The 57,542-nt window shown below is 35.0% G+C and overlaps 8 protein-coding genes and 1 pseudogene across 10 annotated transcripts; 8 read left to right on the top strand and 1 right to left on the bottom strand.

The window, feature by feature from the left end:
• The first annotated feature begins 7,592 nt into the window (after positions 1-7,592).
• LOC18591842 (TRAF-type zinc finger-like protein) lies at positions 7,593-11,210 on the top strand. Its single transcript, XM_007018233.3, has 6 exons — positions 7,593-7,753; positions 7,868-7,928; positions 8,825-8,960; positions 9,765-9,902; positions 9,995-10,113; positions 10,868-11,210. The coding sequence occupies exons 2-6, from the start codon at positions 7,885-7,887 to the stop codon at positions 11,025-11,027; spliced, it is 597 nt and encodes a 198-aa protein (XP_007018295.1). The 5' UTR covers positions 7,593-7,753; positions 7,868-7,884; the 3' UTR covers positions 11,028-11,210.
• A 627-nt stretch (positions 11,211-11,837) lies between these two features.
• On the top strand, positions 11,838-17,731 carry LOC18591841 (uncharacterized). The gene is made up of 16 exons (XM_018125998.2): positions 11,838-12,148; positions 12,522-12,601; positions 12,761-12,882; positions 13,229-13,279; positions 13,807-13,926; positions 14,006-14,125; positions 14,605-14,746; positions 15,011-15,181; positions 15,286-15,441; positions 15,543-15,649; positions 16,060-16,150; positions 16,335-16,476; positions 16,549-16,705; positions 16,966-17,082; positions 17,164-17,290; positions 17,395-17,731. The coding sequence occupies exons 1-16, from the start codon at positions 12,067-12,069 to the stop codon at positions 17,635-17,637; spliced, it is 2,028 nt and encodes a 675-aa protein (XP_017981487.1). The 5' UTR covers positions 11,838-12,066; the 3' UTR covers positions 17,638-17,731.
• A 584-nt stretch (positions 17,732-18,315) lies between these two features.
• Positions 18,316-22,895, top strand: LOC108663123 (uncharacterized; annotated as a pseudogene). Its single transcript, XR_016027944.1, has 15 exons — positions 18,316-18,578; positions 18,712-18,833; positions 18,908-19,011; positions 19,248-19,367; positions 19,462-19,581; positions 19,760-19,901; positions 20,025-20,198; positions 20,295-20,450; positions 20,552-20,658; positions 20,968-21,058; positions 21,280-21,421; positions 21,512-21,668; positions 21,960-22,076; positions 22,267-22,393; positions 22,522-22,895. The product of XR_016027944.1 is annotated as an uncharacterized LOC108663123 (transcript).
• A 1,125-nt stretch (positions 22,896-24,020) lies between these two features.
• LOC18591840 (uncharacterized) lies at positions 24,021-28,635 on the top strand. Its single transcript, XM_018125999.2, has 15 exons — positions 24,021-24,244; positions 24,372-24,493; positions 24,923-24,982; positions 25,099-25,218; positions 25,331-25,450; positions 25,681-25,822; positions 25,946-26,122; positions 26,320-26,475; positions 26,569-26,675; positions 26,821-26,911; positions 27,002-27,143; positions 27,255-27,411; positions 27,638-27,754; positions 27,888-28,014; positions 28,152-28,635. Exons 1-15 carry the CDS (start codon positions 24,203-24,205, stop codon positions 28,407-28,409), a joined length of 1,938 nt encoding a protein of 645 aa, XP_017981488.1. The 5' UTR covers positions 24,021-24,202; the 3' UTR covers positions 28,410-28,635.
• Positions 28,636-29,140: 505 nt separating this feature from the next.
• LOC18591839 (uncharacterized) lies at positions 29,141-33,819 on the top strand. The gene is made up of 15 exons (XM_007018228.3): positions 29,141-29,431; positions 29,716-29,837; positions 29,949-30,008; positions 30,100-30,219; positions 30,324-30,443; positions 30,688-30,829; positions 31,002-31,172; positions 31,401-31,556; positions 31,632-31,738; positions 31,921-32,011; positions 32,257-32,398; positions 32,515-32,671; positions 32,803-32,919; positions 33,104-33,230; positions 33,340-33,819. Exons 1-15 carry the CDS (start codon positions 29,390-29,392, stop codon positions 33,592-33,594), a joined length of 1,929 nt encoding a protein of 642 aa, XP_007018290.2. The 5' UTR covers positions 29,141-29,389; the 3' UTR covers positions 33,595-33,819.
• A 1,598-nt stretch (positions 33,820-35,417) lies between these two features.
• Positions 35,418-38,912, top strand: LOC18591838 (uncharacterized). Its single transcript, XM_088808966.1, is given in 13 exon segments — positions 35,418-35,459; positions 35,552-35,673; positions 35,840-35,899; positions 36,003-36,122; positions 36,212-36,331; positions 36,530-36,671; positions 36,792-36,962; positions 37,034-37,189; positions 37,268-37,374; positions 37,487-37,577; positions 37,672-38,054; positions 38,161-38,277; positions 38,386-38,912. Coding segments are annotated over 13 exon segments (2,016 nt in total). The 3' UTR covers positions 38,771-38,912.
• Positions 38,803-39,398, bottom strand: LOC18591837 (uncharacterized). Its single transcript, XM_018125474.2, has 2 exons — positions 39,194-39,398; positions 38,803-39,109 (listed from the first exon to the last, which is right to left on the bottom strand). The coding sequence occupies exons 1-2, from the start codon at positions 39,278-39,280 to the stop codon at positions 38,984-38,986; spliced, it is 213 nt and encodes a 70-aa protein (XP_017980963.1). The 5' UTR covers positions 39,281-39,398; the 3' UTR covers positions 38,803-38,983.
• Positions 39,399-40,097: 699 nt separating this feature from the next.
• LOC18591836 (transcription initiation factor IIA gamma chain / TFIIA-gamma (TFIIA-S)) lies at positions 40,098-42,549 on the top strand. Of its 2 annotated transcripts, none has more exons than XM_007018224.3 (4): positions 40,098-40,232; positions 40,346-40,486; positions 40,570-40,620; positions 42,084-42,549. In XM_007018224.3, exons 2-4 carry the CDS (start codon positions 40,358-40,360, stop codon positions 42,222-42,224), a joined length of 321 nt encoding a protein of 106 aa, XP_007018286.1. In that variant the 5' UTR covers positions 40,098-40,232; positions 40,346-40,357; the 3' UTR covers positions 42,225-42,549. The 2 variants fall into 2 exon arrangements, with proteins under 2 accessions (XP_007018286.1, XP_007018287.1); XM_007018225.3 differs by having other exon boundaries at positions 40,098-40,249.
• A 96-nt stretch (positions 42,550-42,645) lies between these two features.
• Positions 42,646-55,325, top strand: LOC18591835 (phosphoglucan, water dikinase). Its single transcript, XM_018126084.2, has 31 exons — positions 42,646-43,577; positions 43,672-43,781; positions 43,880-43,958; positions 44,076-44,167; positions 44,253-44,406; positions 45,094-45,411; positions 45,677-45,787; positions 45,923-46,021; positions 46,122-46,256; positions 47,169-47,257; positions 47,445-47,579; positions 47,862-48,024; positions 48,101-48,190; positions 48,479-48,664; positions 49,287-49,349; positions 49,468-49,530; positions 49,800-49,859; positions 49,951-50,103; positions 50,207-50,290; positions 50,480-50,656; positions 50,769-50,875; positions 51,084-51,297; positions 51,454-51,557; positions 51,642-51,771; positions 51,863-51,988; positions 52,906-53,016; positions 53,216-53,314; positions 54,060-54,233; positions 54,313-54,405; positions 54,576-54,691; positions 55,007-55,325. Exons 1-31 carry the CDS (start codon positions 43,506-43,508, stop codon positions 55,209-55,211), a joined length of 3,912 nt encoding a protein of 1,303 aa, XP_017981573.1. The 5' UTR covers positions 42,646-43,505; the 3' UTR covers positions 55,212-55,325.
• Positions 55,326-57,542: the final 2,217 nt, after the last annotated feature.

Genomic DNA, 57,542 nt, shown 5'->3' with positions numbered 1-57,542 from the left:
GAACCCTACTCTTTAGGTAGGGAGATTTGAATCCTGCTCTTTAGGTAGAGAGATTATGCATCAACAAATGAGACAAATGCTCGAGTGCAACTCTTCCTCTTTCTTCTCTTCCTTCTCTTCCTTTTTCTTATTGTTATTTATGTATTTATTTTTCTTTCTTTTTTTTCTATTATTAAAATTGGAACAAAGATTTGAACTCCAAATCTCTTAGTTTTTCTTCTCCTAAGAGGTAAGATGTGACTGCTATATCAAGCTAATACATAATATGTTAGTGTAGCCATTGTTTATTTGTAACTATAATCTTTATCATCAAAGATAACTATATAATGTACAAAAAGAATATAATTATATTATTAAATGGGATATATAATTGGTGTCATATGACATACACAAGCATATATACACCCATATAAGTTTGTAATTATCTTAGTAAGGCAGAGGTCTAAGATTTTAATTCTATTAATTTTTATGAATTTATATTAAAAACATTAATCATAAAAGCAGATACATAATTGATGCATTCTTCGTTTAATTATGTAGATTAAAATTTTGATGTAATCATGCTCTCTTACAACCCCATGTCTTTGGGTACTTCAAAAATAATTAGGTGGAAGAGGTACAACAAATTAAACCATACGATTAAGTGCCCGTTTGGCCTAACTTATTTTTAGTTTATTTATTACTTAAAAGCACAAGTTGAGCTAAACAAGATTTCGTAAAAAACTCTTAAAAAAATAATTTTTTTTAAAAAATAAAATTTGAAAAAAAGAGCTTAAAAAAAAGCTCCAACTAAGAGCTTTCTCTTCTTCTTTTTTTTTTTAAAAAAACACGCCAGCTTATTAGAAGAGTTCGTTTTTCCCAAAAAGATCCTCCCTATCAAAAAATACTCCTCCTTCTCTCCCTATCGATCTTCCTCTCCTCTCTCCCTTTCTGTAAATCATCATTCTAGAGTTTTTTTTTTGTTCTTACAAAAATTAAGAAAAAAAATTCAAAATTCAAATCTATATTCGGGTATTATTTTTTTTCTTTCTATTTTGTTTTTCATTATATTTTCTATATTTTTTTTGTACTTTGAAAACTTTCTTAATTAGTTGATATTTTTCAATTTATTGTTTGATATGCCAATTATGTGATGTTTTTTATTCTTAACTTATTTATGGTGTATATAATATTTAATGATTATGATTGAAATAATTAATTAAATAGGTTAATGGTTGTTGAGATAAATTAGATGAAAATTGAGATAATATTTGTTGATTATGGTTGTTGAGATAATATTGTTCATGGAGGTAAACTTTGTTAATAAGGACATCAATAGCTAAACGTGATTTTCCTGAATTATTATTACCACTTCTCCTCTTCTCTTTTGGGTTCTCCTTCATTGTTAGGGTTAAAAGTTTCAGTAGTCTTTCATCTCTCATTTTTTTTATTTGATTCAATTTTTTTTCTTGATTTTATTTATTTATTATTATTCAACAAAAAATTATTTATGAATTTTGTGTTACTTATAAATTTTTTGTGAAACTTTTTTTTATGATTTATTATTAATTATAAACTTTATGTTATATAAAAATCCTTTTAATATTTTCAAAAATTTATTTTAAATAGATAAAAATAAAATTAATTTTTTTTATTTTGAACAAAGAAATTCGTGATTAATAAAAAGTTATTTATTAAATACCTTTAATGGTAATTTTAACTAAAATTACCATTAATATAAGTTGTTTTACCAAACAACTTATCTATAAAAAAGAGCTTATAAAAAGTAAATTTACCAAACAATTTTAACTTAATTTTAAAAGTTATAATTTTTCATAAGAATTTTATAATAGCTTTTAAGTTAAAAAAAATCAAGGCCAAACATGCTCTAAACTAATTAATTGAGAAGATTCTTAATCATACATTTCATCTTGTCAAGAAATGAATTCTCTTTATAAATGAAAAGAAAAGTTACCTCTTTGTGTAGTATTAACTCAAATCTACAACACAGATGCATTATATGAAGGAAATGCCTCATAATAAAAATACATATACCTCTAAATTAATTAACAATTAGGTCTATGACATCAAATTTTGATTAATATCTTCCTGACTTCCTCCCATTGCACCTTCTGTCAATCGAGCAAATAATTATACTAATACATATAGGAGGTCCTACTTGAACCTGCAAAAAATAAAAATAAAAAAGCATATTCCTTTTATGTATTTTCTTTTCATTTTCATGATTTCAAATGCATTTGTTGAAATATATATATATATATATATATATATATGTACACCTTAGGGTAGATTGTAGCATCTTTAAAAAGATGTACTTAAAATAAGAAAAAATTGATCATCTTTGCAAATGCTTCATTTACATATGATTAAATTCAAGTCAATTTTTTTGGTTCAGCTTGCTAATTGAACTGCATCATAAAATTTAGGTTTCCTTTTTGGGATGATAAAGGTCTTGTGAATATCCATGGTAGATCCATCACTTGCGGCAATCTGTCAAACAATCCAGTGTCCTATGCCGCTAAAGGTAACGCAAGTTGCGTTGGATGGCAAATTTACAATTTTAAAATTAATAAAATAATGATAAATCCAGGTTCATCTGGGCAGATAATGGCACCACAATGGCTTAAAACAGTGATCTATATCCACTTTTGGAACATACTATTTATTTAATACTTCTACATTGTGATGCTTGTATTTATAATTTAATTAATTATGTTGAAGTTGTGTAAAGAATGAATTTAATGTATTACTCCTCTTAAACTATATTATGTTATAAGTAATAAAAAAATGGCCTCATGAAAGAGATGGGAAAGGCAAAGGAAAAAAAAAAAAAACAAAGAAAGGAAACAATCACATTCAACTTTTTTTTCCCTTAAATATAGTAGCAAGGGTTCCATGCCAGCCATTTTAATTAATTCAGAGTCCTAACCCACATGGGAAAGAAACCCTTATCTTGTATAAATGATTAAAACATGTTAATGTCAACTCAGATGAGTTTTTGGTTGAAAAACCAGACCAGATTTGATATAGGAGCTTTCTTGTATTAGGGCACACAGCAACCTTAATTTTCTCTATAATTAATATATATAATATGATTATATTCCAACCACAAGTTGGAAAAAAAGAAAGTTCAAATGAAGTTTAATTTGCATTATAATCCATTGATCGAATCCTGAACCCATATTATACGGATATATGATCATGTCCTCCACTAAGCTTGTAAAAGCATGTGATGCTGTATGATGTGCACAAAACACAATCCTAGGATTCTTCTCAACTTTGGATAATTTTAAATATCTGATCAGGTAAGCTGTAGTCATTGCTCGAGGTTGATGTTCCATTCCAGGAACAAAAATCTGTGATCGTGGGCAGCCAAGTACAGGTGAAGACGACACCAACGTCAGAGTTGGCCAGTCCATGCTGTTCTTCCCCTCCCCGTTACGGAGTTCTGTCCAATGGCAGAACAAAAGTTTTAACTTCTTTGAATCAAAGGCAAAAAGCACCTGAAAGTTTGCCTTTAGGATTAAATCGTGCTTTAATAAGATGTACAACTTGTTAAATTTTACTCCATATTTTTGCAACTTCTGCTGAGAATTTCAGCATTTTCAGTTCTTGGGTAAAAAGGGCTGTTTATTAGTAATATATACAGAACCTCACCGTCTAGGGTTTGGAGACTGCTCGAAACCTCAAACTACGATTGGTTGAACCCACGTGAACCATGTGGGCCTAGTCCAATAAAATTTGATGCTACTTTAAGAATCGACCAATGGGAATCATTTTAGATTGAGGAGAAAATAAGGGGGGATAGGTTAAAATAATATAATTTTCCCTGCTTCCAACAAAAAAGCGAGGACAAGTGTCAATCATCAGCCAAATGATATTAGTGAATGGACCAAGAAAAAGGCGATTTCCCATTATGGCTTGCATTACTTTAATCCCCCAACAAGAAAAAAGACTGGGAAGACTTGCTTTTTAAATATACAAAGTCATTTTCTCATTTGAAAATCAGTACTAGTTTTTAATTTGTTGTGTTTGATGTTTATGGCTAAGAGAGCAAGCAAACTTTATCTTTAGAGATTTGGCCTTTTTTAGGAAGGAGGAGAAGGGCATGATGTTTCTTTTGGAAATGGCTGTGGCTCCACCTGAAAGCTCTTTTCCCAGTGGATATGCCAAACCCATTGAACAATATTGTGAAACAAACTCGTACTTTTTACATGATTAGAAAATATAACCGCCAAGGAATGTGCATGGAATTTTTTACATAACAACAAGAAAGAAAAGTTGAACTTTTCTTTTCCCTAAATCTTTGCTTTGAGTTAAGTGTAAGATGGGGTTTTCTTTCAAATGTATCTCATCATTTCCATTCCACTTTTCTTGTTCATCAATTTCCATGTTCCAGCTTTGTTTTTACCCTTGTACACTCAAGTCTTTACCCTTCAACCGATCAAAAATTTATCATTTATTACAGATGAAATAATTAATAAATCATTTATTAATCTAATTTCTACTGTATAATTTATAATACCCTAAAATTTAGAGGACATGCATTTTCTAAATATTAATCATAATTTTGTTTATTTACCCTGAATTAACTAATTAATCAGTCTTTGAACAACCATCTAATTTGACGCTATATGTTGATTCTGAGCAATTACTTAATAGCAACTTGAAACTATAATCTGTGTTGCAACACAATGATACCGCATGCCACAATTGACTGGACAATTTTTAATGTCAAATCTTCAACTTTTGCTCTATTTATTGATTGGATATGATGGATAATATATATTATTTTATATTTTGTTTTATCATGACTACAAACTACAATGCAATATGCTATCCCCATACTTTCTTTTTTAGCAAAAATGCAGTTCCTATGCTTCGCAAGTTTCAAATATGAGCTAATTTGAGTAAACATTAATTAGTAACAAAGGGAAAAGATTATTTCTAGCATTTTTTTAATGGAATATAGATCCAATTTGTCTTGGTGTCAATTTAAATGGTTAAATTTACCTAAAACTAGGAGGTACGCGGATATAATAAATTAGAGAGATTGATGCATATACCAATTTTACTTTTTATTATCACTTCAATTAATTTACTTAAAGCTAAGAGATGGATGAATATGATAAATTAAAAGGATGCACATTTCTTTTTATTGATATGAAAAAAGTAAATTGGAATCCAACTCTTTTAATTATAAAACTCATTAAGAATTAGTGGCATGCAAGGCTTATCTGGGGGCGGAGCTTCCCATTGCTTTGGGGGGTCATGGTCCCCCCCACAAATTTTTTAAAATTATATATATATATATATATATATATATATTAATAAGTTTTTTAAAATTTTTTTATTGAATAATTAATACAAATAAAAAATAATAAAATAACTCTATCATGAGCACTATGATCTTTCAAAAATTTTAAAATTTTTTATTTACTATATGTTCCTCCAACTGTTTGATGAAATTGGAGTCAGTATATTGTTAGTTATCATATAAATTATAACCCAATATGGTAAGCTTATCAAATTTTAAAAAATAAAAGTAAGTCTATTAACTTAAACTTACTAAATCTTAATATTAATATAAATCTAGCATAACAGATTATATCTTAACAATCCAACCTCATAGATAACTTATTATTTTTTAACAATTCAACCAATAGCTCAATATGTTAATTAACAATTTAAGAAGTAAATAGAAAATAAGAAGATAACTCTCACAAAAAGCTACACATTTCGTGATAACATATAAAGTAAAAAAGTAATTCATTTTGAGTTTGAAAAATTGTATTCTTTTCCACTTTTGCGCACAAAAAGTGAGAGAGACTCTTATAGTTTCGTTTAGTGATATATATATGTGACACCGTCATTACTATTAATATATTTTTTTTATATGTTCAATATCTTGTGAGTTTTATTTAATTTTCTAGATAATTGAAAATTGAATAATTTATAAAGTTCTATTTACTGTTAAGTGTCTTTTTATTTGACCCTATTTTCAAAAATACTCTAACTCCGCCCCTGGGCTTTTATATAGACGTAATTCAAGTGTGCTAGCTATTGTTTTAACATTTTTCTCCCAAAAAGGAAACTTAGTTTGTATCAATTTAGAACTAACTTAATTATAAGTGTGCCTTTGGCTCCATCTCAATTATTATCGACACCGTGTCGCGGCCGAACTGCAGATGCAAGCATCGTTCAAATAGGAAGCTTGGAAAAGGGGAGAGGGGGTGTTGGGGGGAACCTAATTTGCATTATGCCTAGAATGGGAAAGGTCCAAACCCCGACTTAGAATAACTTAATTTTGCCTTTCCAATGTCTTCAAGGCACCAAGAAAGAGCAGAAACTCATTGGATCATAGGTAAAAGAAAGGGGTTCAATTTATGATTAAAGGAAAAGATTTCCTATGAGGACATGCATCTATACATTAACATAATAATTGCTGAATCCTGTTTATCAAGTTAATTAATTAGTACGTACCCTTTTAACACCTTATTATTAATTAATTACATTAACCGACAACATGGTGCAATATTATATATTCTAAAGCAGAAAAGAAAAATTTGGAGGCTTCGTGCACAATAGTTGGTAAAGATGGAGGTGAGTTAGGTTCATTACTTACTTCAGGACGTTAAGACCATCAGTTGTTATTTTTCTTTATACATTTTTATTCAATTTTGGAGGCTTTTTTAATTCTAAAGCCGTCTAGGTTTCTACCCATGCACGGCAGCCTGGTGTGGAAAACGTTGTCGTGATGGCCAAAAATAAATGCACTCAATTGGACAACCTTAGGGGATTTATGTTATCTTTATTAGATAATGCATAACCAAAAAGAAACCCAACAAATATTGAACAGGTTCACCAATGAAGCAAAAGCTTAGGATTGTTAATTTGTTAGGTAAAAACAGAAGGCCACCTAACTGATCAATTAGGCTATAGCTAAAGATTCCTTATAGTGGACACTTCCCAAACCGAGTTAGTACTTTTTTTTATTTTGAATAGACCGAGTTAGTACTTATTAATTAACCATTTGGAAGAGTCAAGGTTTTGAACTAGAGGTTTTATATACATAAACTTCCCGCAAATGTATATATGCATAAATGCGTGGTTAAATTAAGTTGAACTACTAGTAAAGATAATATGAAAAGTGAAATATTTGCTTTAGGAAATATTTTATATTAATTAGTAAATATTATATATATTAATATATTATAAGATTTTTCATCTTTTTTTCTAAATAGGTATACGTATAAATTATGTATATAAATGTATATACAATAATATACTGAAATTTTTATTTAATTTTTTCCTTGTAACCCAGGAATTTTTTAATTTGTTAAAAAAAGAAAAGAAAAGAAAAGAAATTAATTGATAATTTTTGTAGATTTATGACAATGGAAATCATGCTATCACAAAGTTATTTTTGAAGGGTTTACTGCTGAAGGCCCAATCATGATATTTAAGCCCAAAAACCTTAATAGGCAAGGGCCTAAATTCTTGAAAATCGTGCCACTCACCGCCTTGAAAGGAGCGTGGGGGGAAATGCCGAATGGTGTACTCCAGTGGTGGTCCCAAAGGCCAAAGTCATTCATCTAAAGTTGTTCGCTCAACCAAAGAAGTAATTAATCGAAACTCTCTCAGTCTTCGCTCTAATTTTATTTTTTATTTTATTTTCTCCTCTCTTACCAATCTTGAAAAAAGGAAAAAGGAAAGAGGAGAGTCTCGAACGAAAATCCAGGGCTTCTTGCAGGTTTAATTAGTAATCTTCATCACTAAATTTTAATTCTCCCTTGTCCGATTTTCCTCCTCAATTAATTATTTTTCATTGATTTATTATTATTATTATTTTTTATGTCGGCCAAAGATTTTGAGCGGATCGCTATGGCACTTGCTTCGGACGAAACCACGCGCATATGCAATCACTGGTATTTTGTGATCATTTTAACGCTTTCGTCCAATAATATAATTTTGTGATCGTTTCTAGAATTAATTTCAATTCGTTGAATTGTCGACGTAATTTTTTTTCTTGTCTTCCTGATCTCAGTTCTTTTATCTGTTTATTTTCTTATCATCTGAGATTTTGTTTATTTGAGCTTAAAAATTCCCATTTCTCTTTTGAATTTTTAAAATTGCGTTGCGGAGGAATTCTCGTTGCCTGATTTGTCCGGAGTTCGTGTAGTAGGAGATTAATTCATGCATAACCAAATGATTAGTAATTTAAGTTGACCGAATCTAGTTGGAAAGGAAGTGAGTTTAGTTGACTTTCCTTTTTCAATGTCGTTTAGGACCTAAATTTATGTTTGTTCGATGTGTTTATGGTTGCATTGAGTTCATGTGATCAAGGCGTTTGTCTATATCAATAGCTGAAAATCTATTGAAGTATGAAAATTTGGCTTTGACCATTGGGCATTTTGAACATTTCAATACAGTTGTTGGTAGTTTTTATGGAGGTTCTTTCTTGGTTGTGCTTGTTTTTCTTTAACAATGACTTTGTAATCCAATTATAAGGGATCTTGAAGTGTGCTTTTATGTTTTCTGTACATAGTTGGGAGGGTGAAAATGAGTTGTAAATCACAGATTACCCGGGTTCATATCTTTGCCTTGTTTTTATGCAAGATAGAAGTACATTATCAGTCTTTGAATCTTGTGTTGATGTATTCCTTAGTTTTGAAGTGGTTGCTAATTAAGTTTTAATGTTGCAATGATGTCCTTTATTAATAATTTTTTATGAGGATGGAGGTGTACTCAAATATGTAACAGTTTTGGAAATCCCATTGCCCAAGAAATTTTAACAAGTACTTTCTCCTTTCAAATGTTTCAGTGACAGGCCCATACCTTCTTCAAATATTGATTTGCATTATGCCCATTGCGTCCGGAATCTAGAAAAATGTAAAGTTTGTGGTGATATGGTTCCAAAAAAGCATGCTCAGGAACATTTCTTAAACACCCATGCTCCGGTATGTGAGTTTAGGCCTTTCTGATTCTTTTCAAATGAATCAATTCTTATCTTTCTTGTTTCCTTTCTCGGCTTTTCCCATCATTATGATAGCTTTCTGATGCTACGGGAGCTGGAAGCAGTAAAATTGTGTGATCTTTGTGTTTAGCTTAATGAATAGCAATAGGTTATGGCATTCAAATCTTGCCAAAATGTTGGAATTTTTCTTAGGTTGATATTTTCTTTAAAATAAATTTTTTGGGAAGAAGGGGTGGGGAAGGGATAACTAAGTTGTCAATGTGTCTGACATATTCTTCATGTTGCCATCCCAACTATCTTATTGGCCTAGGATATGTGGTTTTTCTTCCAAAGCAAATTGATAAAGCCTGTTTAGATTGATGGATATTTGAGTTGATAACCCGGCCTTCCTCCTTTCTTCCTCCATTTGAACTCAAGTCTTTTCTTTTTGGTTTGGATTTCTCAATTTGTCTAGAAGGGAAGACTATTTTCTCAGATTATAGTTATAAGGTTGAAACAAATTATCAACCTCCTGAAAGTTAGTGTAAATGTTCATTTTTCTGAAGGTTTGAAATATTATTTAAAGAAACAGAAGAGAATATAAAGACTCCAGTTAGTCCTTTAATGATGAATAATAACGGGTAGGTGTTGTCTACCATGATTTTGGTTAGCCAAGGTTATTGTGGGTTGATTCCACTGTGCATGTGTATGTCTCTATGTAATGTGCAAGTGCATTTCTACTATAAAATCTAACATAATGCATGTATTAGCATTTGTGATGCTATTGACCCAATATGTATGCAAGCAGGTGGCCTGTTCGCTGTGCAGTGAGACAATGGAACGTGAAATTCTAGCTATCCATAAAGGTGAAAATTGCCCCCAGAGGATTGTTACTTGTGAGTTCTGCGAGTTTCCATTGCCTGCTATTGATCTGGCTGAGCATCAGGTACTAATTTTGTATCATTTTTCAATATAAGGATTCGGATGGTGTGTGTTAGGTGAAATTGTTACTATATTACTGTTGCTTTGTGATTTTAGGAAGTCTGTGGGAACCGGACAGAGCTGTGTCATCTGTGTAACAGATACATTAGACTGAGAGAAAGATATAACCATGAAAGTAGGTGTAGTGGTGTTGCAGAAAATGTGGGATCTTCCAGGTACATATAACTTATGCTATAACTTACCATTGGAATGTTTTGTGTGGATGTATTGATCAGTTATAACTTTTCCACAAATTATTTTTCAATTTTTAAGCTTGTTATAGATGGCCTACGTTAAGAATTTATATTTTTGTCTTCGTAGTATCTAGCTGGCAAAAGTTGGTAACTTGCATGGTTTAGGTTGGCATTTTGTACTCATTGCAAATTTCAGTCTGCAAATTGTGAACTTGTAGTTACTGCAAAGTATTCATTGCTTTCTGTTGAATATATCATGTGAAGAGCTAGTTCTTTGGGTAATTGGGTTTGATTCTGCATTCTGTACAAAGATAGCTGGTTAAAGCATTTACTTAGCTTGTGATTTTTTTATTGAAAAAGATGGTTTTAGCTGTGTAATTAATGGTTGCGTAAGCCATGATCATTGTCCTTTTTCCCCTCCCTTTCATCAATGGAAAGAACCACACCCCCTAAGTAAGCCAGAAAATAGTGCATAATTTAACTTGTCTTTGTGTCACCTGGATATGAATGGGACTTGACTCTATTCTGGCAAAGACCATCAGATCAAGCCCAAGAACTTGAGTTTGTTTTGCACCTAAGATTTATGGAAACAATGTTTTAACACACCTCATGTACTTAAGTCTTTGTTATCTGAAAATTGTGTCAGATTGGATTTTTGTTTCCTGCCTTGCCTTACGAGAAATATTTTACACCAATTATCATGGGTTTAATTAATGGATTTGGGACCTCATTTTAGGGATGTGAGGGCTGCTGAAAGGGAGCAAGGTGCTCAGAGAAGGCAGCCACCTGAATATTCACGGAGAAGACTTCTCTTCACCATTGCAATAACAGGCATTGCTGTTCTATTAGGATCACTTTTTTTCCAGAAGAAGACAGAGACCAGTCAGGTGCATTAGCAGAGTAGAGGATACACACTGTGCTTATGTAAATCAGCTTGAGAGCTAAATATTCCATTTCTGTACCTCAAATTATCCTAGAGCTTATATTAATTGTTGCTGTATCAAACTCATTCAGATTGTGATCATAATATACTGACAGTATATTTGCTTCTTGGTTTATAAAAATTTTTATACATGAAACGACTGCCTTTTTGCAACTCCAAATTATAACAGTAATACTAATAATGCTAAATGTACCAAAAATATTATGAAAACCAATTTTTATCACAATAATGTGTCAGCTATGTACTATGAATGTCATATTGCGGACTTGGTGAGCATTGTGCGCTAGTTGGCATCATCCTAAACATAATCTGCCCCAATTCTAACGCAGGAAGTTCTCTGAGATTGACTAAATCATCTGACCGGGTAGTAGTTCAGAGCCAAACGCCAACAGCTTGCCTTTTTTCTGATGATTTTTCTTTGAGATGAGCGATAAAAAATGAGCAACTATAACACCGGTTTAAATGGAATCAATTTTGTTACTATGATATCGGGACATTAAGACTTTAAATTCCAAACAATGAGCAAATAATTAGTACTTCTTTTTTAATTTTTTTGTTGCTAAATTATGATTCCATAATTATGCTTACATTTAATGAGGTTCAGATTTTAATTTATATATATTTTTATAATTATACGTTTTAAGAAAATAAAAAAGAATTTCTTTTCTCATTCCCCCTTTGTCATTATCACAAGTGGCAACGGCTTTGATCACTGAAACCATGTTAAAAATGAAGAAAAGCATGTTTTTTTAGTATAATAATAATTATTATTTATAATATAATCAGAAACGCTCTCCTCGACGGTTAAAAACTTTCCCGCCACTGTAACTGTCGCCGAACATCAACCACCATAACAAACGGTAGTTCTCTGATCGCTTACGGTCGCATCTACACCGAAAGCATCTCCGATCACCCGATCATTGCCATCACCGCCGTTTCTCTCCCGTGCGATGAACTTACAGCAGCCTGATTCGCTGACAGACTGATCGTACATGACAAGCACACTGCAGAGGATCATAGATTTTTTCAGTGGCTGTGGCGGCTGTAACAAACGTAACAGAAATGAAAGGCAAGGTAATTCAAAATTTTAAAATTGTTGCTTTCAATTGTATAGTGACTCTGGAGATTTTTATTTATTTTGGAAATTTCTCGTTGAAATGAAATGATAAGGATTTGATTGAAGACGTCTTCAATGAAGGGAGTGGCAATAGTAAAGTCTTGGCGTGGAAACAGTAAAACCAACTTATGATCAAGATCCTATATTCGAAATTTACAATTTCTTTCAGACATTTTTCATTATCTTAATGCAATATCCTACGTTATGCAGAGATTGCTTTGTCTCTCTAACCCAAAGCCTCAAACATTTTGCATCTTTTTTTATTGATTTATTTCTCAATTTTGATAAATTGTAACACTTTTTATGAAAGAGTTTCTTATGAATTTTCAGATATATTGAACATGAATCAGGATACAGCTTGTGCTCCCATGCCACCTCAAGGGGTCCGATTGCATATTCAAGACCGTTATGTAAGTCACTCTCGTCTGATTTTCTTTGGATTCCCAGAAATTGTTAGAATTTGATATGCATGAATATATGAGTTGAACGGAGTCTTATGGAGATTAGCAGTTGACAGGGTTTGGTTTGATTGTGAGTATACTTTTTGCCAATATTCAAAATGTTTGCAGGTGGTGATGGATAATGGCATATGTCAAGTCACATTATCAAAGCCTGGGGGCATTGTTACTGGTATACGGTATAATGGCATAGACAATTTGCTTGAGGTTCGAAACAAGGAAACTAATAGAGGGTATGTAGTATTGCATAAATCTGCTGCAAAATTATATTTTCTTTTCTAGTTGGTTCTGCCCATGGTGATAGTTAAGGATCTGTAGATTTGGAACTAATTAAGTGCATGGCAATAAAAAGGGTTAGCTAATAGGCATTTCAAAACATAGAATTAGTTTAATGAAATCAAGACGCTAATTAAGACTATGTAGCTTAGAGGAAGGAGCATTTGTAGGTGCCATAGAAAAAGTGTTACAATACAGGCAAATTTTCTTACAGTCCCTTGTTTAGAAGTGTTTCTTACATATTTTTCTGAGTTATCATATACAGCAAAACCAGAGCATTTGACTGATTTTTCCTGATTGTAGGTACTGGGACCTGCACTGGAATGAAATAGGAGGGAAGGGAATATTTGATGTGTATGCCCATTGTCCTCTGCTCTGCATATATGAGAACCACCGGATAACACTTCAACTTAACTTCATTAGGCCAGATTTTAATTCTAAAAATCTCTTTCTTGTGCTCTCTACTTGGAGTGGCCAAATCGGTTTCCTAAATTTTTTATTTTTTAAAACAAGATGGGTAGGAAGCTACATTGCAACAAGGTTTTGATGTATTGAATAGAGAAACTTGGTTGATCTTGCATTTTTTGATCTAAGAAATTTTAAAATAGAAATAAGAGGTTTGCCTATTTAAGCTAGTTCATGCTGTCAACATGGTCTGCATACTAGATTCCTTCTATATCTCAAAAGTTTTGTCATTATTGTTTTCCTTTCAAACAACTATTTCTTCTTTGCTTACAAGTTTGCTATCAATTTTTTCCTCTTTTTTTACTTTGATATTTCTACAGGATTAGATAAAAATGGTTCTGATTATGATTATATTTGATTTCTTAACCATAAAATAATTACTATTGTGGTTAGACTAAAGTATTATTGCTGCACAGAATTCAAGGGACGAGTTTTAGTGTCATAGTGGAAAATGAGGAACAAGTTGAGCTCTCGTTCACAAGAGCTTGGGATCCCTCTCTCGAGGGCAAGTACATTCCCCTAAATATTGATAAAAGGTCCTTGCTTAAACCATACATAGGTTTGTTATCAAGATTTTCAGCTACTGAATTATTAATCATGACTATCTTTCTCCAGGTTTATAATGCTTCGTGGTTCATCAGGCTTCTACTCCTATGCCATTTATGAGCATTTCAAGGAATGGCCTGGTTTTGAGCTTGGAGAAACCAGAATTACTTTCAAGCTCAGAAAAGAGAAGTAATAAATTCATAACATGTTCTTCCTTTAACAGATAGGCTGCTTATAGCTCAGTAATGGATTTCTTTAAGAAACCAACAATGTCAAGTGAAAATTTGAAAACATTTTTATTTGTCCAGAAATGCAATTATAAGAAAATATCATTTTTTTTCTCTGTCAATCCAGGGTTATGATTAAGTAACAGACAACTTAGTTTTTGTGAATTTATTTTGTATCAATTGATTGACTCAACTATAGTTTTTTGTTTTAAGAATTATGTGTTACAGCATGTTAAAGGTAGCTTCCAGTCATTGTTTAGGGCTAGTGATGCAATTCACTAATTCTAGATAGGTTATGAAATGGATTGAACAGCAGTATGGGACATCAAGTTCGTTTAAACATAAGTAGAGCTCTTTAGCCACCTATGTATGGTTTCAAGTGAAATAATTTTTAGTAAGTAAAAAATTGGTTGATTTTGTGGACTGTTGAATTTGTCATAGGTTTCAATACATGGCCATAGCAGATAACAGGCAAAGATACATGCCCTTCCCTGATGACCGATCAACTGGAAGATGCCAACCTTTGGCTTATCCGGAAGCAGTTCTTTTTGTCAATCCCATGGATCAGAGGCTAACAGGAGAGGTACTTCTTGCATGCCCATTCTCCTCCTTATGTGCTTTCTCTAGGCCATTTTATTTTTCTCCATCGTCAACAGTAAGCACTTTGTAATTAGATTGTGAGTAGATTCCAAACTTTGCTCAAGCCAATGTGGCAAAGCATAAATGTCGTTTGTCTTCATTAAATCAAAATTTCTAACCCTAGCTCGGTTAAGTTCTAGGGATGCTTTTTCCATATGGTATGGACTTAGGAATGCATATTGTTCTACTATGACTTCTTGACTTGCAGGTGGATGACAAGTACCAGTATTCATGTGAGAACAAAGATCTTCGGGTCCATGGTTGGATCTGCTTTGACCCACCTGTGGGGTTCTGGCAAATCACACCTAGTGATGAGTTCAGATCTGGTGGACCCCTTAAACAGAATTTAACCTCACATGTAGGACCCACCACTCTGGCTGTAAGTGCCTGATCTTTGACCACCTTGTGGTTTTTTCGATAATCTGGTATTCACTACTATGATCATGAACTTAAATTAACTCTCAACCCACATGGTATCTGCAGATGTTTCTTAGTGCACATTATGCTGGGAAATACATGGTTCCACGATTTGAAGCTGGTGAACCATGGAAGAAAGTTTTTGGCCCTGTTTTCATCTATCTTAATTCTGCAGCTCACGGATATGACCCACTTTGGCTGTGGGAGGATGCTAAAATCAAGGTTTGATATAGGAAACTCCATCCACACGATTTTCTTTGAATCGGACAAAATTATTTGTAGTGACATTCTGTGGAGAAAATAATTGTATAAGTGATCTGCAGATGATGGTTGAAGTTCAAAGCTGGCCATATAGTTTCCCTGCTTCAGAGGATTTTCTAAATACAGAACAACGGGGCAATGTTAATGGTAGACTTTTAGTCCAAGACAGGTAGGCATGCAAGATGAATAATACATCGTTCACAACTTAGTAACTTCACAAGTGGGAGACATGTTTTAGTCAGACAAACTTTGAATAGAAGCACTATTAGGAAAATTATATCACTACTCGTAGCAGTCACTTGTCAGAAAAGAGAATAGCTTATTCATAGCAGTAATTATAATATCAACTATAACTAAAATAATACTATTGGTTGCCATGCAAGAATTGAAGAGATGTAATTTAATACAAGAAGAATCAATAAAAATTGTATTTGCATCCTATTACTGCATTTCACTTTTACTTTATCTTCATGTTTGTGGATGGTTGATCAAGATGTAATATTAGTTCCTGTTCTACTTTTTATCTTTTGTTTCACTATTATGTAAATGTCATTCAGTTTCTAGTAATTACTTGTATAGATATATCAGCAATGACTATCTAACAGCAAGTGGGGCATACGTTGGCTTGGCCCCTCGAGGAAACGCAGGATCATGGCAAATGGAAAGCAAGGTAAGATTGCTTGAATTCATGATAATTCCATGGAGCATGCAACAAGCATGCTCACACCTTTGGTCCTTTAATTCTTTTCTATTGACATGTAAGCTTCATGCTTGTAATTTTTCTTGACAATGCTAGCAAAAACAATCAATTACACTCTTAAAGAAATTGATTTTGCTATTGAACTTCTGCTTAGAACTACCAATTCTGGACCAAGGCAGATCAGAATGGCTTTTTCTCCATTAGAAATATACGCCCTGGTGATTATAATCTTTATGCATGGGTCCCTGGGTTTATTGGAGATTATCGGAATGAAGTTGTCATTACCATAAGCTCAGGTAATTGTTCACACTTTGGTGTACTCATTAATTGACTAGCATCACAATTATGATATGCAATATGTAGTACAGGTTGTAACATTGAAATGGGTGATATCATATATGAACCTCCAAGAGATGGACCAACATTGTGGGAAATAGGCATCCCTGATCGCTCTGCTGCAGAGTTTCATGTTCCAGATCCTGATCCAAAGTATATCAATAGACTTTTTGTTAACCATCCTGACAGGTTAGCTGCCTTCTTTTACTTTATCCGTTCAAGGAAGTGAAAACTTTAGTTCTATTAGTTTCCTAAGAAATTTTTTCATATGACCATATAGCATTTTATGATGGCACTAGATTTGGAAAGAAAATCCTCCTGCATGGAGCCTTCTCTTGTGGAGATCCCCTCCTCCAGTTTACTTATTTGATGTGAACGTCCAAGAATTTCATACCCATGCAAATTCCTTCCTCAATCTGTTCTTAGTTGCCATTTTCCTCGACTTGCAGGTTTAGGCAGTACGGGTTGTGGGAGAGATATGCAGAATTATATCCTGATGGAGACTTGGTTTACACAATTGGTGCTAGTGACTATAGGAAAGATTGGTTCTTTGCGCAGGTTGTCAGGTACAGCTTTTAACATTGGTTTTTGTTTGATCATCTGTCATTTTCTCAATATTAGTTGAGAATAATGATCAAGGATTTCAGGAAGACGAGTGATAATTCATATCAAGGAACTACATGGCAAATCAAGTTCAAACTCGATAATGTGGATCAGAGTGGTACCTACAAATTGCGAGTGGCACTTGCATCTGCTACTCTAGCTGAATTGCAGGTAAAGAACTACACTGCATGGTTGATTAGGCAGGCCTTTGAAAATCTTTCTTCATTTATTTCAAACTATACCAAGAAGCCTTAAAATTTTTCCTGCCCCTCTAGGTTCGGGTTAACGATCCAAATACAAATCGTCCGTTATTTACAACTGGACTGATAGGGAGGGACAATGCAATAGCAAGACATGGAATTCATGGGATCTACATGCTGTACAATGTGGACATACCAGGTACTCGGCTTGTTAAAGGGGATAACACCATCTTCTTGAAACAACCAAGATGCAATGGCCCTTTCCAAGGATTCATGTATGACTACATTCGTTTAGAAGGTCCCCCAACATCATGTTAACTGCACTGATAGGTATAACTATGTACTTTTAAGGACACCCTAACATGAAGGTGTATTTTGAATTTCAATGGGCTATACCAAGTAAATTAAATAATTGAAATCAGTTTAAATTAGTAAAGTAAATTAAATATTTTATCATTAAGAAAGTAAATTGAATGTTTGACACAGAATATCAGATCCCAACTGGCATTGGGCATGTCCACTCGTCACGTACTTTAGCGGTCACTTGTCTCTCCATTTAAAGAAGCCTGGCAAAAATACAAGCCGAATTGAAACAGGCTGGTAGCCTTCTAATCAGCCCAATCAACTCTTGTATGGGCTATAAATAGGCCCGTACACCAAATCCTGTGAGGCCTACCAAGCACGACCCACCATGGAGGGCTGGGTCATGTAAAACAGAGATCATACACCTTTTTTTTAAAAATAAAAATGTTACAAAAAGATATTGTTATTGGAATAGTATCCTCGAAATATTATTCAGAGTGGGTGAAAATCAGTTCTAATTTTCAAGAGCAATGTTCTTTCCGTGACCTAATCTTAAGATAAGTTTTTTTTATTATTATAATACTTAGCACTACACATCCAAAAGTCAATCACACGTCATATTTATGATGTTGCGATGCATGTTGTAATTGGCTGCTCCACATAGCGGCTTTTGCACGCTTCCCCTCCATATGGCACCAAACTGCGTTGGCGACCAAGTTAAGAGATTGTTGAAGACAAAAGAATTGACAAAAGGATGCTTTATCTCCAGTTCAAGGAAACTAAGCTGAAAACATACTTATAAACCATTTTGAACTCCTAACTTGTCTGCGCAAGATTGCCGAGGATTCTCAAAATCTTCATGGACCTCTGACAAAAACTTGCCTGCAAACAAAAACGTTAGGTCTTCAAAAACCATGTCGCCTATTGGGGTTCAACTCCATATTCAGGATACTCATGTATTTCTTTTCTTTTCTTCCAATATTTTTCTAGTTTCTTCTTTGCAGAAAGAAGAGCATAACATGAAGGAGATAAAGTTTCCCTCTCGAGATACTATTTAAGTAACTTCATATTCATGCAATATTTTTGCAGGTGATGATAGATAATGGCGTACTCCAACTCACATTATCGAACCCTGATGGAATTGTGACCGGCATTCGATATAATGACATTGACAACTTGCTGGAAGTTCTAAATGAAGAATCGAATAGAGGGTATATGTCTCCTTTGCCGGGGGATTCCATCTTCATTTACTTTCTGTTCTTCACTTTGGTATCGATTCTGGCAGTGACTTAAAATCATGGTGCCTATATTTTCCAATGTAACATTCAGGTACTGGGACCTTGTGTGGAGCTCACCGGGTACTGCTGGAACTGCTGGCTTATTTGACGTGTAAGATTCATTTTTAGTTTTAGTTTATGCGTAAATTTTTTTTTTACCTGTCAATCCAGTTTGAAGTTAAACCTTCACTGAAGTTAGTTTTTTCTTTTACGGCTTGTCTAGTTTTCATTCAAAAACATAACTTTATTTTAGTTGCAGATTCGGGAACATCTTCAATTATGGTTTTATCAAGTCAATTTGATTTCATATAAAAGCTAATTGTTAAAATCATGTTAATATCTGTGCAGGATTAAGGGAACAATTTTTAAGGTTATAGTGGAAAATGTGGATCAAGTTGAGGTTTCCTTCACAAGAACGTGGGATTCCTCCCAAGAGGGCAAGGTTGTTCCTCTAAATATAGACAAAAGGTCCTTACTGCTCAACCCTTTAACCTGCAATATTGTCTCATAGAGTTATTATTATTATGAAGGTTATATAAAAACTATGTTCATACTTTACCAGGTTCATTGTGCTGCGTGGTTGCTCAGGCTTCTACTCTTATGCCATTTATGAGCACTTGAAAGATTGGCCTGGTTTTAACCTCGCTGAAACCAGAATCGCATTCAAGCTGAGAAAAGACAAGTACAATAATAAACTTATCCCTACTTTTTTTCTTTCAATTTAGTGAGGAGTAGCAAACATAAATAGATTGAACTATAATTATACACCCTGTGAGTTCCTCAGTCCTTACACAAGAAATTTCCACCTTACGGGAAAGAAAACTTAAGACAGCTAACAGCAGAGTTTCTTGGGTGGACAGGTTTCACTACATGGCTATGGCAGACAATAGGCAAAGATACATGCCTCTGCCTGATGACCGGTTGCCAGGAAGAGGTCAAGCCCTGGCTTACCCAGAAGCAGTCCTCCTGGTTGACCCCGTGGAGCACGAGTTGAAAGGAGAGGTGACCATTTTCAGTGCATAAATAATTAAAGATATCGTTCTCTCCTTAATTTGCTAAACAAAGCAATCATCTAGGAATGAATGAAAATTTGGCTAAAAGAAATCCTCCAATGTGACTTATCAGGTCGATGACAAGTACCAATATTCATGTGATAACAAAGACAGCCAAGTTCACGGCTGGATACGCACTGACCCACCAGCAGTGGGATTCTGGATGATCACGCCCAGCAACGAGTTCCGCTCCGGTGGACCCGTCAAACAGAACTTAACCTCTCATGTGGGCCCCACAACCCTTGCTGTAAGACCCTGGCGGTGACTTCGATAGGAATATAGAAATTTTTTTATATGAATAATGATGGCTGCAATTTAATCATGATGAAAATGGTATGACCAGGTGTTTCTCAGTGCTCATTATTCTGGAGAAGACCTGGTGCCGAAATTCAGTGCCGGCGAGGCCTGGAAGAAAGTCTTTGGCCCTGTTTTTATCTATCTCAACTGTGCAATGGAAGGAGATGATCCGCTTTCGCTTTGGGAGGATGCTAAAGAACAGGTTTAATCTGGGGTTTGGCAGGAAAGGCTGCAGTCATTTGGACAATAAACTTTACAATTAGAATGCCTATATCTGATGATCAATAACTTAATGGCTTTCAGATGATTACTGAATTCCAGAGCTGGCCTTACACTTTCCCAGCTTCCGAGGATTTTCCTAAATCGGACCAACGGGGTAGTGTTAGCGGCAGACTTCTTGTGCATGACAGGTAGATATGCAGACTTTTTGCTGCACTCTTTAGTCCTCTGGCATTTTCTTGTTTTAGTCAACTAAATCTATTTAAGTTGATTTCGGAAAGTTAAGCTAAAATCCTTTTTCTTTAAAAATGAATAAGAGTTGACAACATCATAATGGTTGTTCACCATTCTTCTTGTTTCCTGTGGGGCTGTCAGATGGTAAAATGAAAATAGTGAAAGGAAGAAAATTGTTAATTAATTTCTCTTAATCTTATGTAGCATAGCAAACACAGCCAATTGATTGGATCATGTTCTCAGTTTTTTGGGATTATATTGTCTAGGTACGTTAGTGATGACAACATACCAGCAAATGGAGCTTACATAGGATTGGCTCCACCAGGGACTGCTGGGTCATGGCAAAGAGAATGCAAGGTGATTTTGTTAACCCCTCCATTAGACTACCATTTGCCCATGTAACGAATTAAGCCTATCTCGTACTCTATATAAAGTTCATGCCACCCGTTTATAGCATATAGTATGTAGGATATGATGGAAACACGAGAAGCAATGGCGGGGACAACATTTCATAGATGTAAAATTGGTTTCAAGCAAACACTTACACATGATAATGCGCCTGCTATTTTCCCGAATAGGACTACCAATTTTGGACCCAAACAGACGTGAATGGCTATTTTTTGATCAATGACATACGAACTGCTGATTATAACCTTTACGCATGGGTTCCTGGTTTTATTGGAGATTATCGATCTGATGTTGCTATCACAATAACTCCAGGTACATTCTTCGAATTTTAGCAAATTGTTCAAGCTCTATAATTTTCGCAGGTATTTGTAAGTGTTTTAATGTCAGTATAATGTGATACAGGTAGTTATATTGAGGTGGGTGATCTCATTTATGAACCTCCGAGAAATGGACCTACATTGTGGGAAATAGGCATCCCTGATCGTTCTGCTGCAGAATTTTATGTCCCAGATCCTAATCCTAAGTACATCAACAAACTTTATGTTAACCATCCGGATCGGTTAGTCTTCATTCTTTGTCCCAACTGGTGATATGGTTTCTAATAATGTTATCTTGGGCATTCTTTGCATTTCCGAATGCCATTCCAAAAATAATTTAGAAATTCTGATATTTATTTATGATAGTCCTGAAATAATATCCCTATGATCATTTTCCACGGTTGTCTTTTCAATTTTGCGTACAAACATTTGTAGCAGCTCCATGTAAGAAGGTCCTCTGCAATTTGCAAATGCTTTGCTATAATGTGGTGAAATTCAATATAAATTGAGCATATGTACCCTTCCGTTGGCAGGTTTAGACAGTATGGACTATGGGAAAGATATGCAGAACTGTATCCTGTTGGAGATCTAGTTTACACAGTTGGCAGTAGTGACTATAAAAAAGATTGGTTCTTTGCCCAAGTAACCAGGTAATAACCTTTCATTATCATTCCATGGCAACTTCGTTTATCATCTTCATTTTGAACATTTACGTTTCATTTTGATTTCTTCCCTTCCAATTTAGCAACCTTTTGGGGTTTTGGCTGATACAGGAGTTCCATTCTTCTGTTAGGGGTCAACTTTTCATATCTTAGCTAAACCATGTCTCTTGCACTACAGGAAGACTGATAATAACAAGTATCAAGGAACAACATGGCAAATTAAATTCAAACTTGACAATGTGGATCAGAGTAATTCCTATAAATTACGCTTGGCGATTGCATCTGCAACTTTATCCGAATTGCAGGTATATAACTACATTATTCAAATTTTCAACTTGATAAGAATACCATGGAAAGAGATTCTTACTGTCAAACTGCAACCTATTCAGCATGCAAATTCACCCTAGTACAAAATGAATTTTTTGATCTACAGATTCGAATTAATGATCCAAAAGGAAATCCTTTATTTTCAAGTGGACTATTCGGGAGGGACAACTCAATTGCAAGGCATGGAATTCATGGACTCTACTGGCTGTACAATGTAGATATACCTGGAAAACTGCTTGTACAAGGTGATAACACTATCTTCCTGACACAGCCACGAAGCAGCGGCCCGTTTCAAGGGATTATGTATGATTACATACGATTAGAAGGCCCCCCAACTTCAAGTTCCAAGAAAGAACATATGAGTGCATTGTCATAGGAGATGGAATTGGATCATAATCGTTGAACGTTTGTGATTTGTCTTGATCAAAGCTGTATTAAAGTAATACATTTTTGTTTAATAGATTGTCCATTTTTGAAAAATTCTGAAAAATCAATCCCTTACCAAAAGAAAGAAGGCCATGAAATGAACTGCATTGCCAAATTTAAGAGGTTGCTAACAAGAGCCTAGCCATGCCCATGTTAAGCTATAACTTGGCTTTCCACCGCAGCGGGGCAACCTGCAAAGGAACCCAACTTTCCATAATAAATATCTTTTTATTTTTATCAACGATAATTAAATTCTTTTCATTGACTGACCCAGATGCTCATCAGTTACCAAAATAGCCTATCTTCATTTAATTTAAGCCGGGTATCCCACTTGTAACTTCAAGTAGCTTCTTTTGTTAGTTCTATTTAACAATCGGCTAATAGTTATTGACGGTCATAAAAGAAATTTCATTTCAATTAAATCTCAAAAAAGTTTTAAATTACAAGATAAATTGATACTGGAGAATTTCTCTCGTACTTTTTATTGAGAAGGTTTTATTCTCTCAGATCGAGGTGTTAGAAATGGAGAAGAACATTCAACATGGAAAATATTGATCAAAGTGGAAATGAAACCAGAGACAAGGCAACTATTGTAAATGAAATTTACTTTCATTTATTCACAGAGCCATAAAGTTGGACTGTTAAGGCAAAGAATGCTGGTATTTCCTTGTCCATATCTAACATTCAGCCAGTGAATCTATAACTTGGATTCTTTTTTAGTTAAAAATTTAAAATAACTTGGAATTTAAGTCTGTATTTCAATTCCACATGCAAAAGGCTTGACCCCATAAATCTGCTTACATGTGACCTATGCTTGTCCTATTGCTCCATTTTGAAGGGTCCATGGAAAGATTGCTCCTATAAAAGAAAACGGGAAATTCTTTTAAAAATTGAACTTTGAAAACTTAACGCACCATTGGCTCACAGATTCTTGGTCTGCTTGAAAACTTGGATTTGAGCCTTTGACATGCAATCAGAATTCAACAGTTCAACACCAACCGTTCAAGCCATTGGTGTCCTTTGACCTTTTGCACACCTTTTTGTGAAGGATTCATGCACCAAACTAGCGGTGACGGCAAAGTAAAGAGACTACAAAAGAAATAGTTAAGAAACCTTATTATTTCAGCTCCTAAAGCGGAAGCTTTAGTCATTATGATGTAAATACTCTTCACGTGTCTACATTCTCCATTATATACCCCTACTGCACAGACCTCCCTATTCTTCTAAATCATGTAAGTCACGTGTTTGACAAACTTTTTTCTTGTCTTGCCATAATTCACCTTATTGACATATTTCCACTAAGCTTACCGGTTCCTGGTCGTCGCTGGTGATTGCCATTGGCAAGGCAGCAGGGCTTGACCATGTCATCTCGGGGAGTGCAGTTAGATGTCCAAGATAAATATGTAAGAACTTTTGTTTCTTACTGTTTTGCAGTTTCATTTTTGGTTTCTTTTTGTCCTGTTTCAGAATTTTAGACCAAGTTCCGGCTTCTTCCTCCAGTTCATTTAGAGTTTAATATGTCATGTGCAGGTGGTGATGGATAATGACATACTGCAGGTGACAATATCAAACCCGGGTGGGATTGTTACCGGTTTGCAATATAATGGCATCGACAATTTGCTTGCTGTTGAAAACGATGAAACTGATAGAGGGTACACAATTCCTCTGCTCTTTTTCTTTTATTTTTCCTCTCTTTTTGGTGCAGGGGAGAAAACAAACCAAAATCAAAAGCGTCTGACATCTATATCCCCCAAATTCTTCTATTTAGGGAAATGAAGTGGTAAAAAACTATTGCATAAAATACATGTTCTTCAGCCATGAACTGCCTAAAGGGTAGTTATGAACAGTAATAATCTGCAGAGATCTTGAGAAAATGAGGTTGCAAACTCAGGTTCAGTTTTGGCATCAACATGGAAGGAGATTTTTCAAACACATACAAAATCAGCATTTAGTTTTATCAATTTTATTTCTTTATTCACTTCTTTTCAACGTTATGGGAAAGTTTTTTGGATTTGTACGTGGGATTGGTTTTGTGATTGAGTAACTAGATGTTGATTTGATTTCCCTATGGAATCTTAAAGGTATTGGGACCTTGTCTGGAATCTAGCAGGAAGGAAAGGAACAAAGGGTAAATTTGACAGGTATGTCTCAAAGTCTCTCCCACGAAAGGCATTGTTGTCCCTTCAAAGCTAAGTTTTCCTATTTTAGATTTCATTCTTTTTTTGTTTGGTTGAGCCACGAAATGATTGCTAAGCAGGATTGAAGCAACAAGCTTTAATGTAATAGTGGAAAATGAGGAGCAGGTGGAGCTCTCATTTACTAGAATGTGGGATTCTTCCCTTGAAGGCAGAGTCGTTCCCTTGAATATTGACAAGAGGTACTCAATCTGTTAATTATATCCAGAGCTTGCTATTTCTGAATGTGATTTCAGTTACATGATGATAGGGGAGATTATAACAAAAGCAAAAACTTTTGAGTATCTTTTTCAGGTTTGTAATGCTTCGTAATTCCTCAGGATTCTATACCTATGCAATTTACGAGCACTTGGAGGAATGGCCTGCTTTCATCCTTGACAGGCTCAGGGTCGCATTCAAGCTCAGGAAAGACAAGTAGGCACAGTTTCCCCATCTTATTTTATTGCCACACTTCCTTTTATGGAGTAAATATAAAACTGATTTGGGAGAAAATGCCGGTTCAGCCTCTACCTGCTTTTACCTAAAAGGACTTCTTGCTTCACTAGAGACAAATCATTAGAGCAGAATTGCAAACTGAATGAAAAAGTCAATTACAAAAAAAAATTGTAAAATAACTCACAAGCATTGGCAATTTCGAGACACAGGTTTCATTACATGGCTATGGCAGACAACAGGCAAAGATGCATGCCCCTGCCTGATGACCGGTTACCATACAGAAGCCAAACCCTGGCCTATCCCGAGGCAGTCCTACTCGTTGATCCACTGGAACCGGAGTTTAGAGGAGAGGTTGTTTCTAAATTTCTAAGTAAAATATAATTGATCAGGATACTTTATTTTCAATAATGTGTCCTTATTCCTTCTCTTTTTGGGTGTGGTTTGGTTCTTTTCAACCGTTGACAACCTGTGCAGGTAGATGACAAGTACCAATACTCATGTGAGAACAAGGACAACAGGGTCCATGGTTGGATTTGCACTGACCCCCCCGTCCCCGTGGGGTTCTGGCAAATAACACCCAGCGATGAGTTTCGATCTGCTGGCCCCCTCAAGCAAAACCTTACCTCACATGTCGGCCCCACCACCCTTGCTGTAAACGTTTCTTTCTCTTTCTTCTCTTTTTCAATTTTTTCCCTCTTCTAGATAAACTGGTAGGTAAAAACAAGGACCTTTTCAAAGGAAACTTAGGAAACTATGTCATAGTTCGATACTTTTATCTAACTTCTTCTTTTACGGCAAAAAAAGCACTAGTATTGACTTTGATTACAATCCTACGACCAATTGATCAGGTTATGCACAGCGTTCATTATTCAGGAGAGGATTTGTTATTGAAATTTGGAACTAATGAGCCCTGGAAGAAAGTTTTTGGCCCTATTTTTATTTACCTTAATTCTTTGTCCAATGGAGGTGACCCACTTTCACTTTGGGAGGATGCTAAAGAACAGGTTCAGCATTAAAGATACTCTAATTTCATCTTCCAAGTTAAACAGTTATCTATTTACTACTTTAAGTGGCTAAAACAAAAAGTTCTTCTTTAGATGACAATAGAAGTACAAGGCTGGCCTTACAGTTTCCCTGTTTCTGAAGACTTTCCACAGTCTGATCAAAGGGGCAATGTCAGTGGTAGATTATTAGTGAAAGATAGGTAATTTACCTGATCCAGCCTTCCTGAACAAAGCTGTAGTTTTGAATCATTAGCATGAACATACATTTTTCTTGTTTGCTCCCCTGATAATTTGGTCAGAAATTGAAGGCCATCACGTTGTGTTTTTTTCTTCAATTTGATCTAGATATGTTCACGATGACAACATACCTGCCAATGGTGCTTATGTGGGCTTAGCACCTCCAGGAGATGTTGGATCTTGGCAAAGAGAAGTCAAGGTAATTTTAATTTCACACGTAGCATGACATGATCACCCTGCATTCTCAATTGAGGGGAGCTATGAAATAATCAGAATTTTTTCATTGCAGGGTTATCAATTCTGGACCAAAACTGATGAAGATGGCTATTTCTGCATTAATAATATTCGGACCGGAGACTATAATCTATACGCATGGGTCCCTGGCTTCATTGGAGATTATCGATACGATGTTATCATTACACCAACTGCAGGTCTTTTATTTTAGTTCTTTGTATATTTTTGTCTTCAGAAACCTCCTAAGCTCTTGTTATGAAATGTATTGAAAGATCATTAACATTTTGAATTTTGATAACCAAATGCAGGCTATGATATTTATATGGGTGATCTTGTATATGAGCCTCCAAGAGATGGCCCTACATTGTGGGAAATAGGAATCCCAGATCGCACTGCTGCAGAATTCTATGTCCCTGATCCTAGTCCAGTATATATCAACAAGTTATATGTTAATCACCAAGACAGGTTAGCTTCCCTTCCTGTGATTTTAAGGATTCTATAGAGGTACTTGGCATTAAAGCAGCAGAATCATGAAGCTTCTTGATTTCTTCATCTTTTTTTTGGGGCATTCATTCCTCAAATATCGAAAAGATCACCACATTGAAATTAACAGTGCTTTTCCAATACAATTGATTTGTTCATTTAAGGTTTAAAATTCAGTGTCATTGTTTTTATCATCCATTGTTGGCAGATTTAGGCAGTATGGATTATGGGAAAGATATGCAGAGTTATATCCTGATGGAGATTTGGTCTACACAGTTGGCGTTAGTGACTATACAAAAGACTGGTTTTTTGCGCAGGTTACCAGGTATGTTCTTTTCAACACTTATATTTTTTTCTAGATCACTTGTATTCCTCCCCACCTAGCTCTTGGTTTTCCAATAAACACTCGAGGTTTAGAATACTGCCAAAATAAAAGCAATCTTTCTTTTGAATTGCAGAAAGAAAGATGATAATACATACCAAGGAACTACATGGCAAATCAAGTTCAAACTAGACTGTGTAGATGAGAGCGGAACATACAAACTGCGATTGGCATTGGCTTCTGCACATGCTTCTGAACTTCAGGCATATAATTTTTCATCGTTCATCATTTTGTGATGTTGTTGGAGTTAACTTAGAATATTGAACCTCATGATTCCTGGAGATTACAATTCATGCTAATTTACACTTTTGAATTGAAATTTTTTTTTTCCTTTTTGAAGGTACGGGTCAATGATCCTGATGCAATTTCTCCTCTGTTTTCGAGTGGTCAAATTGGCAAGGACAACACAATTGCGAGACATGGAATTCATGGGCTCTACTGGCTGTACAATGTGGATATTCCAGGAAATCTGCTCCATGAAGGAGATAATACCATTTTTCTAACGCAATCAAAAAGCACTAGCCCTTTCCAGGGAATTATGTATGACTATATTCGTCTAGAAGGCCCTCCATCTTCTGACGCCAACAAGAGACCTTAGTTTTCCTTTTATTGAAAATTAATTGGGATGTCCAGGAAATATATTGAGAAGAACAACATTTTGTGAAGGAAATTGTCAATGTCTGTGTATTTGCTTCAGTTGATTAGACCATAATCTTGCAATGTAGACTTGTGTTGTATTTTATATGTAACAGAAAAATCCCTTGGATTTTGATGGAAGACACCCACAACTAAAGGGTGCTTAAGTAACATTGAATTGAGACCAACTTGCAATCAGGCTTTTTTTCTTGCCTTACTTAATTAGCCTTGGTTGATGTGGATTTGATAAAACTGAAGGCTGTTCATAAATCTATTTAATTGACTTGTTCATCAGGATATCGGGCTTATGTTAGGTTTAATACCATTTGTACATAACATCACAAGCTCTTCTTTCCAATTTAAAGTTTTTAAACTTTTGCACTAATGATCATTTAAATATTAGTATGTGTTTTTATCCCATTTCACTTGGCAAGTTTATCAAGCATCATGTTGGCCAAAGATGTTTTGACTATTTAAGATTAACTCAATTCTACTTTAGCGTGGCATGTTAGACAACCAAAGTTGAAATTTCATCCAGCTAGGAGTCTTGTCGAGCCAATCGATTGGTTAATTGTGGAAGCAAGGCACCCTCATCCATATTTGTGCATAAAGCAATCTCACACAAAATGTGGGTACGTCAAAACAGGTTAAAGGATGCTTCATGAATACCTAGTTCAGTAAACCAAGGTGAAACTCACCCAATGCAATTGCCACAACCTAAAGAGATCATAAAAAAAATATGGAAACGAAAAGAATGCTTTTCCCAGTTAAAAGAAAGTTGGTGGGAAAACATTCCTTTTAAGCCTTTACCAGCTACTGTTCCAGGAGGGCTTCTGAATGAAGCATGACAAAATGTTAGCCCATATATAGTTGGATTTTTCTGTCAACTTTTGAAATATCATAGCTCAGCTGAAGAAATTCCAGGGATTAGAAAGGCAAACTATGTCATGGCCAGGGGTGCAACTGCTTATTCGAGATCATTATGTAATTTTAGTTAATTTCTTTGGTAGTTATTTTATAATGTTGTGCATAGTCTATAAAATTTGAATAATGTTCTACCATAACACCTTTTATATCTTACTACTTGTGGGATTATTTTTACCACCTTGTCTATGATCATTGTGCCCGGTATCGGTCAAAGGTACAATCTTATGGTGACTCTATCAAAAATAGCATCTCTTATAGACTGAGCAGGACGTTCTTAGCTAACATCCTTGAAAAATTACAACAAAGTTCTGTTTAGATTTTAAACGAAACCATTGCTGCAGGTGGTAATGGATAATGGAATACTCCAAGTGACAATATCGAGTCCTGACGGAATTGTCACTGGGATACGATATAATGGCATCGACAATGTGCTTGAAGTTCAAGATGAGGAAGTTGAAAGAGGGTAAAACCACATAGCATCAACACTACTGCCTAGAATCCCTGTCTCCCATGAGTTCATTTGTCCTTCCAACCGTTATTCTTATTAGAACTCAATTTCAAATGCGATGGACAGGTACTGGGATCTAGTCTGGAGTAAAACAGGAAGTACAGGAACAACAGGAACATTTGATGTGTATGTCCTCTATCTCTCTTTTATGAACTATAGCATTTTCAGTTCTATTTCATTTCAGAAGTTAAACTGATAGCAATGGCTTGCAATTCAGGTTTAAAGGAACAAGTTTTAAGGTTGTTGTAGAAAATGAGGACCAAGTAGAGATCTCATTCACAAGAACATGGGATTTCTCTCTTGAGGGCAACGTTGTTCCCTTAAATTTAGACAAAAGGTCTGTGCTTGCGCCCATATAATTTAAGGCCATTCATACAAAATGTTAAATGTTAATCAAGGAAGGTAAACAAACCCAATTTTGTTGCAATGATGGATTTTTAGGTTCATAATGCTTCGAAATTCTTCGGGATTCTATTCCTACGCCATCTTTGAACACTTGGGGGAATGGCCTCCATTCAATCTTCCACAAGTCAGAATTGTTTTCAAGCTCAGAAAAGACAAGTATACAGATCGCCTCCATCTTCTTCAGTTATTTGATTATGTTTTCATACTTTTATTTTTCTCATTTGTTTTCGGTTAATTATTTATTTTTATTATTTACTTTATTTAAAAAAACAGCAAGCAGAAGTATAAGCTTAGCTTTTTGGCTAGATAAAATTTTAGATATTTGACAGATGTTATTTTAACATGTTAGCAAAACCTATGGTTTATCCTCTAAATTATTGAATATTTATTATTCATGCAGATTTCACTACATGGCCGTAGCAGACAACAGGCAAAGATTCATGCCCCTGCCTGATGACCGGTTACCAGACAGGGGCCAACCTCTGGCAACACCAGAAGCTGTCCTGCTTGTCAATCCTGTGGAGCCAGAGTTCAGAGGAGAGGTATTTGTATATATTTCAGTCCCCTTTGTGTAGTCTAGAACTTGACCTATCCGATTACTACAATTTACTAGCTGAGAGAAAACAACTCGATGGGAGTTAAAAGCCGCACATCATTTAACATAACAGATGTTCATTAGCTTACATAAAATATTGGGTCATGACTGATAAGCAGGTGGATGACAAGTACCAGTACTCATCCGAGAACAAAGATCTAAAAGTTCATGGGTGGATATCCTTGAACCCCCCAATTGGTTTCTGGCAAATTACTCCCAGCAGTGAATTCCGGTCAGGTGGACCCGTCAAACAGAACCTGACCTCCCATGTTGGCCCCTATGCTCTTGCAGTAAGTGACTCAATTAGCTCCTTTACAAGGATTGTAAAGTATTAGTTAATGAAATATACATGGCAACATAGTTCTCCTATATCTCATAAATCCTCCAATCTTTGCGACAATAGGATTCGGTCTCAAGTCAATGAACATTATAGATGCACCATAGACTGGATTCTGTGGTCTTTAATGATATTTATGCGATTGTATTAACTTGTTCAAAATTCAAAATGGTGAAATCAGATGTTTCTTAGTGCTCATTATGCCGGAGAGGATTTGGTGCTGAAGCTGAACCCAGGAGAGCCGTGGAAAAAGGTTTTCGGCCCAGTTTTTTTGTATCTGAATTCTCTCTGGGATAAGGACAATGTATATTCCCTTTGGGAGGATGCTAAAGACCAGGTAGAATAATAACAACATAGAATCCTGCCTTGTTTCTGTGTCGGTGGACAAGAGCTTATATAAATTGGTCTCCAGATGCAGATGGAAGTCCAGAACTGGCCCTACAGTTTTCCAGCATCAGAGGATTTTCCAAAATCAGACCAGCGGGGCAAAGCATGCGGCAGATTAAAAGTTCAAGACAGGTTGCTTTTGTTTGTAGTGCGTAATTAGTTTATATTATTTGCTAGTATTAATGCCAACAGGAATCCCCTCCGAAGTATTGCTAAATTTTTTATCTTTATGATTTCTACTTCCTTCTTTGTTCAAGTTCTCAAAAAAAGTAGGTTGAAAAATCCATAAAGCCATGAAAATTATCATTATTCAGGTATGTTAGCTATGACTGCATTCCGGCAAACGGTGCTTATGTGGGCTTGGCACCACCAGGAGAGGTCGGATCATGGCAAAGAGAATGCAAGGTGATCAAGTGCTCTACTCAGTACTACATTGATTATTAAGTCAATGTTGATCTACTTTTAACTGACTGTAATGAGATGAGTGGTTAACCGTGAACTTAATTGTTTATTTACCTTAAGGTCTTGGGGTCAAGTTTTCTAAACCAACGACCCCATTCCTTATGAACAAGCTTCTAAGCATAGCTATAGGAACATAGTGCAATATATCAAATGTTTAGCCTTAATATGGGTCACCAAATTCTTAACAGGGTTACCAATTCTGGACCAGATCAGATGAAGATGGCAACTTTGCAGTCGAGAATATAAGGGCTGGTGAATATAATATTTATGCATGGGTCCCTGGTTTCATCGGAGATTACAAATATGATGCTGTCATTAACATTACAGAAGGTCTTGATTTCTTAATTATGAACAATAAGAAATTATACTGAATTTTTGTTGTCAATTATATTTTATCTCTTCTATAGAAAATGATCTTTTTTAATCTCCGATGATATGCACGGCAGGTTGTACCACTGACGTGGGTGATCTGATATTTGAGCCTCCAAGAGATGGTCCTACATTATGGGAAATAGGCATACCTGATCGCTCTGCAGCAGAGTTTTACATCCCTGACCCTGACCCTATGTACATTAACAGACTTTATGTCAACCATCCTGACAGGTTAGTTAATCATGCTGGTACAATCTTTGAACTTGCATCAGGATGATTTCAAAACGATCCGATATTTGATTGAATGGACTCAATTCACCAGAATTTCGAATAATTGAAATCTAAATTGATGTAATGGCCAGGTATAGACAGTATGGGTTGTGGGAAAGATATGCTGATCTATATCCAGATGGAGACTTGGTTTTCACAGTTGGCGATAGTGACTACGAAAAAGATTGGTTCTTTGCTCAAGTTAACAGGTTCAGCTCTTCAACTTCGTTTTCCATTGATAAATCAGCTTGACTATATAAACAGCTTATTCAATACCATAAAAATGACTATCCAAACCATTCCAACAAAAAAATATGAAAACCATTATACTGGCCACATTTTGGACTTCATGCCAAGTATTAATAGCTAGAATTTATTTTGGCTGCATTACAGGAAGAAAGAAGATGGTACATATCAAGGAACTACATGGCAAATCAAGTTCATGCTCAATATTGTAGATCATACTGGAACTTATATATTGCGATTGGCCCTAGCAACTGCACATCTTGCTGAATTGCAGGTATGCAGCACAATGAATTCTGGACTATGGTTTCCTATGTTCCTTGGACATTTCATGTCACTCTATATGGAACTTGAATTTGAACTGTATTTTCAATGTCATATGACAGGTTCGGATCAATGATCCAAAAGCAGACCCTCCTCTGTTCACAACTGGACAAATTGGGCATGACAACACAATCGCAAGGCATGGAATTCATGGGCTCTACCGGCTTTACAACGTAGATGTGCCGGGAGTTCAGCTTGTGGAAGGGGAAAATATCGTTTTTCTGACACAAGCAATAAACACTGATCCACTTCAGGGTATCATGTATGACTATATAAGGCTAGAATGTCCCCCTTCTAGTTCCAGCAGAAAGCTTTGAATATGTATATAATAGCAGAATTCTACCTTTAGATTGTTGACTTCGTAAATTGTATTCACAAAAATCGCATGGTTATGTTTTTAATGAGGTGATTGTTCTGTTATACTAGAGAAATCCAGCTTAAGATATCCGTGATTGCTATCAATTTACCTTCATAACTATTTTGCTATCAATGTATCTAGATCATTTCTCGTTGGGCTAATGGATCCTCCAAAAGGTTTGAGATCTCTACTCTAGCATGATATATTTGGGTTTGCTTCTAATAGTAATAAGATAATTTTTTGGGCTTCTTCTCACCCTTGTGCCAATGACAAATATAATTAAAGTAAATATTTATTCCATCCAAGAAACTAAACTTCATAGCTCAAGGCCTGCAACTTTAGCCGAAGAGCTTAGTTTTTTCCAAGACATCAACGCGTGGCTAATCAATTGAATTAATGTAAGGGTAACAGAGTCAAATGTCTACCTTTGAGGTTTGTCTGCTCTAGAAAGAAAAGGTAGAACGTACTAATTTAGTACAAATGATGATAAATTTGATTCCAGGGGGCAACCTAATCTATATTAGGTGTTGAAAAGATGGCGGGAAAAAAAAAGTGAACTACAAGAGAGACAATCCAAAGTCATACATGTCAAGACTTTAAAACAGCATCTGGCAAAAAGGACTAAGAACTACAGAAAAACCCTTTTTTACTTGAAGTAATGGAGTCGACTAGGGGAAACATATCATCAATACATCTTGTGTTTGAGTTCTGGTACAAATTATGAACCAAAGAATCTTTATCCTTTAGCTAAAGCTGATTGGCTTGAGAAGTGCACGTTTTTTTCAACTTGTTTTGCAAGCTCAGCCTCCGTAAGTAAAGGCTTTTGGAAGAATGATTGAAATCTGATTAAGCAGAGACGCATCGGGACTTTCAGCTGAAGGATGAAGGTTGTTAGTGTTAGGTGCTTGAAACGCACTATAGGAAGTCGTTTTAATAAGTTTAGTTTTTTGAATCTCTGTTATACCACAGTCATCTGTGTCGTTTCATTTACTTTAAAGTTTGAAGAACAGAGTTTGTTGTCGTTTTGGCCGGCAGTCTGTTATCCGTTTCAAGTTTTTGTTTTGGTTACCGTTGAACCTCTCTCAAGAATCGATGCTGGTTCATTTTCTTGTTAGATTTCAGATCCTATTTTCTAGTGTTATTTTACCGAGGCTAGATCTAAGCTCGGTTAATCTTTGATTTGAAATCCTTGTATAAATACCGGAATGAAATTTGAAACTGTGAGAGGAAATTTTCATTTTCCAGAAAAGCTTGTTTACTGTTGTGCTCTTCTTCTCCAAAAATATTCCTTCCTTAGTCTTCCTCTGAGATTTTATACTGAAAAACTCAATAAAGGGCCATTTTGATTCAGCATAGAGAGCTGTAATTTAATTAATTGACTCAGGATCTCTCACAGCTTTTATTGAATTTTTAGATGTTTTTTAAGCAACAAAATACTTTTCATGGTGCAATCTATGCCTGGATGTAGAAACCATGATGTTTCAGTGAACTGCAGCATAATGCACGTGGCGGCTCTTGCACGGCTTTATCTTCTGCACCGGAGGCGGTTAGCGACTGAGTAAAGAATTCTCAAACAAGAAAGTAGAAGATAATTGCTTGCTCTCAAATCCAAGTAAAGCAATACAAAATCAATTCTTATAAGCCATGAAGTCTACGTTCCGCTTGCTGAGGCAACAAGAAGATTTTCATTAGATATATATATAAACCCCTAATCAAGACGATTAATAATGCATTGAATATATAAGTCCCAGGGAAACTGGAGGGCCTCATGCCAATATTACCATGTCGATTCAAGGGGTGCAATTGTATATTCAGGACGATCATGTAAACCAAAATTTCTTTCTCAACGATTTTATTTGTTTAAATACTGACCAAGTTAGAGAAATTTGAAATAAAAGAGTTAATGCCATGCACAGGTGGTGATGGATAATGGCAACCTCCAAGTCACAATATCAAAACCAGAGGGAATTGTCACCGGAGTCAGTTATCAAGGCATCGACAATTTGCTTGAAGTTCGTAACGAAGAATCCGATAGAGGGTACATGTCACTGCAACTTCCATTCTTAATTTATCCATTTTATATACTGTAGTTCGTCTATGGTCGACATTCTTTCTTGGGTTAAAAGAAATTGCCTCTATTTTGTTTTATCATCTTTTTCTTCCCTGAATTTTTTTTTTTAATTGGAAGTAATTCATATATGCAGGTACTGGGACCTTGTGTGGAGTGACGAAGGAACAGCAGGAACAGCAGGGACCTCTTATGTGTATTGAAAGAAATATGCCCGCTTTTTGCTTCCTTCTTATGATATACTACTGTAATCAATTTTTGTACTTGTACTAGTATCTAAGAAACCAATTAATATGCAGAATAAAAGGATCGAAATTCAGAGTGATCGTAGAAAATGAGGAACAAGTGGAAATCTCATTCACAAGAGCATGGAGTTCTTCTTTAGAGGGCAAGCACGTCCCTCTAAATATAGACAAAAGGCATGCACATGCAGCGACTCACTTCTATCTTTAATACATATTTAGCTCAACTGAGACACAAGTTTTACTGCCGATAAAACTTTGATCAGGTTCATAGTGCTTCGCGGATCCTCGGGCTTCTACTCCTACGCCATCTTTGAGCACTTGAAAGAGTGGCCTGGTTTCAACCTGCCACAAACCAGGATCGTGTTCAAGCTTAGAAAGGACAAGTATGCAGAATTTCCTCTTTGTTTAATTGAATTTTCCTTGTTCATGGACTCTTAAGACATAACCTGCCTGGAGACATTCTTATTTTCCTGGAGAAATTATTTGAAAGTTAGTCTTGGTTGGGGGTACTTCAAGTGCAGGCTTCGTAATTCTGTTTGATGGGCTTGAATTTTTATAGAAATTGTCATGTCACTTTGCAGGTTTCGCTACATGGCAGTAGCGGATAACAGGCAAAGGCGCATGCCCCTACCAGAGGACCGGTCTCCAAGAAGAAGTAGACCCCTCGCTTACCCTGAAGCTGCCCTACTTGTTCATCCCGTGGAGCCGGAGTTCAAAGGAGAGGTACACCCTTTTAGCTTTTCCCTATAGGCTTCCTATTTGTTTCATGAACAAACAAGGTCCTGTTGAATTTAAATTATGTTGTTTAAACTACAAAGACCTTTGGAGTTACCCGATGTGTAGGTAGATGACAAGTATCAGTACTCCTGTGAGAACAAAGATCTTTACGTCCATGGATGGATATGCTCCAATCCACCAGTGGGGTGGTGGCAAATCACGCCAAGCAATGAGTTCCGATCTGGCGGACCAATGAAACAAAACCTTACTTCTCATGTTGGTCCTACAAATTTAGCTGTAAGTAGTTCAAGACCCAAAAAGCAATTAGAAGTAAACTGTATGATGTTTAACCAAAATGCTACATTTAGATGTTTCTTAGTGCTCACTACGTGGGAGAGGATATGGTGCTGAAGTTTCAACGTGGAGAACCATGGAAGAAAGTCTTTGGCCCCGTTTTCATTTATCTCAATACTTTGATTGATAACGATGATCCGCTTTGGCTATGGGAAGATGCTAAAGAACAGGTTAGAAACCACAAGCCACACTTCCTTTACTGCATAATAAACGGGAAAATAACTAAGGTAATACAAATTTGATTTCAGATGTTGACTGAAGTCCAGTGTTGGCCGTACAACTTCCCAGCTTCAGAGGATTTTCCGAAGTCGGAGCAGCGAGGTTGTGTTAGTGGTCGATTACAAGTCAGTGACAGGTAGTACTCTCTTGTTTTTTGGCCTCTTTTCCCTGCTTGGTTCCTCTTTTTTATTGATTCTTCAGTCAGTCAAGGTACGTTTTGATCAACTTGCATAGTTTAACCTGTTTAGGCATGTCAGCGACGACTATATATCAGCAAACGGTGCTTATGTGGGATTGGCACCACCAGGGGATGCCGGTTCATGGCAAACAGAAAGCAAGGTAACTTTTTGGCTTTTATTTCCTTGTTCTCCAGAGCACTATTCTAAATCTGAATCAACAAAATTGAAAACCCAATTCGAACTACGTATATCAGGGTTACCAATTCTGGACCAGGGCAGACGCAGATGGCTATTTCTTGATCAGCGATGTACGGACTGGTGACTATAATCTCTATGCTTGGGTCCCAGGTTTCATAGGGGATTACAAAAAAAGTGCCATCGTTACCATAACTCCAGGTATCAAATTCTTTTATCTCTTCTTTTAACATCCAATACTAACATTTCCTGATCCGATGAAACAAATCTCATTCCACCAAGCAGGTTGTGATCTTGACATGGGTGACCTTGTCTATGAACCTCCAAGAGATGGGCGCACACTGTGGGAAATCGGCATCCCCGATAGAACTGCTGCAGAATTCTATGTTCCAGATCCTGATCCAAAGTATAGCAACAAACTATATGTGAACCACCCTGACCGGTTAGTTCTCTGTGCTGCGAATTTAATCAAGAGAACAGATTATTGTATAACTTCAAGACGAAGAAGGTAGAGGACTCGTGAAATCTCGATCATTTTCTTTTATCAGGTTTAGGCAATACGGATTGTGGGAAAGATACGCAGATCTATACCCTAATGGAGATGTTGTTTACACCGTTGGTGTTAGTGACTACAGAACTGACTGGTTCTTTGCTCAAGTTACCAGGTTTTCTCCTACTTATAAATAGTTTTCTATTTTTATTCATGTCTTTAAAACATTGAGTTCTGATTGATAGCAAGTGATGCTAAAGAAGACGAAATTGTGTCATTTCAGGAAGAAAGATGATGATAAGTATAAAGGAACAGCATGGCAAATCAAGTTCAAACTTGATAACGTAGATCAAACTGGAACCTATAAACTTCGATTAGCTCTAGCAACCGCACATGTTGCAGAATTACAAGTCAGGATCAATAACCCAGACGCAAATCCTCCTGTGTTTACAACTGGAGTAATTGGGCATGACAACACCATTGCAAGGCATGGAATTCATGGACTATACCGGCTCTATAGCATAGATGTGAAGGGTGCTCTGCTTATTGAAGGAGAAAATACCATTTTCTTGACACAGCCAATGTGTAGCAGCGCTTTACAGGGGCTCATGTATGATTATATTCGTTTAGAAGCCCCACCTTCTAACAATTCCACCAACAAACTTTGAACTTTTAATTAATATGAAAATAATGTCTAATACCACATCAATGTATCAAGCTGTGTTCAAATAAATGAAGGGGTCCTCCGTATATATGTTTTACTGTATTTACTCTAGCCGTTGTTACATAACAGGTAACAGGTTGACAAAAAAAAAGGCAAAAATTTGTAGTTGTATGAAAAGAAGGCAACACGTTAATTAATGTAGACTAATGTATTTTGATTACATGGATTTGTAGATTCTTTCCTTAGCATTCTCAGCCTCATCAGCTGCTTCAACCTGCCATTTTTGAGCTTGTAATTCAGCTGCCATCACTTCCTTCTCGTTTCTTGCTTTCAGCTTTTTTGCCTGTCACCAAAAACAAGTTAATCTAAGGCTTAAATTCACCAAGGTTGCAAGAAAGGGTAGTTCAAAATGGCTTTTAGTTTATACCTGGCCAACTAAGATGGCTTTGACATATCGACAACCCTCTTGCAAAGAAAGTGCAAAAGCTAAGCAATCCTTCTTGGTTCTAGACATAACAGACGTTTTTTGCTCTCTATTGGCGGCGGCGGTAGCGGTGGTCGTCGAAGTGTTTAGGAGTGGTGACTACTTTATCTCCTCCATGGCAACTTCTTAAGCAAACTGTTTTTGAGAACGGCATGTGCAAAGAAATGGAGAGTTTTTTACACGTCGTTCCTATACGTGGTAGCTTTGAACCACGCCACGTTTAGTTTATGTGGGCGGTTACAAGTCCGAGACAAGATGGGCTTAAACCCTGACGATACCCTTTCAACAATCAGAGTTCCATATAGAGAACCCGCCCAATGCCATTCTTTCATGGAAAACTAACTTATTGATTAAAAAAAATTACTATACTAATGCAGTTTCTTCTATGTGAAAAAAATAATTAATAACCGTATTTCATATTACTCTTTAAGAAAGCTCAAAGCCTTATTTCAGTTTTGTCCATGAAATAATATAAGTTTAGATGAGACGCCTCACTATTAAAATATCTTAAGTTTTAATAGAAACTACAAGAAGAATCGTCAAATAATTAACAAACTATCTTACGAAATTAAAAATGGATTAAAATAAATTGTTCAAACAATTTTAATCTTCAATTACATTTGAAAATTCCATTATTTATCTCATTTAAAAAAAGAAAGAAAGAAATTCTCAATATGGATAAGTTTATGGGCCGTCATTTGGGTCAGATCCGTCACAGCAGGAGGCCCGGACCCAAACCAATCAACTGGCTCTTCGTACGGTTAAAGAATGGAGGGGCAAAATAGTCATTCTATATATCCAAAACTGTGGCTCCTATATATACCCCCATCTACAAAATCTAGGGTATAAAAAGCCCCAAATCCTCTCCGCCCAAAAAAAAATTTCTCCCCTTTCACAAAACCGAACGTTAAACTCCTTGCATCTTCAAAGCTCTACCATTTCCAAACATTCACGATCCCTCTCAGCGTCGCCTTCAGATTTCGTAAATTCTTCCTTCAAGTTCAACTCCTAATTTAACTTTTTTCTTGCTTTCATTTCCTTAATTTTTTTGTAATTTCAACATCAAGATTCTAGATTTACAATTTTTTTTTGCAGATCGTGTGAACAATGGCGACGTTTGAGCTTTACCGGAGGTCAACGATCGGCATGTGCTTGACGGAAACTTTAGACGAGATGGTTTCAAACGGTACTCTCAGCCCTGAGCTCGCTATTCAGGTTCTCGTCCAGTTCGATAAGGTACTATTAACACCTGGTTCCGCTTTTCTGATTCTTTTTTGTGAATTTATTTATTCATTAATTTAGTTTTTTGTTTTTGTTAGTCTATGACTGAAGCCCTGGAAAGTCAAGTGAAGAGCAAGGTTGCCATTAAGGTATACTTTTTTTGTCAAAAAAAGGGTTTTTTTTAAGAAAAAAGAGAACAGAAAATTTTTTCTTTATCTTTTTGTTGTTTAAGGTGCTAATATATTGTATAATTCTCTTTTTTTTCTTCTTTTTTTGTCTCTTGTGGGTGTTACTCTGTTGATTGATTGGGTAAATTGACGGTGAGTTATGTTGGTGATCTGCTATTTCTATGAATAACCACGGTGATATATTTTGTTTTATGGAATGCTTAGTATTAATAAGTGCGGTGTTATAAGTGAAGCTGAGATTAGTTTGATACGGTCCCTTGATCTTCCCATCCTTTTAAGAAAGATAAATTATGACCATGCATGACTGGTGTTGATTGTGGTACATTAAGGTAAAAGAATTTCATATATATGGTATCTGATTGTAGCGATTGTTTACTATTATGTTTCAATAATGAATTGCACTTATAAGAAGGGAGAACTAGCACACACAGCATGTGAATCTTTTGTGTTAAACCATGCCTAGAAAGTGTTTTTAGCACAGTTTGGATTATTTTTAAGAATTTTGAATGGAGAATGGTTAATTATGTTTAACTTCTTTTTGACTTTTATGAAGAGTTAATTGTTAAACCACAGGCCATAGTTACCTCTTGTTGTCAAAATGTTCTCTTGGACCACTGTTGGTGGTTAGGAGTGCAGAGTAAACATGTCAATTCTATTTTCACAGCCTCACTTGTTATGCACTAATTTTGGGTTATTTTAATTTTAATATACTTGCTAGAGATGGAAGAGATCATGTGTAAAGTCCAATTTTCTTTACCTTGTGCAAACATCTAGATATTAAGCTAGGCCTTCTCTCTTTTTTTTTCCCCAACTTTTGTTGACTATGGAAGTTTGGTCATTTCCTATGACTTTCTTGACTCAGATATTGTTTTTCCTGCTCTTACCGTGAGATACATATGATTTAGAGAGTGTATAGGACATTTCAGGTGTAATTGATGTTCTTTGACAGCACATGCTGCAATTTTTGTTTGTGGCTGAGATTAACCAGTGAAATAAATTAGGAATATTTGTTTTTTGCCAATTCCATTTACTCTTGCTGGCTCAGAAATAACCTCACGCCATACAGAAGGCTTGAAATAATAGATCTGTGAAAAGCTTGCTTCTTTGATGAAGTTCTTTTTTTATCATATTCATAATTATGTAATACCTCTTTCTGTTATGCATTAAGCATCATTTTCTTGGTATTTCCATTTTGGTCAAATTTACTTGGCTTTCTAATTTATGTAACTGAACTTCTACTACTAAATCTTTAGCTGTTTCCTGCTGCTTGTTTTGGCCATTTATCATTTATAAATTTTTTATTTGAGGGCTTCTATATTTTTATTGAAAAATGTTCAAATCTACATACATTGTGCTGGCATTGCAATGCAAACCTGCGGTGATATTCCCATTTGAACACTGATCCAGTCTTGTATGTGCTACAGGGACATCTGCACACTTATAGATTCTGCGACAATGTGTGGACCTTCATCTTACAGGATGCTGTGTTTAAGTACGAGGATGCTTCTGAGACTGTTGGTCGGGTGAAAATAGTAGCATGTGATTCAAAGCTGCTCTCACAATGAAATGTCAATCAGTGTTGTGTCTGATGATGGTGGAAGGGGATGGTTGACGGAGATTGAACATATGTTGTAAAGCCATCAACCTTTATTGGATGAATTTTTCTTGGTACTTCATTTTGTTTTTCTTTCTGATAACATAATGGACAACGGTGAAAATTTTAGGACAAAAAGATGGAACCTCTGTACTTATGACAAGAATGGTTTCTGTTCCCTGTCAACCTATTTCACCAGCTTGAATAGGATATGGCGGTCTTATTAGTATATTCATGTAATGAGTTGCCTGTTTGATCTTCCCTTTTGATTGAATTGATTTTTCCTCTTCTAGTCATTCTGTACATTTGTCGGGCAAGTTCAGCTTGAGATCCCACATTAACATTTTTCCTGGGTGTTCTAGTTTATTATTCCATCATGAAACCATTTACTAGTTAAAGCTCAATTTTGAACAAAAATTTCCTCGTTAGACGAGAAATAGGTGCTGAACTGAACAAGAGTTTGCAAAACGCCAGCCCCGATGTTATCTCCTTTGCTTTTATGAAAAGCCGTCATCTGCCCATTCTCTCTGCTTGCTGTTTCTATCATCAATACAGGCAATGATTTCAGAATCCGCACTTTCTTCCAGTGGGAATCTATATCAGCATCACACTGCGCTTTTGCTTTGGGAATTTAAAGCGTGGCTCTAACCCAGGCTCCAAGCATCTGATTCTCTTCCATCTTTTCCCCAAGTTCCCTTTTCTTCATGGAGTTCCAGCTCCTCTTCCTATTCCAGTAAGAAAACCTTACCTCGGCTGCCCTTGTTGTCTATCTTCCATTGAAAGAAAATCAAGTGAAGGACGAAGAGGGAAAAAGGGGAAACTAAATATTCTTCAAAAGAGCTAAATCGGTGTCCTATGTTCATTTGAGACAGTAGTAAAGCAAATGGATTCCAATCAACAAAAAGTCTGAACTTTGAAAGCGATCCCCTTCTGGCAGTACTTAAATATATATATATATATATCATCTGAATGGCAGTTGTCAGAAGAAATGAATTACTTTAATGTGAACTTCGGCTCCAAATCAAGTATGGTCCATGGACCATGGAATCATGTTTGAAGATTTATTAGTGATGGTAATTCAATATTCCCTTCAAGAATATCAATCATCACATTTTCACTTTTAAAGATACTCCAGCATTTTATGTAACTATGATTGGACAAAAGAGAGTTTATTGCTTATAAATAAGGTGTTTGTCCATCAAACATGGTCTTGCAAAACGATTAGGTTTCACTGTGTTTGTGAACAATTGCTATGGCGACCTCCAGTAATGTACAGGTTCCTCGAGTTCTTCATTTTCAGCTTATTGATGGGATGCAACTTCAGGTTTTAACTTTCCCTTTTGAATGGAGTTTATTACCATTGATGGAAATTGTTCTCCTAAAATAATTGTTCTTTTGATCTTTTGCCTTTTGTGAAGATTAATGTCTCTGGACGTTCGAGTAGGTGCAATGCAAGAGTTGAACTTCAGCTCAAAAACTGCACAAGAACTTGGTTTCTTCACTGGGGTTTTGTTTACCATGGGAATTTGTAAGGCCAGCGCTGAAAACCTTTTATAAAATATCAATTCTATTTACTTGGTTTTTTTTGCTTATCAACAATCTCTTGAGAATCATATCCTCCTGCAGGAACTGGTATATCCCTAGTGAACATTCTTCAGGGGCAAAATGTTATAAGCAAGGTGCAATGCAGACACCATTTGTGAAGGTGTAATTTTATTTTGACCTTCATGCTCTGTAGTTTATTTGGATGTTATTGTTCTCAGAAGCAAATAAGAATTAATTACTAATTTTAATTTGATGAAATGTCTGATTTAAACTGCAGAATGGAGAGACATATGTTGTCAATATTGAGTTGCGAGACCCTAAGATACATGCTATTGAATTTGTGTTGAAGGATGGCAGCCATGACAGATGGTCAGTATTTCCTTTGGGCCATCCCCCTTTTTTTTGGCTGTGGTTTTTGAGATGTTTGAAATTCTTATCTAACTTTGCTTTCCAGGTTGAAACTAAATCATGGGAATTTCCGTGTAGAGATTCCTGAACATGATGCAAGTGCTTCTTTTCCATCTATACCAAAAGATCTAATAGATCGAAAGGCATATCTAATTTGGGAAAGCCGAGGCAGACCCCAAAGCTCTACAGAACAGCAAAAGGTGGTTATGGTCCAAAAAATTGGATTATATTCTCAATTACCTTAAGTATGAATTAATGCACTGTTTTGAATTTCTTCAAGTTGGATTCACTAAATGTTCTCTGCTATCTAACTTCCCTTTCCTTTGTGGTAATTAAATTTAGGTTCAAAGGAAATTCATAAACATTTTAAAGTTATTGAAAAACTAGTGGAACCTTATGCATGCATGTTCTGATTTTCCAAAAAGTTCCTCTACCCAATAAAACGTTTAATGTCTGCGTAATCTGAGATTCTCTCTGCTGTTTATGTTATCATCAGCTTAGTATGACTTTTCTGAAAATTTTGATATCACAATGCAAAATAAAAGTGTAGTGTATCTTTAGAATAGTAAATTTGTTTTGTACTGATTCAGATTAAAACTTGAAACTTTTCAATTTCTGAAGATATTTTGTTTTCTACCTAAGTATTGCCTGTGGAAATTTTCTCAGTAGTATGTGTTTGTTATCATTTCATTTCTCTTCTGTATATTACGATGTTTCTTGTCCTCCTTTGCTCTCTCAACTGTCTGCTTTTAACTTAAAAGGCCTATGCTTGAAAATAGTGTAGCTCAGATATATCGTTGGTGCTATTGCAACATCAACCACGTAATATCATTATCAGATGTTGCCAATCTAGGTATTTATATATAACAGTGAGCGCATTGGTGCAGCAAGATTATGCAGATGCTATAACAGAGCTCCAACATCAGCTGTCCAAGGGAATATCCTTGAATGAGTTACAGTATGGCTATATGAATGCAAGTACAAAAACAAAAGCCCAGGGTGGTGTAGAGCCATCAAGGTGTGAAACACCATCATCTTATCATAGAAGACATGATGTTGAGAAGTGGTTGCAAAAGTGCTCTAAGGGGAAAAAGAACAGGACTGGTCAGCCTTCATCATCTTTGACAAATCTTGTGGAGAAATCAATTGGAGGAAATAATGTGGTCTCACAGCAGAATTTTTGTGTTGGCAACAATGAAATAGTGGTTAGTCTTATTGCGATAATAATTTTCAGTTTGTTGGATGAGAGTAAAAATGGTGATGGACATCGCCATGGTTTGAATCCACTTTATTTATTTAATTCAGAAAGGGATTTTGCTTTACCGATTAGCCGGTCATCTCATATTCTGTTAGTCAATGATTATTGAATTGATACCTAATACACATCTATAGAAATAAGATCAACTTCTAATATCTCTGAAACAAGAACTCATATTTGCTATTTGGTTTTTCATTATCTTTGTTTTTCAGGTTCTTTCTAAAGTTGTAACTGGTGATTATCACATATTGGTTGCTTCGAATGTGAAAGGCACTGCAGTTCTTCACTGGGGAGTGTCAAAATCATCAGCTGGTGAATGGTTGGTAAGAGACTCGGTCCTTCATTTAGTAGGAGATTTATTATTATAAATAGAGTGCACTGACACTGGAATTTTCTAGCTATTGTCTGCTTTTAGAATCTTACTTCAACTCGCTGCCTGCTTTCATCACTGATTCCAGGCTCCTCCATCAGATATGTTGCCTGAAAAGTCAAAAATGGTTGTTGGAGCATGTCAAACTTATTTTATAGATATATCAACTAAAGAAGGATCCTTTCAGGTATTTGTAAAAAGTAGTTTTTCATGAGTACTTTTGCCTCATTTTGTTATATACTAACATGTTGTATTGATTAAACACCCCCCCCCCACCGGGAAAAAAGTTAGTAGATATTAATTTGCAGCAAAGGAAGGTTGTTGGTATTCAATTTGTGATCTGGTCTGGCGGGTCTTGGATTAAAAATAATGGGGCTAACTTCTTTGTAGCTTTACAACCTATGCAGCTGCCAAATGGGAAGGTATTACTCTTAATTTCCTTGTATTGAATGGTTACATTTTTGGCACTATACTTTAGAATATATCATTATACAAGGTACCTTGCTTTTTGCAATAGATGTATGGAAATACAAACAGCCTATGCATTCTGAGAAGGTTTTTCGCATATAAAAGTTTTGTGGTCTCCTTCGAAGCACTAGCATCGTTAGCACAGTGTACTATCGTTTATTTTCCCCATCGCTTAAATTTGTTCGCTCAATTCAGAGTTTGGTTTTTGTCATGAAATTGAAACCAGTCTAATGATATGAGAAAATTTGACAAGTGGATCTTCCACTACATTGTTAGTCTTATTACTGAATAGTGTATATTGTCACTTCCCCTGTTTCATAACCAAAAATAGCCTTTAAAAACACATTAGTCCTTAGCATTTGATGGAAGGATTGAATATCCACAACACCAGAGCTATTATGGTTTCTCAATTCTGGGCCATTAAAGTTGAGGATGAATGGCTTAAACCATGTGATATTATCGTTTATATAAATATTTCATAAGAAAATGGAAACTTGAATTTGAGCTATTGACTCTAGGAAAACCATTATCGAAGGCGGACTGCATTTGAACAGAATCTTTGGCTGGTTTGCTGGAAGTAATGAAGTAATAGTTATGGATCTAACTATTTTATTGAGGAAAAGGAGAAGTTCAGAAATGCTCATTTTTGTGAATGTCTTCTTGATGATCTGATAAAATAGTCACACATTCACACTGAAGAATATGGAGAACTAATTGCCCCTTGTCTAAGTTAATTATCTCATGCTAGTCATTTAGCATATCTTTTAACCAATTTCCACATCACTATTATTTTCAGTCTCTTTTTGTTAAGTTGTTAGGTAAATTGTTGGTATTTTTCATGGAAATGTGGAGAACCTTTTTTGCAGGCTGATGGGTACAGGAAAGGAATTGTCAAATGGTTGCTTGATGAAATATCTGCAAGAGAAAAGGAGGCTGAGAGGTCCTTGATGCACAGGTAACTTTAAAAGATGAGCCAATCACGTTATAAATGAATCTAAGCATATCCATACTTTAAGAGTGATGTCAATTTGGAAACATCAGGACCATTTCTCACCATCATACAGCAGTTGAGATGGTAGGATCTTGCTAATATATCTCTTTACCTTGTTTTGTCACTAATAACTTACATACTCAACTGTCAGGTTCAATATTGCAACAGAGTTGACAGAACGCTGCAAAGTTGAAGGAGAATTAGCACTTATTGGTATATTAGTCTGGATGAGGTTCATGATGTGCAGGCGTCTTACATGGAACAAGAACTATAACGTGAAACCTCGGTAAAATTTGCATGTCTTACTTGCTTTAATGAAGAACATTCTTGATAGATCTTGACTCCACACAAGTTCCCATGCTCCCTTCCTCCCATGAAATAATGGTATTTTTCCCTATTCTTAATACAACTGTTAAGAAGTATTTCAGGATTATTTTCATAATATAGTTGGTTCAGGTTGAATAAATCTACTGTCATACAAATTGAGATGTGAAAAGTTGATTTGAAGATTATAGCACATATAAGTAATATTAGCCTATTAAGTCAATATCTTCAAAAAAAATTTCAGTGAAATTAGTGAAGCTCAAGACAGGTTTACCAATTTACTGCAAAGAACATTTTTGGACCAGCCAAATGACCAAGAGATTGTGAGGCTAGTAATGGCATTTGTTGGTCGTGGAGGTCAGGGTGATGTTGGGCAGAGAATTCGTGATGAAATACTAATGATTCAGGTATGTCAAATTAATGTCTTACAGAAATGGGTTGTGCATCATTTTTGCAAAACTAATTCTCCATCTTGTTCATTAGAGAAATAATGATTGCAAAAGTGGCATGATGGAAGAATGGCACCAAAAGTTGCACAATAACAGTAGCCTGGATGATGTGTTTATTTGTGAGGTATGTAATTAATTATCAAGGAATTGCTACTAGGACAGATGAGGTAAATAAACTGAAGAAATTGAGGATCTTTTGAAGGTTCATATAAATTAGTCATAGACATTATGCCTTAAATGAATTAGGCATGTTCTGCAATCTGTTCTATTTATCTCTAAATACAAGATAAGGACATTTTAGCTGTGAGCTAGACTGACTGAAAAGCTAAGTCAGGGAATTATATTTGATTGGATAAGCTTGTTCACATAGATATACATGCCGTTAGTGGAATGTTGTCTTCTTTTGCAACAGGCACTATTAAATTATTTGAGATGTGGTTTGAAGCTTGATGTTTATTGGAAAACATTAAATGCCCATGGTCTCACAAAGGAAAAACTTGCAAGTTATGACCGTCCAATTGTGTCAGAGCCTCATTTCAGGATGGAAGCTAAAGAAGGTCTCATCCACGACCTTACAATGTACTTGAAGACATTGAAGGTATCAATACTGTATGGACCAAGAACTATATTTTTCATGGAAGTTTAACCTGTCTTTTCTGCTCACATTTACTGAAGTAAACATTAAGGAAGTTACATGATCACGCTCTTAATTTTGATAAAAATTCATCAAGTTTGACTTAACAGGTTGGAACGTGAAGTTGAATCCTGCAAATAAATTTGATGAAAACTACCAATCAAGAAGAAGTCAGCTTCTTAACAAGGAATCTGAGTTACCAAATGCTAGTGACTAAAATTTGCAAATAGAAATTAGCAAGAAATCCCTCTATCTGATATAAATTACAGTGTTCGTAAGTATTTTCAAGGAGCAGATCAAATAAATTGCCATGTTCCAAATTTTTTTTGAAATTATCCTTCATTCATTGTGTGTATGACCTAAGATATTTTCAAGACAGACCATTATTAATTTGGTGTCTTTTAAGTCAATAATAGCTATAATCATGCTATTAAAACTTTCCTTTTAAGTCCTAGTCATAATTTTGACGTTCATTTAGCTATATGTCATAAGCTAGATTTTCTTAAATTTTTTTTTAGATATGTCATAAACTAGATTTATTATTCAAAAGTTATTACTTCTTATTGTTTGTGACAACATGCCACAGGCTGTGCATTCTGGTGCAGAACTTGAATCTGCTATTGAAAGTTGTTTGGCTTCCCCCTTCAAGGTTAGTTACAGCAACACCAGACAAGGAATTCTTTGGAGTTGTGCATATTTTCCATTTCCTTAACCCTCAATTTTGAGTTGTTACTAACTCAAATATCCATCTTCTTAATGGTCTTCAGAATCAGGATTTTACAAGAGCAGATAGAGTTAATGCCTTTGGTGGTTTATCACCAAAGTTGCAGGTAAGTGTCTCTTCCTTTTTTCAGTGAGTTTATGCATATTATCTTTCTCTTATGTGTCATAAGAGTCTTTATATTGGCATTCATAATAAGCATACTATCCATGACATTTCAACTTATGGATCAGTATTTTGGTTTCGTATCCGAGAATTGTTTCTTCCAATCTGGATTATACTTTTTCTGATTTACTGTTCTTTCTTGAAAAATTTTCTTATTTTTCACCCTAAAAAATGTAATGGGGAATGACTTTTTTCATTGTTGTCAAATTCCAGGACTGCCTGAACTTTGTCAAAACTCATATAGGTGATGAAAACATTGGCCCTTTGATGGAGGTTTGAATTTGTACTTGGAGTGGAATGAAGCTTATTTTATTCAAATTCTAGGTACATTTTGTGCGATTGAATATATTTTTTTGCATTGCAGAAGTTGCTGGAATCCCGCATTGAGATTCGCCCTCTTCTGCTGACACCTCATAGATTAGCAAAAGAGCTGTTATTCCTTGATCTTGCTTTGGCTTCATCTGTTAGAACAACCATGGAAAGGGGACTTAAAAATTTTAACTTTAAATACCCACCAGTAAATGTTTATTTAATTGCGTTGTCTGAATATATTTGCAAACCAGCAAATTTAGAGCATGAAGACAACCCATTTATACTTGTTTGTATTACTTGTGAATCAGGAAATCATATTCTTCATTTCCTTGGTGCTTGAAAATTTGTGCCTGTCCACGGTCAACAATGAAGATCTCATTTACTGTACAAAGGTATATTACTTTTGTGAGCATTGTTTAAACAATAACCTTTTCATTTTGATGCATTTGTGGCTAACAGCTTTGTCATTTACTTGACTATATATGGTATTAAACTTTTATTATCTATTAAGTAGTGGTGAAATAATACTTGATACTTATTTTTGTACTCGCCAATTGTTGTTTTCTTTTCAACTTTCACAGGATTGGTATCGTGTCTCTGAATCATACAAAACCAGTGATGTTCAGTGGGCATTACAGACAAAGGCTATTCTTGATCGACTGCAATTAGTACTTGCTGACAGGGCCCTCGATTTCCAGAATAAGATCCAGCCTAGTGCTGAATATCTTGGTAAACTGCTTGGCATTGGGAAAACAGTGGTATGTGATTCAACTTCGACATATATCTGATGCTGAAAGTGATGTTTAGTTCTCAGTTTTACACCATCTGGAAAGGTATTTTGCATCTAAAATTCTTTTATTCTGCTATCAGATAAATACTTTTGCGGAAGAATTAGTAAGAGCAGGATCAGCAGCTGTTCTTTCTATGATCATTAATCGTTTTGACCCCATTCTTAGAAAAGTTGCAAATTTAGGAAGGTAAGTTCTCAATGAAACCTAGTTGTGTGCTGAATAGCCATTTAGTTTACTCAAACCTGGCTGTAATATGTTTATATTTGAACTGATATTATAGGTTTCCTTTCAGATTTATAAGTTTTTTGCATAGTGGAGATGGTTTTCTACTTTGTGGACCCTTTTTACTGGCATGGTGTTTGCTCTCAAATTTGCTGAAGTTTGTGTTTAACAGTTGGCAGGTTATCAGCCCCGTTGAAGTGTGTGGTTTTGTAACTTCAGTGAATGAGCTGATTACTGTTCAGAGAAAAGTTTACCGAAAGCCAACTGTTATTATTGCTACTAGAGTAACTGGAGAGGAGGAGATTCCAGATGGGGTTGTTGCAGTGTTGACATCTGATATGCCAGATGTCCTGTCTCATGTGTCAATCAGAGCAAGAAATAGTAAGGCATGTGTCTTTTGGATCACTTATCACAACTTTTATTTAAGCCACTCTGTCACCAAAAAGTGAATATTTTCACCTTATCTGCTAGCTCAAAGCTACTCTAATTGCTTAGCTTGAGAAAAGCAACATATATAATTAACTTACAGCAGCATGGTGCAGATATGCTTTGCCACATGCTTCGATCAAAACAATTTCAGGAATCTCAAGTTGAAGGAGGGACGAGCTGTATCTATACAACTGAAGTCCTCAAATTTGATAATCAGGCACACTAATAATAACTGCTTGATCAGTAATCTTTTACACCTTCTCACCAATACTGTAATGAACTGTTTTTCCTCCACTTGCAGTGACATCAGTGGTTCTAACTTGTCTCTAAGTTCCCTTGTTTCTTCCTCCATTCCTCGACGAGTCACCCTTCAAAGAAAGACCTTCTGTGGTAGATATGCTCTTTCACTTGAGGAATTCACCACTGAAATGGTTCGCTCATTCCACTTTATTACTCTTGATAGAATGAATGATTAGTTTGCAGGATATATCTGAGTGAAACCAACAATCTTCTTTGATTCAGGTTGGAGCCAAATCTTGTAATATAAAATTTTTAAGAGGAAGGGTGCCATCATGGATCAGGATTCCAATGTCAGTTGCAATGCCATTTGGAGCTTTTGAAACTGTTTTATCCAAAGACATTAATAAGGTAACTACTTTCTATTGAGCATGGCTTATATCAGTTAAATTTTAATTTTCTATATGCCATTGTCTTTTGTTTCTTTAGGTGTTCCATTCTCTTTTCTTTTTCAATTTCTTTGAAATGTGCATGTAAGACTGAAAGGATAATGTTATATGAGAACATAAGTTCATTGCAGGTTCAAACTAAAAAGGGGATTAATTATCTATACAGGCATAAGTTTACTTTTACTTTGACCTGTAAAGTTATGAAAAGATCTCAAAGGAAGTTCTACCAGCAAGGTCAGAATCTAAGATATATATCCATATCTAGAAAACTAAGCACTGGCGCATTAGGGATCATTGGAGTGAGCCATATTTAGAACCTTGGCAGTCAACCTTCATGAACGTTTTTCAGTTTAATTGGCTTTCTACTGAGTCTAAGACTTACATCTTTGAATATTCACATTCTTCATGTCAAATGTAATTCCTTAGTTAGGGGCTCAATACTCAAGTTGGAGGCCTCAGAAGCTTATAATGCTCAGAATTAATAAAAAGGCAATCAGAAACCCTTGCAGTCTTTTCTATAATTATAGGTCTTCTACCTCCACCTTCCTGAATAGTACTTGGATATTCCATTCTTTCTATTTCTTCCAGACTCTACACATCTTGGTTCACAAAGTGAGCAGGTAGAGATAAGCAGAACAGTAACAATTTCACCAGGCATGGTGCATAACTGACTGGTATCTTATGCTACCCATGGATTTTAAGACCAACTCAAAAAGTCTAAATACTTAGGAATGGAATTGTAGTTCTCAAATTATCTTATGGATTTTTTTTCGTGTAATTATATTCTGAAGTTCGATATTTGTGTTTCAGATGAGTATGCAAGCTGGATATCAGCAATTTGCGTTTCTTTCTCTAAATTTTAATGCTTTATTTTTTCAGGATATAGCAAACAAGATTACATTTTTTCGCAAATTAGTGCATGGTGGTGATGTTTCCAAACTTCAAGAAATAAAAGGAGCTATTCTACAAATGAGTGCTCCTTTGTCTTTGGTAATTTTAATTCATTGGTATTTAACTGCACTATGGCATTGTTGCTGTCAAACAGGTCCTATGTTATAGCAATACTGAATATGAAGACACTTCCTACAAAAATTTTTATTGCTTATGCATATATATATCAGGATAGTTAATATGTCATACTTACTAATCTTTCAAACTGAGAATTTTGTATTTTTGAACTTTGTGGTAGACCACTGAACTTAGGAGCAAAATGAGAAGTGCTAGAATGCCCTGGCCTGGTGATGAAGGTGAGGGCAGGTGGAACTGTGCTTGGGAAGCAATAAGGAAGGTCGAATTTTCTTTGGCATATAATGCATTTTCATATGCTTTCTACTGATCCTTTTTCCTTTTCCTTTTCTCTTTTGTTACTGGCATCATAATTTCCTATTAAACAATAAATTTTAACAACTCTTGTAAGGTTCAGGTTGGTCACACTCTACTCTTGACAGTTTCAAGGGTTTTTTGGTTCAACTTCACAATCTGAAACAGGATATCTACTCATTTTTTATCAGCCAAGTTGAGATGAATGGTGTCCACTAGTGAGGGTTTTAAGATATATATAGAAGTTAGACACTAGCTGGACCTTCACATGACGCATTCAACCAAAAGGCTAAATTTTGCCTCTCCTAAACCAGGATTCAAGAAACACCCTACTATCTATGGAGCCAACATGGTGCCACCCCTTTTCGCATTGTTACTTATCCAGACAGAACTTTTAGTTTCTGATACTACTTTTAAAATTGGAAGGTCAGATAAAGAACCAGAACAAAGTTCTTGACATCAGCTTAATCAAGAAGTTTAAGGGGTTAGGTCAAGGTTTTTTCCTTACGTGTTAATCCTTCAAATTTATCCACATTTCACTCATGTTGGATTCTAACCAGAACATAATTAATAATATTATTTGAATTCCTTTGTTACGGATGTTGATAGTCAGTAGAAATGAAAGTTTATGGCAATATAAAAGCCATGTTATTATTTATTGAAACAACTTGGTGCCCTTCTGAAGAGTCACTTTTCTTCTACTATATATGCAGGTTTGGGCTTCAAAGTGGAATGAAAGAGCATATTTTAGTTGTAAGAAAGCTAAGCTTAATCACGAAGACCTCCGCATGGCTGTATTGGTTCAAGAAGTCATTTGTGGTGATTATGCTTTTGTCATTCACACAAAAAACCCATTATCAGGCGACACCTCAGAAATATATGCAGAGGTAAGCCTACCCTTTTGGTTCTATGTGTACTTAGTGATCTCAGGAGCATTTTTCATCTATGTTCTTGGGTTAAAAACAGATTGTGAAAGGTTTGGGAGAGACATTGGTGGGTGCATATCCAGGACGCGCTATGAGCTTCATTGCAAAAAAGAACAACCTAAAATGTCCTATCGTAAGGCCTTTTTTTTTCTTTTGCATCTCCTATCTGCCGATACATGCCCCATGTAATTCTGGATAAACGTACCAGATCAATATTCAATTGGCTTTTGTTTTCTAAGTTCTTGCTTACCAAAATTTTAGGAGGCTAAGAAAATTTTTTTTTTTTTCCACAATAACCTTCAGGTTACTGGTTATCCAAGCAAGCAAATAGGACTATACTCTAAGCCGTCTATCATTTTTCGCTCTGACTCAAATGGTGAAGATCTTGAGGGATATGCAGGTGCCGGGCTTTATGACAGGTTTGTTCTAAAGTGAATTTTGGACAATGTTTTGCAAACAACAAAAGGATTATAAGTAGTTATTTATTTATAGGCTGGCATGATCAAATATTGGACTGTCACCTCTTATGTCTTGTTTTCATAGTATTCTCCAAACAAAATAATTCTAGCCACCAATCCATCTTGTCATCGAAATGGGTGATCATGATGGTATATTTAGTGATGAGGATCTCATCAAATGTTCCTTGACCTAGGTTTTATTTTGGCATGCATACCTTGCTTCACACTTTTTCTTTGAAAAATGCCTTTGTAATTTGCATTTCTTAAATATGTCAGTGTACTTATGGACAAAGAGGAAAGCATGGTTTTGGATTACTCCATCGATCCAATGATTGTTGACAAATCTTTCCAGATCTCACTCTTCTCAAAAGTTGCAGAGGCAGGGAAAATTATAGAAACCCTTTATGGTCGACCCCAGGACATTGAAGGAGTAATAAAAGATGGAATTGTTTATGTTGTTCAGACAAGACCACAGGTCTAATATTCTTGACCTCCTGTAATCTTTCAGCTTTGTTACAGCATCATCTATTGCAGTTGAACTCTACAAGCTGATGTAAAGTCATGAAATTTCTAATCAAACCAGGATCATGACCTACTCCTTGATTTGTTCAGCATCTTATCAGCAATGGTGGAACTATGAATGCAAGAAAAATCTTGATGATGGCACAGAAGATTTCTCTTGTTCTTGCAGGTATAGTGCAAAAGACTTTCCTTATAGGTACAACACAACCATATATAACAGCAAAAATAATAGTAACAAACTTAATTATTTGGTAGTAACCATAACATCACTGGTTGAAATTCTTTTCTATACTTGTTTAATAAGTACTTAAAACTTATGTATCAATTATGTGTTACTAGTAGCTCCAATGGTGAAATGACGGTAAAGGAAGAAATAAAGAAATAAAGAAGGAAAGAAATGAAGTGTTTGCACAAAGAGGCTTTTTGATTTGACATACCTCACTCAAGAACGTGCTTCAAATTGAAAGCTAAATCTCGAAGCTGACGTGGCCATCATAACGTCCTTTGTGGCATTGTAGCTTTCAAGCATATTATGATTCGATTCTATGCCATGGCTTGTTTAATTCAAGAAAAAGTAACATTGCCTGTTATAATTAAACATATATTCAAATTCATAAAGTCAAGTTAGATCAAGATTTTATCATTTTTTTAATCACAATTCAATTTAATTTTAAAATATTTTTAAAAAATAAATTAGATTTAAATTTTAAAAAGACTATTTATTTAGATAAGTGAAATACGTAATAAAATATAAAAAGTGTTTTCAATTTAATTTATAGAATAAATTTTTTGTGATAAGATGTAAAATTAAATTTACACGTTCTTCTTTTTATGAATTAATATTAAATTGTTAACTTAATATAAACAATCAAAACAATTGAATTGAAGATTGTGACCCAATTTGTTTTTCCAACCTCCTTTAGTAGGAATTAAAAATGTAACGGTTGCATCTCATCCCCAATTTCGTTCTAAAAATGGCTTGGGCGAAGGTTTTAGGGTTGGGGGAATGGCTCTATTCCAAAGGAATAAACGTTCCTTTGTTTGATTACCACCTACTCTAAGGAATAACGATTCCTTTATAATGACTATTCCTAAAAAATGTTAAAACTAAAGAATAACTTTTTTGATTAAGGAATAGTCTTAAAAAATAATAAAAATTAAAATATTTTTTATAAATTTGAAAATTTATATATTATATATTATAAAAAATAATATTTTAAATTTAAAAATTAATTAAAATTATTAATATTTTAATCATAATAACATTTAAATTATAAATAAAATATTAATATTTTAAGATGTTAATAATTAAATTATAAATAAAATATTAATACTTAAATTATCAATTATTAATATTATTATAAACAAAGTTAAATTTTTAATTATATAGTATAAAAAATACCATTTTAATTTTAAAAATTAATTAAAATTATTTATATATTTAATCATAATAACATTTTCAATTATAAATAAAATATTAATATTTTAAAAATGTTATTGATTAAATTATAAATAAAATATTAAATATTTAAGTTATCAATTATTAATATTATTTTAAAAAGAAAAAAGTTTAAAGTTTTAATAATATATTATAAAATATATTTTAAATTAAAAAATTGATTAAAATTATTTATATTTTAATCATAATATCATTTAAATTGTAAATAAAATATTAATATTTAAATGATCAATCATTAATACTATAAATTAATTATAAATTATTAATATTTAAAAAGTAATATAAAATAAAAATAAATAATTATATATATAATAAAATATATTTTTATCTTTTATACTCTATTTATTTTTTATTTTAAAATTATTTTTACCTACCAAATAATGTAATAAATCATAATAACCATTCTTGATTTATTTCATTCATCATATCAAATTACATAATAATTATTTTTATTTTATTTTATTTTTACATAATATTTATTTTTTTTATTTTTATTAATTCCGTTAACTAAACTTAACCTTTAAGATTTTATCTTTCTTCTTCTTCAGGAAATGCACATTGACGTCAAGCAGACTTTCCACGTGCTTGTTAAAAAAGAATATGCATTTATTGTCATTTTAATATTAGGTGACTTTTGCTTGAATCGTAAAACTTTCTTCTGCTTAGATGTGACTTTTTCTGTTGCATTCACCTTCTGCTAGCGGGACCCAAACGAACAAAACATTGGAAGAATGGGATAAAGATGGAAGAAAGTTCTCCCATCAAACGAATATTCGGCTGTTTACTCTACTTGGTCGCTCTCTCAACCCTTTTTTAAGTCCATGTTTGGCT

Source organism: Theobroma cacao, chromosome 8 (assembly GCF_053813885.1).
Source record: "Theobroma cacao isolate CCN51 chromosome 8, ASM5381388v1, whole genome shotgun sequence".
NCBI classification, from domain to species: domain Eukaryota; kingdom Viridiplantae; phylum Streptophyta; class Magnoliopsida; order Malvales; family Malvaceae; genus Theobroma; species Theobroma cacao.
Note: the sequence above shows the minus strand (reverse complement) of the source record. Positions and strands in the feature narration are given on the sequence as shown.

Bases quoted from the DNA above. Each gene is read 5' to 3' on its own strand.
- LOC18591842 (XM_007018233.3), top strand. From the start codon at position 7,885: ATGGCACTTGCTTCGGACGAAACCACGCGCATATGCAATCACTG. The intron at 7,929-8,824 runs GTATTTTGTGAT...CAAATGTTTCAG, and splicing joins ACGCGCATATGCAATCACTG to TGACAGGCCCATACCTTCTT. The intron at 8,961-9,764 runs GTATGTGAGTTT...GTATGCAAGCAG, and splicing joins TCTTAAACACCCATGCTCCG to GTGGCCTGTTCGCTGTGCAG.
- LOC18591841 (XM_018125998.2), top strand. From the start codon at position 12,067: ATGACAAGCACACTGCAGAGGATCATAGATTTTTTCAGTGGCTGTGGC. The intron at 13,280-13,806 runs GTATGCCCATTG...ATTGCTGCACAG, and splicing joins GGGAAGGGAATATTTGATGT to AATTCAAGGGACGAGTTTTA. The intron at 15,442-15,542 runs GTTTGATATAGG...AGTGATCTGCAG, and splicing joins GGGAGGATGCTAAAATCAAG to ATGATGGTTGAAGTTCAAAG.
- LOC18591840 (XM_018125999.2), top strand. From the start codon at position 24,203: ATGTCATCTCGGGGAGTGCAGTTAGATGTCCAAGATAAATAT. The intron at 25,823-25,945 runs GTTGTTTCTAAA...CAACCTGTGCAG, and splicing joins AACCGGAGTTTAGAGGAGAG to GTAGATGACAAGTACCAATA. The intron at 27,755-27,887 runs GTATGTTCTTTT...TTTGAATTGCAG, and splicing joins TTTTTTGCGCAGGTTACCAG to AAAGAAAGATGATAATACAT.
- LOC18591839 (XM_007018228.3), top strand. From the start codon at position 29,390: ATGTCATGGCCAGGGGTGCAACTGCTTATTCGAGATCATTAT. The intron at 29,432-29,715 runs GTAATTTTAGTT...CCATTGCTGCAG, and splicing joins TGCTTATTCGAGATCATTAT to GTGGTAATGGATAATGGAAT. The intron at 31,557-31,631 runs GTAGAATAATAA...ATTGGTCTCCAG, and splicing joins GGGAGGATGCTAAAGACCAG to ATGCAGATGGAAGTCCAGAA.
- LOC18591837 (XM_018125474.2), bottom strand. From the start codon at position 39,280: ATGTCTAGAACCAAGAAGGATTGCTTAGCTTTTGCACTTTCTTTGCAA. The intron at 39,110-39,193 runs GTATAAACTAAA...TTTTGGTGACAG, and splicing joins AAGCCATCTTAGTTGGCCAG to GCAAAAAAGCTGAAAGCAAG.
- LOC18591836 (XM_007018224.3), top strand. From the start codon at position 40,358: ATGGCGACGTTTGAGCTTTACCGGAGGTCAACGATCGGCATGTGCTTG. The intron at 40,487-40,569 runs GTACTATTAACA...TGTTTTTGTTAG, and splicing joins TTCTCGTCCAGTTCGATAAG to TCTATGACTGAAGCCCTGGA. The intron at 40,621-42,083 runs GTATACTTTTTT...TATGTGCTACAG, and splicing joins AGAGCAAGGTTGCCATTAAG to GGACATCTGCACACTTATAG.
- LOC18591835 (XM_018126084.2), top strand. From the start codon at position 43,506: ATGGCGACCTCCAGTAATGTACAGGTTCCTCGAGTTCTTCATTTTCAG. The intron at 43,578-43,671 runs GTTTTAACTTTC...CCTTTTGTGAAG, and splicing joins TTGATGGGATGCAACTTCAG to ATTAATGTCTCTGGACGTTC. The intron at 50,657-50,768 runs GTATGTGATTCA...TTCTGCTATCAG, and splicing joins TTGGCATTGGGAAAACAGTG to ATAAATACTTTTGCGGAAGA.